Genomic DNA, 72089 nt, shown 5'->3' with positions numbered 1-72089 from the left:
CCTTCCTTCCATGGCACGACTGGGTGGGTTTGAACCACCAACCTTTAGGTTAATAGATAAGTGCTTAGCTGTTTGCACCACCCACGGGTGCCTGGAAAATATTATAGTGACCTCTAAACGTGTCTGTCTCCCCACCATAGCCCCTCAGAGCTGCTGATGGCAGAAAATGGCCAGGTCCGGAGCAGATTCCCAACCAACGCTAGCTGGATAGAGCCCGTTGTGCGCAGCAGGATTCCCTTAAATATTCTGGCAGGGAGCATTCCTCAGAGAGGGTTCTGCCAGATTTTTCACATAGCAAAGAAGAAACCTTTACCCAAGGTCAATGCTTTACCAAAAAAGGAATGCATTTTCGGAAGAGCTTTTCCAGAGTGAACGTGGATGTCACTGAGCAGGCATGTGAGGAGCCTAAGGACACAGTCACTGGAGAATTCAGGGTGCATACTCGGTCTGAGGACATGACAGACACTGCCAGTGGCAAATTCACATGGAGTAAAGAGGGGTAAAGGATAATAAGGAGCCCTGGTGGCACAGTGGTTAAGAAGCCGGCTGCTAACCAAGAAGTCAGCAGTTCAAATCCTTGGAACCCTCCTTGGAAACCCTCTGAGGCAGTTCTGCTCTGTCCTATAGGGGTTGCTATGAGTCGGACTTGACTCAAAGGCAACAGGTTTTGTTTTGTTTTAAGGGATAATCAGTTAAGTCAATTTAACATGAATGGGAGAAAGAGGAGAGCGTAGTCACCAGGCTAGGGGCCATTGTGTCAGTGAGTTTTGTAAATGACAGTTAGTATCACTCATGGATTTCGGAAATCCCGAACAGTAGATATGCCATTCTATGTTTTGTTCTAATAATTTCTTATTCGATGTCTTCTTTCCTTCGTCATTCTCCAACTTTAGAAAACCACCAATTTTTTTTTTTTCCCGCTGTGTAGTCTCCCTTGGTTTTTAGATGAGCTATAGCACATAGAGATTACATATCAAAAAGATGTAATGGTTTTAATAGACACCTCAGCTGAGGTTTAAGTTCCTCACTGAGACTTTGATGTTCTTTTTCAACATTCTGGCATAGCTTCCCTGAACTAAAAATGCCTGTTTTCGGTTCAGAATAATGTACTTCTTTTTCAAGGTTGCTTGCCCTCTTGTTATGATGCACTTTGGGGCAATTGCTAAGATCATGAACTACCATGGTGCATTACTGGGGAACTTCACGTTTGTATGAAATGAAGTAATCTCATTCTAAATTTCTTGGTAGTTTCGAAAAGTGATGGTCTCTTTATATAAAGCTAATATCATTTTTCCTCCCATATGTGTTTCTCTCTCCAAAAAAGGTGACACTTGATTTAGAATGGATGAGCCTATTAAAAAAACATAAAACAAAAAGTTGCCTCGGAGTTGATTCCAACTCATGATGGAAGATGTAATCTTCTCCACCATCTGTTTTACCTGTTACTGGATACAATACGGTACTCAGTCCTTGTTCATGGACTGTAACACGAGGGGGTAAATGGCGTTTTTGTTTGCGTTGGTATTGTACCTCATCGCTTGACAAGGCAGGCTTGGACACATTGTCTTTTCTGTCTGCCTGCCTTGTCTCTCTCTCTCTAGAAACAATTTTTATTGAATAAACCCTTATCCACACCTTGGAATTTTTTAAAAACAGACATTGTTTTTTGAAGCAGTTTTTAGGTTTACAGAAAAATTATGCAGAAAGTACAGCGAGTTCCCATCTATCCTCTCTTCCCTCAGAGCAGCTTTTCCTGTTACTAACATCTCGCATTCCTGCACCACATTTTTTACGGTTGATAAGCCACTATTGATACATTGTTATTAACTAAAGTCCATGGTTCACGTTAGATTTCACTCTTGGTGTTGTGCAGTCCTACTGGTTTTGACAAAGGCATAACGCCATTACAGAATCATACAGGATAGCTTCACGGCCCTAAAAATGCCCCGTGCTCTGCCTATTCACCCCTTCCCCCCTCTCTGAACTCTTGGCAACCACCGCCTCTATAGTTTTATCTTTTCCAGAATGTCCTATAATTGGAACCATACAGTATGTGGCATTTTTGGACTAGCTCCTTTCACTTAGCGGTATACTTTTACGGTTCCTCCATTTCGTAGCTCGATAGCTCATTTCTTTTTGTCACTGAACAATACTCCACTGTATGGATGGACCACAGTTTGTTTACCCATTCACCTATGGAAGAACATCTTGGTTGCTTTGAAGCTTTGGCAATTACGAATAAAGCTGCTATAAACATTCATGGGCAGGCTTTTATGAGGACATATGTTTTCATCTCATTTGAGTAAAAACCTAGGAGCATGATGGCTGGATCATATGATAAGCCTATGTTCAGCTTTGAAAGAAACTGCCAGGCCGTTTTCACACACCTCGGAATTTTACATCTTGACTTTGGTGGCATTTCCATCACACTGTATTCTTAAACAACGCCTTGACTACTTAAAACTCATCTCTCCCCCTTTGACTGTATTGGTCCTTTCTCACTGCTGGTCTGAGGACCCTCCTTCCCCATTGTGTCCCTTTTACATGTTCTGTCTCAAGTTCGGCTTTCAATTTTATGCTTTCTGTATGTGACCTCCATTCAACTCCTAAATGTCTCTTCTTTTAATGAATATTTTACTGAATAGTCCTCTTACACCCAAGTTATTGCTGTGTGTCCAGAATTATGCTGAATACTGAAATTTATGGTACTTGATGTACCCATAAGGTGATCCACAGGAATTAGGTGGGCAATCAGGGTGGAAATGGATTTTCTCTTCCCTAAATTCAGTGACGCCTATTCACCCTAAGGTCAGTGGGGCCTGCTTCACCCTAAGGTCAGTGATGCCTAATTCCTGCTTCCTACCATCTCTTATGGGAAAAAAAAATGGGAAGCAGGCATTAAATGTACACAGAGCCCACCTTCCCCCGCCACAACCAGTGGGTACCACAAGAGAAACATAAATAAAGCCCTGAGGTATTTAAAGGAGGAATGTTACCCTTACATTCCTTTACAGGTACAAAATGTTTTTTATTTTATCTATTGTTGATAGGAACCATACTATTACATTTTTCAGAAATCTAATTTAAAAATATACAGTATTTACTTTATATCCTCACTAGAATAGTGTTTATCAAATTCTACCCCAGAAATCTAGAAGGCAGAAGATGGTGAGCGTATATATTGTGGTTGGAGGAGTGGGAAGAAATCTATCGCTATACCAGATGCCGTTGAGCTGGTTTGATTCTGACTCTTAGCGACCCTCTGTGCGTCAGAGTAGAGCTGTGTTCCACGGGGTCCCCCCACCCCAGTGGCTGGTTTTTCCAAAGCTGATCAACAGGACTTTATTGAGTCACCTCTGGGTTGACTTGAACCTGCAGCTTTTTGGTTAACAGCCGAGCCTGTTAACCATTGGTACCACCCGAGGACTCTGTAGGAAGAAGTAACCACATACAAACCAAAATTGTGTTTGCGGTCTCCTGTTTTACCTTAAAATTAACGCGAACTTTGGATGCCACTGCGATTCCTGTTTATTTTCATTTTAAAATCATGCTTTGGCTGTCCGTGTAGAGTGAAATTGACCTCCTGGGGACGTGCACCTGGCTGTCGTCAGCCTCTGTGCTGCAGCCTGTTGCTGGGACACCCCAGGCTGAGAAGTCCAGAAGTCAGGTTTGTGTGTTTGAAGGATGCTCAGGTCATAGTGAGGGAGAACAGATACATCTCATGGGAAGCATGAGGGCTGTGTCCAGCGTAGACGCGTACAGCTGTACAATCTCAGAAAGGAAATGTTTACTTGAAATGAGGGAACTTCCGTGAAGCCTGCAAAAGGAGGCAGCTCCCAGGCAGCAGGAGCCTCCCTTTCTGTGTTCCGTGGAGATACGGTGCGGGATCTACTTTGTGGTTTTCTGTTTCTTCCTTCCACAGCTACTCTGTGATCGCCTCACCTCGTGGCTTCCGATAATCTCATTCTTACAGATTCTTTTATTTGCTGCAAATTAAGAAACAATATAATTAAGCTTATTTAAAACTGTTTTCCGGCGAAGGCTCCGAATGGTTGGGTTTAGGCTCGGAGCTGTGTGCTGGGGACTCAGAGGACTTAGAACACAGATATAGAGACGTGTTCCAGTGTAGTTTTCTGAGGCACTATGCTCTGGGTGGATCTCTGGTGACGCAGTGGTTATTTCAATCATGCATAGACTGACTCCTTCTAGGTTTTGAGTGCCTGCTCTTAACCTGGGGGTTTAGCAGCATGTTAGGTGTTCCTGGAGCGGAGGCGGATGGTTAGGGAAGAGGCTAGAGGGACAGATGGGGGCAGTTCAAACAGGAGCTGCAATTCTATCTGCATTGTGAGAAGTGTTTACTTGCTGGCTTGAGTACTTATTTATCTTTGAGTTCTCAGCATGACACGTGGTCTCTTTTTTTTTTTTTTTACAGAGGCAGAAATATTTAAGACGCAAAAATAGGTGCACTCTAGTGGCTGCACCTAAGTATTTCAGTCTCAGTTGAGGTTTCACAGCTGTCCTCCTGCCAAGCTGTGTTAACTTTGAGTAAAGGGACCACATTAAAAGTATTGCTAACAGTGCTTCAACTTCTTGTATCCTAGGTTTAATAGGTCTATGTAGATTTTTGTAATGAGCTGGGTCTTCATTCTACGATGATAGCATTAGAATGTCCATGTTCTAAAACCAGGAAGTATTCTTTAGCCCGTGCATAATCTTTTCTTTTTTTTTAAAGTTGTACTTTAAGTGAAAGTTTACAATTCAAGTTGGTTTCTCATACAAAAATTTATACACACATTGTTATGTGACCCTCCCTATAATGTGACAGCACACCCCTCCTTTCCATCCCAGATTTCCCATGTCCATTCAACCAGCTCCTGTCCCTTTCTGCCTTCTCATCTCACCTTTGAACAGTAGCTGCCTATTTAGTCTCATGTATCTACATGAGTTAAGAAGCACTTTCTCATGAGTATCATTTTATGTCTTATAGTCCAGTCTAACCTTTGTCTGAAGAGTTGGCTTTGGGAGTGGTTTTAGTTTTGGGCTAACAGAAAGTCTGGGGGCCATGTCTGCCAGGGTTCCTCCAGTCTTAGTCAGACCATTAAGTCTGCTGTTTTTACTAGAATTTGAGTCTGCACCCCACTTTTCTCCTGCTCTGTCACGGACTTTCTGTTGTGGACCTGGTCAGGGCAGTCATTGGAGGTAGCTGGGCACCATCTAGTTCTTCTGGTCTCAGGCTGATGGAGTCTCTGGCTTACGTGGCCCTTTTTGTCTCTTGGGCTAATATTTTGTTTGTGTCTTTGATGTTCTTCATTTTCCTTTGCTCGAGCTGGGTTGGGACTAATTGATGTACCTTAGATTGCCACTTTGCTAGCATTTAAGGCCCCAGACGCCACTCACCAAAGTGGGATGACGGCATTTTCTTAATAACCTTTGTTGAGCAAATTGACCTAGATGATGCCTGAAACCATGGTCCCCGGAGCCCCGCCCCTGCTACTCTGTTCCTTGAAGTCTTTGGTTGTATTCAGGAAACTTCTTAGCTTTTTGTTTAGTCCAGTTGTGCTGACTTCTCTCGTATTGTGTGTTGTCCTTCCCTTCACCTAAGATAATTCTTGTCTACTGTCTAGTTAGTGAATTCTCCTCTCTCTCTGTCTCTCCAGCCTCGTAGCCATCAAAGAATATTTTCTTCTGTGTTTAAACCTTTTCTTGAGTTCTTGTGATAGTGGTTTCATACAATATTTGTCCTTTTGTGACTGACTAATTTCACTCAGCATAATACCTCCCATATTCATCCATGTTATGAAATGTTTTGCAGATTCATCGTTGTTCTTTATCGTTGTGTAGTATTCCATTGTGTGAATATACCATAATTTGTTTATCCACTTGTCCATTGATGGGCGCCTAGGTTGTTTCCATCTTTTTGCTATTGTGAACAGTGCTGCAATGAACATGGGTGTGCATATATCTATTTGTGTAACAGCTCTTATTTCTCTAGGATATATTTCAAGGAACGAGATTGCTGAATCATATGGTACTTCTATTTCTAGCTTTTTAAGGAAGCACCAAATTGATTTCTGAAGTGGTTGTACCGCTTTACATTCCCACCAGCAGTGTACAACCTCTCCATAACCTCTCTAACATTTATTTAAAAAAAAAAAAAAGTTTATTGTTTTGTGTCTTTTGGATTAACTGTGCATAATCTTAGGGAAAAGAGAAAACCAAAACCAAACCAAACACACTGCTATCAAGTCGATTCCAACTCATATTGACCCTGAAGGCAGAGTAGAGCTGCCCCATTGAGTTTCCAAGGCTGTAATCTTTACAGAAGGAGACTGCCACACCTTTCTCCCTTGGAGTGGCTTTAACTCCCTGGTAGGTTTGAAACATGGATGGTAGCCATACGCTTTAACCACTGTGACACCAGGGCTCCTCAGAGAAAGGAGAGGATATTTAAGCAAGAAGAATATTTTTCAAAATAGCAATTTAAGAGTGAGCTGGTTCATCCTTTGGAAACCCTGGCGGCGTAGTGGTTAAGTGCTATGGCTGCAAACCAAAAGACTGGCAGTTCGAATCCACCAGGTGCTCCTTGGAAACTCTGTGGGGCAGTTCTACTCTGCCCTATAGGGTCGCTCTGAGTTGCCATCGACTCGATGGCTGTGGGTTTTGGGTTCATCCTTTCTGACAGTCCTGGATCCACAGGACTGTTGGTGTGGGGTCTGCAGGTACTTATTCTTATTAGTGGAGCCCCTGGGTGGTACAACTGGTTAAATGCTGGGCTACTAACTGAAAGGTCGGTGGTTCAAATTCATCCAGAGGTGCTTGGGAAGAAAGGTCTGATGACTTACTTCCGAAAGGTCGCAGCTTTTTGAGAACCCCATGGAGCATAGTTCTTCTCTCGCAGACATGGGGTCGCCATGAGTCACAATCGACTTACGGCAGCTGTTGTTTTAACGCAGATTAGAACAGGGGGCCCGCTTGGGTGATCTGGTTGTAGGTGCACCCTTCCAGAAGTGCTGGTCTGCTCCAGGAGAGTCTTGGGGATGAAATAATTGCAGATCCAAGGTGACCAAGGGCAGTGACTAACTAGTCATGGCTGGGTTTTCATCTGATATGTTTGTATGTGGCCTCTGTTCAGATGGGTTCACGTGTTCGGCACGCTCACAGCTGACACTCAGTGGCTTTTGTGTCCTGATGCCTATGAACATAACCTGGTTGGTCAAACAAGAACGGGCTGTCACAGTGATTCTCACCATCCTCATACCTTATGTTTGTAAGTCAGGAAGTTTCTGTAGGTATGAGGCAGCAAATAATAATACCACCGTGAGTCAGAACTGACTTGACTGCAACGGGAAGGAGCATAGTGAAGCCCGGGACTACCTAGCTCAGCGATTACAGCCCTCCTCAGCTCTCAGGAAATTCAGGATGTCCTTAAAGTACTAAACCCAGAAACCCAGTGACGTCGAGTCGATTCCGACTCATAGTGACCCTATAGGACAGAGTAGAACTGCCCCATAGAGTTTCCAAGGAGTGCCTGGCAGATTTGAACTGCCAACTCTTTGGTTAGCAGCTGTAACACTTAACCACTATGCCATCAGAGTACTAAAAAAAAAACTAGACACAGGTAAATTCCTCCTCAGGTCTACTACCCCGTAGGTGCCTCACCTGCCCATAAGTTACCTGACCAACCAAAAACCAAACCCAATGACGTCGAGTCGATTCTGACTCATAGCAACCCTATAGGACAGAGTAGAACTGCCCCACAGAGTTTCCAAGGAGCGCATGGTGGACTCCAACTGCGGACCCTTTGGATGAATCCTTTAAATGAGCCGTTGATGTCCTATTAGCCATTTTTTTTCCTCCAAAAGAAATTCATGTTCAGCTGCAAGGTAACTTCCCAGTGTGAAATTTACAGGTCTGTCAGCCATAAAAAACATTAATGCGTAACACATAAACAAAGCCTATGCTATTTTTGCAAAAAATGCAGAAGAAAAAAGAAAGGACTTTAGTCTTTGCCTTCCAAAGGGAAGAAACATGAATCTCCCACTTTTATTTTGATGCCTTTTTGCCTTTAAATGTATGAGGTGAGTGTTAATGCCTGTATTCACAGCAGGGGCAGGAGGGAAATGGCAGTAAATGGTAAAGCACATTTACATTATAACAAGCCCGTGGAAGCATTGTAATTCACACGGTTATTTCAACAGAGGTTTGGACTCCCTCCAATTTAATTTTCTGAAGTTGGGCTGTGCAGCTGGGTCATTCCCGGTCTAATCTGGGAAACGTACCTCCTCAGGCGGTGGATCAGGACGCCGGCCTCCCAGCTGTCACCGAGGAGCGTCATTTACGGCCGCTGAGAACCAAGGGCAACGCATCAGCATAGCTTCATGTGGACGCAGCAGCCCAGCTAGCTTCGTAAATTTCGTGGCAAAGAGCAATAATCGATATTTTGCGTCTAATGATGCAAAGCTAAAATTAGTGTAGATTTTATGTCTTCCACGTTTCCAAATTATGCAAACATTAGTAACTCCTTTTTTAGTGCCCTTATTATGCTTCCATTAAAAAACAAAAGGGCAATGGGGCAGGGGGTTGGAAGCCTGGTGATAGTTAATGGAATGATTCCATAGTCAAAAGTGTCAAGGGTAATTTTGGTTTTTAACTTTCGTTAAGCAGTTACCCTTAGGTTAATATGAAATTAGACCCAATGCAAAAAAAGAGATGTGTGTAAGTGGCCCAGGGTTTGTCGCCCACAGCTACACAATGAAGTACGTTGCTGATTGTGCTCACAGTTTACCTTAAGCGACCTGGGCTATGCTGGGAATAAAGCAGCCATGATGTGTGCCTGAAAGCTAAAGGGTAGTGTTTAGCACAAGTGCACTTTAAGAGAAAAAAGCGATTTTGAGTGGATTTCTGATTTTAAAACTGTCAAAGGAGCATACCCTGATTGTTTAGACAGTAGAAGTGGGAGAGACAGGAAGAGACAAGGACAGCGTTTTATTGTTGCGCAGGCCGAGTAGCTGAGTAAGTACAGCAGAACCGAGCTTGTCCAGCCTCGGAGCTGTGTTCCACCGTTTTTGACAGGAGAAAACCCTGCAGGGTTAGGGGAGGAGGGCAACCAGACACCAGGTGAACAAAGTCCAGTACCCACCACCCCGTCTGAGAGGATTAGAGGAGGAGGGCAGCCAGACACCAGGTGAACAAAGTCCGGTACCCACCACCCCGTCTGATAGTCCGTGCCCAAGTTCAGAACAACTCCTGTGGCACTGGAAGCATGGGCTGTGGCGAGTGGTGAATCAGTTATTCACTGTAACAGCATGGCCTACGTTTCCTTGCCATTCCTAATACAGATTTCATTTGGAGAAATGGGATTAAGGAATATAGGATGCTGTGTGTCTGGATAGTATTTGAATAACTCAGTTTGTACTTTGCAGAGGGGCTTAGCCCAAATTTTAAAAAAGACAGGTGTTAAATAGAACATGACAGAAATTTTCCCATTATCTGGAGACTCAAACTGAGCCAGAAAGTTGGCTTCCCCTGGGTTAGGGCAGCTCAGCTTATGAGGTCAGCCATCAAAGCAGACATGCTCTTCTGTTAATTAGTGTGGTTATTGATTAATTAATATGATGATTGCTTAATTATTATTATTGATTAATATGATTAACCTAGTTTGTTGGATTGTATAGAAGGAATCTCAGTGATAGGGTAAAAAAAACAAACGTAGGATCCTTGGAACATGTCAGGGCCTAGGCAGAGGACAGACAATCCAGTTAAAAGGGCCATTGAAAAGAGTTTAACAAGACTATTTACAAAGATGTGGGTAGGGTGTAGGGAAAGCCACAAGGATGGTGAGGCATCTGGGCTAGCAATAGCTGGAAGGTGCAAAGGAGGAAAAGGGAAGGGAAGATCTTAAAGGGGTGAAAGCAGGGAGCAGTTACAGGAATATGGCGAGAACTACAGACGTGAGAGAGACCCCTCAATGGGAGCTGTGGCTGCAGGAAGAGAAACTCAGTTACTGCTAATTCCCCAACAAGAGAAGGGAGCAAAGAGAAGAAATACTCCAACTTCTCTCTTCTCCCACCCTCTTGTCTCACGCCGGTGTCTCCAGCTGCATGCCCACAGCCCTCAAGTCGAATCTGACTCATAGCGACCCTACAGAACCAAGAAGAACAGCCCCATAGGGTTTCCAAGACTCATCTTTACAGAAGCAGACTGCCTCATCTCTTGCAAAGCAGCTGGTGGGTTTGAACTGCTGACCTTTTGGGTAGCAGCTGAGTGCTTTAACCACTGCCTCACCAATGTATGAATCCCACCAAAATCCACAGAACAAAGAGCCCTGATTGATAAAGTCCAAAATTACCAGCTTCCTAAGCACAGGTGAGAGCGGAGGAGAGTGAAGAGTGTATCAGAAGGGCAGAGAATGAAATCAGCACAGGACAGAATAAAATTTCTTGCAGTTGGTTGAGCCATTAAGCTACTACAATTTCTTTTCATCTTAATCAGAACAATGCAGTCAATTCATTTATTCAACAAATATTTGTTGACTACCTCCCAAGTACCTCCTTTTAGGAAGAGGGACCTCAAGGTGCATAAGTCACCATCCCTGCCCACAATGGTAGAGGCAGAGAGAGAGAGAACGCTGTAACTGCAGGTTGCTGAGGAAGGGGGAGGCAGGCAGGAAGGGGGGGGTGTGTCCAACCCATCTGTCGAGTTAGGAAAACCAGTATGGGGGAGGGGTGAGCGGGGAAGCTTCTTGAAGGAAGAGTGGGAGTGAGCCAGGAGAAGAGTTGCGAATACATTGTCTTTGGATGTCTGGTAAGAGCCTGTAAGCTCCCAGTTGCATGAAGTCCTATATTACCAGACAGAGATGGTGCGTGAGAGCCGGGCAGGGGGGGTATTAGCTGGATCCAGAGAGGCAAGCTGGGCCCTGTCACACAGAGCTTGACTGAGGAGTTGGAAATCTGTCCTGAAAGCACCGAGGAGCTATTGACAGTTTTAGTAGGAAAATGGCATTGCCAGATATGAAATCAGAGGTAAATGGAACCAGTGGGAGGGACTAGTGAAGGGAGCCTTTGTTAGGTGTCTGTTTTTAATGCTAAATTAAAACAAAACTTTCTCAGAGTAAAACTAAGAGTGAAGGTCTGTTGAGCAGGCCAACTTCCTTATCCATCTCCTAGAAAATGAGGACATGGTTTGGAACTTCCAGGCCAATTGAATTGTTTTTGTATAGTTAGCTTAAATAACCAAATGATGAAATCAATCCTCCAAATTGTCAGCAGAGCAGCTGTTCAGAAAGCTCTCGTTAGTCATTGACCTTATGTTTAATATGATTTCCCACAACGTGGATAGCTGGATTGAATAAAGTGCTGCATCAAAGCCCTCCCCACCCATCAAGCTCCCTGCAGTAAAAAGAACCAAAGAAAAGACAGTGGCTGGCAGAGTGTAGAAACCCTTTCCTTTCCGGCGCCCAGCCCCAGGGAAAGAGCAAAGAAGACTCTTGACATGGATATATCTTAGAGAAGAAAGCGCCAGGACTACCAACAGCTCAGTCCCTTTCCTAATCCCTATGCAGGGGATAAAGAAGAAAGAATTTGTGTCCCAGAAATTCACCTGCAAATAGCTGAGAATTCTCATCCAACCAATTTCCTTTGTGTAAAAGCTGCCTTAAGCCTGACCCTTTATATGACCTGGATTTACTGATTATGCCGTTGGAGGTGGGTGGAGTGTGATGCAGGATTAGGTGGGACCGATGGGGAAAAATAGAAGACAGATGTGGAGGTTTGCTCTTAGAAAAAGGAACCAGGGTCTATAAGGTTGAAGAGCAGGTTCTACCCAGAAAATACAATGCCGTATGTGAGATAGAAAAGAGTGCTGTGTCTATTTGTCTGTTTACCTATCTATCTATCTGTCTGTCTGTCTATCTTCCTACCCATTTATCATGTATGCTCTGCCTCTATGGCATTTGCTCTGACTTACTGTGAAAAGCACATATGTAATAAAAGAGTTAAAATAAAAATGCTCACACACCATGCAACGAAAGAGGGAGTGTAATTGTACTAGCCGTCTGGAAAGAATAGTTATGGCAATTGAGTAGTCAATTTAGCTTAAGCTTCTTGGCAGCCAAGACAAAATAAACGACCTCAGTAAGATTTATGGGTTGTGATTGTTGATGTAAAGAAGTGTACTATTACATCAAAAGGAGCAGATATCTCTCTGGTATTCAATTCTAAAATGAATTTCACTTTCATTCCTTTATATGAGAGAGGTCCAGTAGGAAAATGGACAGTGACTCACACAGCAGTTTTGCAGAAGATACAGAAATGTTTTCCATATGAGATTTGTTATACCAATGCTCAATATAAAACCAGTAGTCTTTAATAAAAAAGAATTGACACCTATGACCTACTTTATCTGCTTGTTTTCTGTCAAAACAAAACAAGCAAAAAACAATGACAGCAACAAGAAAAACAACCACTGTCCAGTTCTGATCTTTTATAGTTCTCTGGCTCATCTAGTTTTTTATTCAGCAGGCCTATTTTTTTAGGTTAAGCTTTAAACTGCCACTTTTGAATTAGGATTCTTTCAGTTGTAAAAAACAAAAATTTCAATCAAAAATTATGTAAGCAAATGAGAGAACCTACTGTTTCACAAAACCAAAAAGCCCAGCAATATACTAGTCTCAAGATCCATTTTGATCTAGAAGTTCATGGCGTCACCAGGCTCCTGAACTCGGTTTTCCTTTTTGCCTTCATCCTCTTTGGTGTGACTTTTTTTTTTTTTCCAGATAGGTACTTTCACATCAACAAATAATCTATAGCAGTACCAGGTTTCACATTGTCGCATACCCAAATCCAGAGGAAGAAACAGAAATGCCTCCAACTAATGAAGTCAAGTTTAAACAATAAACATTGGTTGAACCACGGTATGTGCTGGGCACTTATTCTAGGTGCTGAGAATACAGTGACACTATATGACGAAGCCTGCCTTCATGCAGCTTACAGTCTAGTAGATGGAGACAAGTAATAACAAAAATGTAACATATTAAGACGTGATAAAGGTCTTAAAGGAAAGAATGAAAACATAAAGCATGGTGAGTGGATAGTGAGTGACGAGTGACTTGTTTTCTTCTTTATTTGTTTTAATTGTGGCAAAACTATATATAAACTATACATTTGCCAAGTCAACAACTTTTACATGTATAATTCAGTGAGACTGATTACAGTCATCATGTTGTACCACCATTACAAATGGTTTTCCAAATTATTCTACCAGATGGGTGACATTTTGATAGCTTGACTTTTCTGAAAGGACAGTGTCTGAGCAGAGATCTGAATTATGTGGAGGAGTGAGCCTCGTGGGCTTGTGGAGAACGAGTATTCCGTGCAGAGGGAGGAGCAAAGACAAACAATCTGAAGCAGGTGTAAGCATGACTGATTCAAAAATACCCCAGGCCGGTATGGCTAGAGAGGAGCCCTCTGGGGAGGGGAGGAGACGAGGTCAGGGAGATGGGAGTTATTTTACATAGATCTCTGTAGGCCGCAGTGATGTGTTTGGATTTCATTCCAAGAGTAATGGATAACCATGGGACATATATGAACAGCAAAGTGTGAGTCACATAAATTGTATTCGTCTAATGACAATGGATTAAATAAATTAGCAGGTTGGTCTTCTCACATGACAAAATTTTCAGATGTTGTGCAGGTTAGAGTTGATACAAACCAAAAAACCAAACCAGTTGCCATTGACTGGATTCCAACTCACAGCAACCATAATTTCATCAAAGTCCCAGACCCCTTCTAACTTTCTATTTTGCCATCCTTAGTGTGTAGGTTTCTCCTTATGGGTGCAAGGTGGCTTCTCATGATGATAACCCAGGCAGGAAGAAGAGGGAAGAGCAAAAATTGCAAGCCATATGCCATTTGAACCTGTACCTTTGTATCAGAAAGCCAGCGGTTTTTACAGAAGTCCATTCAGTAGACTTATGCTTACATATCTATACGGAGAAAAATAAATCTCAACCCCTACCTCACATCATACACAAAAATTAATTCGAGATTGATAAAGCTATAAAAGTTCTGGAAGAAAACATGGAAGATCATCTCCCTGGGCTGTTCCTTAGACAGGATGCAGGAAACTGTAAATAGCAAAAATAAATTAAAAAAGCAATAAATTGTATCTCATTAAAGGGAAAAACTCCTCATTGAATGACCTTGTTAAGAAAGTGAATAGGCAAACCACTGGCTGGCTGGGAGAAAATATTAACAATACATATATCTGACAAAGTACTTGTGCCCAGAAATATGTGAAGAACTCCTATGACTCAATAAATAAAAGATACGCAACCCAATTTTAAGAAATGAGCAAAATATTTAAACAGACGTTTCACACGGGAAGATAAATGAATGTCCAATACACATATGAAAAGATGCTCAACGTCATTAATCATCAGAGAAATGCAAGTTAAAACCTCAGTGAGATACTGCACGTCCACCAGAATGACTAAAAAGACTAAGAACTCTAAATGTTGGTGAGGGTGCAGCCAGACGCTCGTGCATTACTGGTGAGAACAGAAATTTTACAACGGCTTTATTATTTTTTTTTTTTTTAGAAAACAGGAAGTTTCTTAACAAGATTAACATACATCTATCTTATGATCTAGCAATTCCACTCAGATATTTACTGAAGAGAAATGAAAACATACATCCATGGAAAGACTTCCACAAGAATGTTCATAGCACCTTTATTCACAATAGTAAAAATCTGGAAACAACTCAAATGGCCATCGACAAGAGATTGGATTAATAAATTGTGGTGTATTTGTACAATGGACTACAGTCAGCGATAAAAAGGAATGAACTACTGATAGATGCAAGGATACCGATGAAATGTCAAGATACAATGTTGAGTGAGAAAGATCCAGTCACTGACTGATGTAAGAAGTGGCTGAAGTGGGCTAAGCAGTTAGCCTGGGAAGCAGTTAAGGAGACAGTAGGCTACCACAGGTGTCTTGGACTAGACTGAGCAGTGGTCATGTTCTGGATATGTTTTGAAAGTGGGGCCAACGAGATTAGCTGATCGCTACAAATATTGAGAGGAAGAAATGAGTAAAGGCTGACTGCAAGGATTTAGACCTGAATAACTGGGTCAATAGTGATGTCATTTGCAAAAATGAATGATGAAGAAGCAGATTCCAGGGAGATGGCATAGGCAGGGAAATCAAAACTTTGGATTTGAACTTGAGATGCCTTTTCAGATTGTACATGGACCTGTCGAGTAGGCAGGTGACTGTACAAGACTAACATTTAGAAGAGAGGCTAGACTGGAAAAATGAATTTAAAGCCATGGGACTGGATGAGATCTCCTGAGTGAGGCTAGAGAAGAGGACAGGTTCCTGGAGCACACCGACATTTAGCCTCTGGAAGATGAAAACAAACCAGAAGGAGAGACTGAGAATCTGCAACAAGAGAGGAGGAGAACCAAGGAGGGGGGCGGGGGTTAGTTCGGAAGGCCAGGTAGAGAACTTGTTCTAAGAAAGAAGAGGTGGTTAACTCTGTTTAATACTGCTGAGGGTTTAGTGGGTGAGTGTCTTAGTCATCTAGTGCTGTTATAACAGAAATACCACAAGTGGATGGCTTTAGCAAAGAGAAATTTATTTCTTTCCAGTAAAGTAGGCTAAAAGTCCAAATTCAGGGTGTCGGCTCCAGAGGAAGGCTTTCTCTCTTTGTCAGCCTTCTCATCAATCTTTCCCCAGACTAGGAGCTTCTCCGTGCAAGGACCCTGGGTCCAGAGGACTCAGTGTGCTCCTGGCACTGCTTTCTTGGTGGTGTGAGGTCCTCAACTCTCTTCTTGCTTCCCTTTCCTTTTATCTCTTGTAAGATAAAAGGTGGCGCAGGCCACACCCCAGGGAAACTCCCTTTGTATTGGATCAGGGATGTGACCTTAGTAAGGGTGTTAGAATCCCACCCTAATCCTCTTTAACCTAAAATTACAATTACAAAATGGAGGTCAACCACACAATACTGGGAATTATGACCCAGCCAAATTGAAGCACACATTTTTGAGGGGGGACATAAATCAATCCATGATAGTGAGTTATTACTGGATGTTTGTGTGTGGATACAAATGATCCAGGTGAGAGAGAGAGAGACGGGACGGGAGAGCAAGGAATGATTGCAGGGTCCATGTCTTTGAACAAGCAAGGAGGAATGAGATTCCATCTGTAAGTGGAGGTAGGTAGGATCAGGGACAGTCTACACATTACAACAGGAGAGAAGGCCAGTATGTAGGCATAAAAGCAAATGTGTTTGTAAATTTAGGAGTGGAGGATAAAGTCATTCTTTTCTGATATAGCAAGAGGCAAAGTCATTGCCTGAGAGCAAGAAGGGTGGAGGAAGTGTTGGAGCTTTGAAGAGAGAGAAGGAGTGTTAGATAGCGGTCTTAGAGAGCATGGAATTGAATGGGCTATAGACCGTGGTGGGATTTTCAGGCACAGGAAAAAGATAGGAACATACTTGATATTCATGGTCATAAATTTAGAAGGAAGCAAGTCAGCATGATTTTTTGTTTTTCTTGGGTGCAAATGCATAGTGGCAGGAAGTCGGTTTTAGGATTTTTCCAGGCAAGAATAATGGCAGGATAGAGGGCTAGGGAGTTGAGAGTTTGCACAGGCATGCATGCATAACCTCTTGCCACTGAGTCAATTCTGACTCACAGCAACCCTATAGGACAGAGTAGAACTGCCCCATTGGGTTTTCTTTCTTTTTTTTTTTAAATTAACTTTTATTAAGCTTCAAGTGAACGTTTACAAATCCAATCAGTCTGTCACATATAAGTTTACATACACCTCACTCCCTACTCCCACTTGCTCTCCCCCTCTTGAGTCAGCCCTTTCAGTCTCTCCTTTCGTGACAATTTTGCCGGCTTCCCTCTCTCTCTATCCTCCCATCCCCCCTCCAGACAAGAGTTGCCAACACAATCTCAAGTGTCCACCTGATATAATTAACTCACTCTTCATCAGCGTCTCTCTCCCACTCGCTGACCAGTCCCTTTCATGTCTGATGAGTTGTCTTCGGGGATGGTTCCTGTCCCGTGCCAACAGAAGGTCTGGGGACCATGGCCGCCGGGATTCCTCTAGTCTCAGTCAGACCATTAAGTTTGGTCTTTTTATGAGAATTTGGGGTCTGTATCCCACTGATCTCCTGCTCCCTCAGGGGTCCTCTGCTGTGCTCCCTGTCAGGACAGTCATCGATTGTGGCCGGGCACCAACTAGTTCTTCTGGTCTCAGGATGATGTAGGTCTCTGGTTCATGTGGCCCTTTCTGTCTCTTGGGCTCTTAGTTGTCATGTGGCCTTGGTGTTCTTCATTTTCCTTTGCTCCAGGTGGGTTGAGACCAATTGCTGCATCTTAGATGGCCGCTTGTTAGCATTTAAGACCCCAGACGCCACATTTCAAAGTGGGATGCAGAATGATTTCATAATAGAATTATTTTGCCAATTGACTTAGAAGTCCCCGCAAACCATGTTCCCCAGACCCCCGCCCTTGCTCCACTGACCTTTGAAGCATTCATTTTATCCCGGAAACTTCTTTGTTTTTGGTGCAGTCCAGTTGAGCTGACCTTCCATGTATTGAGTGTTGTCTTTCCCTTCACCTAAAGCAGTTCTTATCTACTGATTAATCAATAAAAAACCCTCTCCCACCCTCCCTCCCTCTCCCCTTCGTAACCACAAAAGTATGTGTTCTTCTCAGGTTTACTATTTCTCAAAATCTTATAATAGTGGTCTTATACAATATTTGTCCTTTTGCCTCTGACTAATTTCGCTCAGCATAATGCCTTCCAGATTCCTCCATGTTATGAAATGTTTCAGAGATTCGTCGCTGTTCTTTATCGATGTGTAGTATTCCATTGTGTGAATATACCACAATTTATTTACCCATTCATCCGTTGATGGACACCTTGGTTGCTTCCAACTTTTTGCTATTGTAAACAGAGCTGCAATAAACATGGGTGTGCATATATCTGTTTGTGTGAAGACTCTTGTATCTCTAGGGTATATTCCGAAGAGTGGGATTTCTGGGTTGTATGGTAGTTCTATTTCTAACTATTTAAGATAACGCCAGATAGATTTCCAAAGTGGTGGTACCATCTTACATTCCCACCAGCAGTGTATAAGAGTTCCAATCTCTCCGCAGCCTCTCCAACATTTATTATTTTGTGTTTTATGGATTAATGCCAGCCTTGCTGGTGTGAGATGGAATCTCATCGTAGTTTTAATTTGCATTTCTCTAATGGCTAATGATCGAGAGCATCATGTGTCTGTTGGCTGCCTGAATATCTTCTTTAGTGAAATGTGTGTTCATATCCTTTGCCCACTTTTTGATTGGGTTGTTTGTCTTTTTGTGGTTGAGTTTTGACAGAATCACGTAGATTTTAGAGATCAGGCACTGGTCGGAGATGTCATAGCTGAAAATTCTTTCCCAGTCTGTAGGTGGTCTTTTTACTCTTTTGGTGAAGTCTTTAGATGAGCATAGGTGTTTGATTTTTAGGAGCTCCCAGTTATCTGGTTTCTCTTCATCATTTTTGGTAATGTTTTGTATTCTGTTTATGCCCTGTATTAGGGCTCCTAGGGTTGTCCCAATTTTTTCTTCCATGATCTTTATCGTTTTAGTCTTTATGTTTAGGTCTTTGATCCACTTGGAGTTAGTTTTTGTGCATGGTGTAAGGTATGGGTCCTGTTTCATTTTTTTGCAAATGAATATCCAGTTATGCCAGCACCATTTGTTAAAAAGGCTATCTTTTCCCCACTTAATTGACACTGGTCCTTTGTCAAATATCAGCTGCTCATAGGTGGATGGATCTATGTCTGGGTTCTCAATTCTGTTCCATTGGTCTATGTGCCTGTTGTTGTACCAGTACCAGGCTGTTTTGACTACTGTAGCTGTATAATAGGTTCTGAAATCAGGTAGGGTGAGGCCTCCCACTTTCTTCTTCTTTTTCAGTAGTGCTTTGCTTATCCGGGGCTTCTTTCCCTTCCATATGAAATTAGTGATTTGTTTCTCTATCCCCTTAAAATATGACATTGGAATTTGGATCGGAAGTGCGTTAAATGTATAGATGGCTTTTGGTAGAATAGACATTTTTACTATGTTAAGTCTTCCTATCCATGAGCAAGGTATGTTTTTCCACTTAAGTATGTCCTTTTGAATTTCTTGTAGTAGAGCTTTGTAGTTTTCTTTGTATAGGTCTTTTACATCCTTGGTAAGATTTATTCCTAAGTATCTCATCTTCTTGGGGGCTACTGTGAATGGTATTGATTTGGTTATTTCTTCTTCGGTGTTCTTTTTGTTGATGTAGAGGAATCCAAGTGATTTTTGTATGTTTATTTTATAACCTGAGACTCTGCCAAATTCTTCTATTAGTTTCAGTAGTTTTCTGGAGGATTCCTTAGGGTTTTCTGTGTATATAATCATGTCATCTGCAAATAGTGATAACTTTACTTCCTCCTTGCCAACCTGGATACCTTTTATTTCTTTGTCTAGCCTAATTGCCCTGGCTAGGACTTCCAGCACGATGTTGAATAAGAGCGGTGATAAAGGGCATCCTTGTCTGGTTCCTGTTCTCAAGGGAAATGCTTTCAGGTTCTCTCCATTTAGAGTGATATTGGCTGTTGGCTTTGCATAGATGCCCTTTATTATGTTGAGGAATTTTCCTTCAATTCCTATTTTGGTAAGAGTTTTTATCATGAATGGGTGTTGGACTTTGTCAAATGCCTTTTCTGCATCAATTGATAAGATCATGTGGTTTTTGTCTTTTGTTTTATTTATGTGATGGATTACATTAATGGTTTTTCTAATATTAAACCAGCCTTGCATACCTGATATAAATCCCACTTGATCAGGGTGAATTATTTTTTTGATGTGTTGTTGGATTCTATTGGCTAGAATTTTGTTGAGGATTTTTGCATCTACTTTCATGAGGGATATAGGTCTATAATTTTCTTTTTTTGTAATGTCTTTACCTGGTTTTGGTATCAGGGAGATGGTGGCTTCATAGAATGAGTTGGGTAGTATCCCGTCATTTTCTACGCTTTGGAATACCTTCAGAAGTAGTGGTGTTAACTCTTCTCTGAAAGTTTGGTAGAACTCTGCAGTGAAGCCGTGCGGGCCAGGGCTTTTTTTTGTTGGGAGTTTTTTGATTACCGTTTCAATCTCTTTTTTTGTTATGGGTCTATTTAGTTGTTCTACTTCTGAATGTGTTAGTTTAGGTAGGTAGTGTTTTTCCAGGAATTCATCCATTTCTTCTAGGTTTGCAAATTTGTTAGAGTACAATTTTTCATAATAATCTGAAATGATTCTTTTAATTTCATTTGGTTCTGTTGTGATGTGGTCCTTTTCGTTTCTTATTCGGGTTATTTGTTTCCTGTCCTGTATTTCTTTAGTCAGTCTAGCCAATGATTTATCAATTGTGTTAATTTTTTCAAAGAACCAGCTTTTGGCTTTGTTAATTCTTTCAATTGTTTTTCTGTTCTCTAATTCATTTAGTTCAGCTCTAATTTTTATTATTTGTTTTCTTCAGGTGCCTGATGGATTCTTTTGTTGCTCACTTTCTATTTGTTCAAGTTGTCGGGACAGTTCTCTGATTTTGGCTCTTTCTTCTTTTTGTATGTGTGCATTTATCGATATAAATTGGCCTCTGAGCACTGCTTTTGCTGTGTCCCAGAGGTTTTGATAGGAAGTATTTTCATTCTCGTTGCTTTCTATGAATTTCCTTATTCCCTCCTTGATGTCTTCTATAACCCAGTCTTGTTTCAGGAGGGTATTGTTCATTTTCCAAGTATTTGATTTCTTTTCCCTAGTTTTTCTGTTATTGATCTCTAGTTTTATTGCCTTGTGGTCTGAGAAGATGCTTTGTAATATTTCGATGTTTTGGACTCTGCAAAGGTTTGTTTTATGACCTAATATGTGGTCTATTCTAGAGAATGTTCCATGTGCGCTAGAAAAAAAAGTATATTTTGCAGCAGTTAGGTGGTGAGTTCTGTATAAGTCAATGAGGTCAAGTTGGTTGATTGTTGTAATTAGGTCTTCCGTGTCTCTATTGAGCTTCTTACTGGATGTCCTGTCCTTCTCCGAAAGTGGTGTGTTGAAGTCTCCTAGTGTAATTGTGGAGGTATCTATCTCGCTTTTCAATTCTGTTAAAATTTGATTTATGTATCTTGCAGCCCTGTCATTGGGTGTGTAAATATTTAATATGGTTATGTCTTCCTGATCAATTGTCCCTTTTATCATTATATAGTGTCCTTCTTTATCCTTTGTGGTGGATTTAAGTCTAAAGTCTATTTTGTCAGAAATTAATATTGCTACTCCTCTTCTTTTTTGCTTATTGTTTGCTTGATATATTTTTTTCCATCCTTTGAGTTTTAGTTTGTTTGTGTCTCTAAGTCTAAGGTGTGTCTCTTGTAGGCAGCATATAGATGGATCGTGTTTCTTTATCCAGTCTGTGACTCTCTGTCTCTTTATTGGTGCATTTAGTCCATTTACATTCAGCGTAATTATAGATAAATAAGTTTTTAGTGCTGTCATTTTGATGCCTTTTTATGTGTGTTGTTGACAATTTCATTTTTCCACATACTTTTTTGTGCTGAGGCGTTTTTCTTAGTAAATTGTGAGATCCTCATTTTCATAGTGTTTGAGTTTATGTTAGTTGAGTCGTTACGTTTTTCTTGGCTTTTATTTTGAGTTATGGAGTTCTTATACCTTTTTGTGGTTACCTTAATATTTACCCCTATTTTTCTAAGTAAAAACCTAACTTGTATTGTTCTATATCGCCTTGTATCACTCTCCATATGGCAGTTCAATGCCTCCTGTATTTAGTCCCTCTTTTTGATTATTGAGATCTTTTAGCTATTGACTTCCATGATTCCCTGTTATGTGTATTTTTTTTTTAATTAATCTTAATTTGTTTGTTTTTGTGATTTCCCTATTTGAGTTGATATCAGGACGTTCTGTTTTGTGACCTTGTGTTGTGCTGATATCTGATATTATTGGTTCTCTGACCAAACAATATCCTTTAGTATTTCTTGTAGCTTTGGTTTGGTTTTTGCAAATTCTCTAAACTTGTGTTTATCTGTAAATATCTTAATTTCGCCTTCATATTTCAGAGAGAGTTTTGCTGGATATATGATCCTTGGCTGGCAGTTTTTCTCCTTCAGTGTTCTGTATATGTCGTCCCATTCCCTTCTTGCCTGCATGGTTTCTGCTGAGTAGTCTGAACTTATTCTTATTGATTCTCCCTTGAAGGAAACCTTTCTTTTCTCCCTGGCTGCTTTTAAAATTTTCTGTTTATCTTTGGTTTTGGTGAGTTTGATGATAATATGTCTCGGTGTTTTTCTTTTTGGATCAATCTTAAATGGGGTTCGATGAGCATCTTGGATAGGTATCCTTTCGTCTTTCATGATGTCAGGGAAGTTTTGTGTCAGGAGTTCTTCAACTATTTTCTCTGTGTTTTCTATCCCCCCTCCCTGTTCTGGGACTCCAATCACCCGCAGGTTATCCTTCTTGATAGAGTCCCACATGATTCTTAGGGTTTCTTCATTTTTTTAAATTCTTTTATCTGATTTTTTTTCAGCTATGTTGGTGTTGATTCCCTGGTCCTCCAGATGTCCCAGTCTGCATTCTAATTGCTCGAGTCTGCTCCTCTGACTTCCTATCGCGTTGTCTAATTCTGTAATTTTATTGTTAATCTTTTGGATTTCTACATGCTGTCTCTCTATGGATTCTTGCAACTTATTAATTTTTCCACTATGTTCTTGAATAATCTTTTTGAGTTCTTCAACAGTTTTATCAGTGTGTTCCTTGGCTTTTTCTGCAGTTTGCCTTATTTCATTTGTGATGTCTTGAAGCATTCTGTAAATTAGTTTTTTATATTCTGTATCTGATAATTCCAGGATTGTATCTTCATTTGGGAAAGATTTTGATTCTTTTGTTTGGGGGGTTGGAGAAGCTGTCATGGTCTGGTTCTTTAAGTGGTTTGATATGGATTGTTGTCTCCGAGCCATCATTGGGAAACTAGTTTTTCCAGAAAATCCGCTAAAAAAATGCAGTCAGATCCCTATCAGAGTTCTCACTCTGGCTCAGGCTATTTGGATGTTAATGAAGCCGCCTGGGGAGGGTGGGGAAGGGAACAGAGAGATAGGAGAGTAGCACCTCAGAATATAGCCAGAGTTGCTTGTCTTGCTTGGAATGACTGTTATATCTGAGATTCCTGCGGGGCGTGTTGCCTATGTGTGCTGGCTGTGTGGAGATTGCCCCCGGGGGGTCTGGCCTGCTGGAGTCACGGTCAGATCCTCTGCTTCCAACCCCACGCCCAGCGTCAAGGCTCCCCTGCTGGGACAGTGCACTCTCGACTCCAAAATCAGTCGCTGCCTCCCGGGGATTTCTCGTCCCTCCAGCTGCGTTGCCGTGCCGCCCCCGTGAACTGGTTGGGCCACCTCCCGGGGTTAGTTCAGGTGGGTGGAGCAGCTCCCCGTGCTTGTGCCGTGACCGAGTGTCCCGGCTGGGACGCTGTTCTCCCCGCTCCAATACCAGTCACTGCCTCCCGGGGACTTCTCCTACCGGCTGCATCCCACGCCGTCCGCGCGACCCAACTGGGCCCCCTCCCGGGGTTAGTTCAGGGGGGTGGAGCAGCTCTTCGTGTTTATGCCGTACCTGTGTCCAGTCCAAATCCCGGCAGGAGGGTTCCCTGGCTGGGACGCTGCTCTCCCTGTTCCAAGACCAGTCACTGCCTCCCAGGGACTTCTTCTACCGGCTGCGTCCCATGCTGCCTGCGCGAACCGGCTGGGCCCCCTCCCGGGGTTAGTTCAGGGGGGTGGAGCAGCTCTCCGTGTTTATGCCGTACCTGCGTTCAGTCCAAATCCCGGCGGGACGGTTCCCGGCTGGGACGCTGCTCTCCCCGTTCCAAGACCAGTCACTGCCTCCCGGGGACTTCTCCTACCGGCTGCGTCCCACGCCGCCCGCGGAACCGGCTGGTCCCCTCCTGGGGTTAGTTCAGGGGGGTGGAGCAGCTCTCTGTGCTTGTGCCGTACCTGTGTCCAGTCCAAATCCCGGCGGGACGGTTCCCGGCTGGGACGCTGCTCTCCCCGTTCCAAGACCAGTCACTGCCTCCCGGGGACTTCTCCTACCGGCTGCGTCCCACGCCGCCCGCGGAACCGGCTGGTCCCCCTCCTGGGGTTAGTTCAGGGGGGTGGAGCAGCTCTCTGTGCTTGTGCCGTACCTGCCTGGTATGCTGGCTCCAGGCTCTGAAAACAATCGCTGCTTCCCCGTATTAGTTCGTTCTCCGTCTCTAAATCTGTGTTTGTTGTTCAGGGTTCGTAGATTGTTATGTATGTGATCGATTCACTTGTTTTTCCGTGTCTTTGTTGTAAGAGGGCTCCGAGGTAGCGTCTGCCTAGTCCGCCATCTTGGGTCTGCCTCCCTGAATATGCACCCCCATTGGGTTTTCAAGGAGCAGGTGGTAGATTTGAACTGTCGACCTTTTGATTAATAGCCAAACACTTAACCACTGCACCACCAGGCCTCCATAAGAGTGGCTATAAGAAAGAGTTGTGGAATCTAAGTAGGAGAGACTTTAGGATAGGAGAGAGGTGAGCAACAGTGAAAACGTGATCAAGTCATGGATTGGAGGTCCTAATAGGATCAGAGAATTGTTGGAAGCGTGCAGTGGATAAGAGGCAGTGGCCAGAGTGTGGTTTTGAAATCTTGGTTTTAGAGGTTGCCTAACTATTAGTAATGGCAAGGTCTAGAGTTTCACAGTGGGAGTGGATAACAGAATAGAGACAGAACACAAATCCTGAGAAGGAAGGAGGTCAAGGAAAGAGGCCAGCAGTTGACTAGGTCAACCACATGAATGTTGACATCATCAAGAATGATGGTGAAACAAGCAGGGGGCTGGGAACAAATAATTCACTGGTAAGGGCAAGTGACCAGGAGGAGGGCAGGGTTTTACCATGGACGGTGGGTGGGGCAGGCTGCTGGCATGTTTTCAGTGGAGCTGAGGTTTTGTAGGGACTGGGGAGGGTCTGAAAACAGCAATGAGAGACAAGAAGGGTCTCTATCCCTCCTCCAGGCTTTGTAGTATGTAGTGTGTGGGAAAGACCTGGTCACCTCTTAAAAGGACTGCAGCGGAGAAGGTGTCTTCAGGGATTTGGCCAAGTTTGTCATCAGCGAAACCTCTATTAAACCTGGAAACCCTGGTGGCGTAGTGGCTAAGTGCTACGGCTGCTAACCAAAGGGTTGGCAGCTCAAATCCACCAGGCGCTTCTTGGAAACTCTATGGGGGCAGTTCTACTCTGTCTTATAGGGTGGCTATGAGTCGGAATCGACTCAATGGCACTGGGTTTTTTTGTTTTGGCAGCGGAGAAGCTGTGTTCAGGGACTCGGCCAAGTTTGTCATCAGCAAAACCTCTGTATATTAAACCTCTTTTCTATACATTTCTTTGATGTTCTTGCTCTAATAAAAATGTAGTTGCCAGGGTTCAGTTAGAACAAGATAATTAAGGAAATGTCCTCAGAGGTTGAGGAGATTGAAGATTTTGCTGATGACAGACTGAATTCCAGAGGGCTCAGTGGGGAGATTAGAGAGTCTGGGGAGAGGTAGCTGATTGGGTCAAGTTCTGGAAAACACAGTGCAGTATGCGACTAAAGAGACTGGGTACTAGGGGATGACCTGGGAGACTTGGACATCTAGGAGGTTATAAGCATACTGGAACTAGTTTTGATGGTCTTTTAGGGCCAAATGAGTAATTATTTCTAACTGGGGCTTCTTCTTGGAACCAGCCACTTCAGTAGCTTGCAGTGATGAGGCAAGTGGTGCGATCTCGGACAGTGTGGTGTCCCAGGAACAGAGTTCTGTGGGCCTTCTTTTTTTGAGAAGACTGGAAACAAGCGTTCTTATCAGGAATGCTCCAATCGCTGTGGCTGGCAGAGTGAGATTACAGTGTGTGTGCATGTGTGTATGTGTGTGTGTGCGTGAACTTGCCTGAGATTCGGGGGGGATGTGTGTGTGTGTACGTGCACCCAAGCACTTGGGGTACAGGGAAGAGAGACGGAGCAGTTGCCAGGACCTAAGAGACAATGGTTTCCGGATCACCCGACCCAGCACATGCTCATAGAGTCCCTGCCCAGCAACCAGCAAACATGTGATGCTGTTGACAGAGAAAACTGGGGGCAGTGTTGGTGGGTCCGTAGAGACGTAGCCCCACTCTGGGCAAATAACAGGAAGCATTGTCTTCGGTGATTAAAGGAAGTGCACAATTTGAGCAGCCGTATTGTGTTATTTGATCAAGGACGAAATTGTACTGTGTGTTTAAATGGTTATCCATCACAAGGTCCAGAGCTCTTAAAAGTGTGTTATCCCAATTTTGCTACCAATTGTCCTTGGGTATTGTTGTTCATAAATACACGGGGCCCATTTGTAAGATACTTTTTTCTTTTTCACAGGAAGAACTGAAAAGACTGCAGAACCCTTTAGAACAAGTTAATGATGGAAAATATTTACTTGAAAAGTAAGTAAAAATTACTAAAGGAAGTTACATCATTTGCAAGGTCGAGGAGCTTGCATAAAAAAACTGCCTGGCAAGGCAAACCTGAATAAGTGCATTTGACAGTTTCTCATGATGTCATCGTGGTCAGGGCACAGAAATGTGGTAATTTGACATATAGTTAGATAACTTTATAGCCAGCTGAAAGATGATACAAACTGTACTGATTAACAGAGTAATATGACCCTTGGAAGATGTCTCTGGTGGTGTGTCTGAGGGCTTGAAACTTAACACTGCCCTACAGTGACGTTTATAGAAAAAAAAAAATTTTTTTTTTAGAAGGCAGGCATAAAAGTTGAAAAAAGCACAAGGTTAACACTAAGAATGAACGTTCAAAATAACACTGCAGAATTGAACAAAACTGAGGAAAGGAAGGAAGAAAGAGAGGGAGGGAGAGAGGGAGGACAGAAGGAAGAGAAAGGAGGGAAAGAGCGAGGAAAGAAAAAGGAGGCAAGAAAGATGAAATTGAACAGGGACAAAAGTAAAGCCTTGCATTTAGGTTTTTAAAAATTGTACGATTAGAACGTGTGAGAGAGACACTGATTTCTGCCTGTGGATAAAAGCCTTTGAGTTCTATTTGACTTTAACGTGAGCCCGTGATGGGTATATGGCTTCTAAACCTATTAGCACAATATTAAACTGATTAATAGACACGAACTGTCGAGATAAGGGAAGAACAACTATCATTTATTGAGCACTTACAACCCACTTTGTGCTATTGAATGCTTCACAGACATTGTCCCATTGAATTCTGTTTATGTCCTTTTAATTCAGGCATTATTGTTTCCATTCTGCAGATGAGGAAAGAGGCTCAGAGAGGTTTCAGTAACTTGCCCAAGTATTGGCACAATGGTTAAGAGCTCAGCTGCTAACCAAAATGTCGGCAGTTTGAATCCAGCAGCTGCTCCTTGGAAACCCTGTGGGGTAGTTCTACTCTGTCCTATGTGGTCGCTATGAGTCAGAATCGACTCGCCGGCAAAGGGTTTGAGTGGTGAGGAAGGGAATCAAATCCAGGTTTGGATGGCTCCAAAGCCCCTACTCTCAACCATTGCTGAGACCCGACGTACTCTGGACTGTTTACACCTACGTTACTGTCATGCTTGGCTCTGGGCACCACATTTTAAAAAGTACGCTGATGTCCCTGAGAGCACCGGAGGAAGCCAGGTAGGACTGGGGGGATTCTGGAACCAGGGAAACTGCTGCAAAAAGCTGGGGACGCGTGGCTTGGAGAAAAGTAAAAGCTCAAAGGAGACTTAACAGCTATCCTTAAACATCTGAAAGAATTTTCCTATAAAAGAGGCTAAATTGCCCTTCGTGCTCCAGAAAACAGAACAAGGGTATTGAGTTGGATTTATGGAGAAACAGATTTGTGGCTCAGAAAAAGGGTAACTTTTGTAAAAATGCAGCTGCCTAATGACAGAATGAACTTCTTTGTTAAGTAGTGAGTTTATAGACCCTGGAAGTGCTCAAGAAGAGTGTAAATGACCATCCAAGATGCTGTTGAAAACATTCCTGAAAATAGAAAACCTTGGGTTTGATTCTTCTCTCTGCCTTTTCTTACCTTTGTAAGCCTAGAAAAATTATTTAACCACCCTGAGTCCTAGTTTCCTTGTCTTTGAAATGAGGATGACTGTATTGAACTGGCAGTCTTGTTGAGAGCATGAGGCACCCCGTGGCCACAAGGTGCCTTTATATTGACCCCCTTCCCTTTCTGTCTGGGTGGCTGTTTGGTTTATTTCGTCTCTATGATCCTAAGAATGCACCATATCACATTGAAGGGAAGCTTCAGCCCTTTGAGCAAAACAAGTTTTTGGGTTATCTATGGATTTAATTATGATGTTGACAAAGAATATTGGATATACCATGAACTGCCAGAAGAACCAACAAATCTGTCTTGGAAGAAGTACAGCCAGAGTGCTCCTTAGAGGCAAGAATGGAGAGACTTTGTCTCACGTACTTTGGACATGTTATCAGGAGGGATCAGTCCCTGGAGAAGGACATCATGCTTGGTAAAGTAGAGGGTCAGCAAAAAAGAGGAAGACCCTTGAAGAGATGGATTGACACAGTGGCTGCAACAATGGGCTCAAACATAGCAATGATTGTGGGGATGGTGCAGGACTGGACAGTGTTCTGTTGTACCTAGGGTTGCTATGTGTCGGAACCGACTCAGTGGCACCTAACAACAACCTAACAACATGGATTTATTTTATCCTTGTTATGTCTGTTCTTATTACTATGAATAGATAAGAATAAAATAGTTCTCTTTCCCTTCTTCTTCTTGCTACCACCATCATTACCTGTATGAAAACAACAAAAGGGCTTTGGGTTGAAATTAGAAAGAGGCTTTTTCCCCTATGGACATAAGTGTTGTAATGACCTTAGGTCTGGATCTCTGCTCTTCACTCTGGCTGCAGGTTGGACTCACCTGGGGAGCTTAAAAAATGCCCTGGTTTCAGCCCCACACCAAGCAAATTGAACCTGAATCTCTGGGGGTGAGGCCCTGGAGTCAGTGTTTGTTAAAAAGCTTCTGTTATGAGATTCTGTGGTAGAGGTAGGACTGAGAACCAGCGGTCTAGATGCATTTTAGGCTCCTTTCTGTTGTTCACTAATCTCGTGTGGCTTAATTCTCTGAACATACGCTTTCTCTGTGACGTTCAGCCCATTTATTTATTAAACTTCGCTAGGCTGGGTTTTCATTATTGATTTTAATGTAGAAAATGAACTCCAAAGTTTTCCTGCTAATTGACCGCGAGTCTATCTTAAACCTCTCAGTAACACCAACACGTATCCTTCCCAGCTGTCTGTGCTCAGGAAGGCGTCTGAAGATTGATGGCACGTACGTGGGTTTCCACAGTCCCCCTTTCTACTCGTTATCCAGAGGGCTGGGAAAACTAAAAGCTTTTGAAAATGGCCAGTCTGTTTTGTGTGCTCATTTTTTCCAGTCATGTTGAGGAGTTCCAGGGGTGGGAATTGCGGTCTCTGCTCAGAGCATATGGGCCAGTGGGGTGATCTCTCCTTTCCTGTTTGTTCAGGACAGAGAGAAATCAGCAGAGGCTGTCCGCCAGCCCTAACAACTGTGCCCATTTGCCTGGAATTCTGGGGATTTTCCTGGCACCTTGAGGCAGGGCTGTGACCTTGAAAGCTGTCACATTTGATTGAAAAATCGATGTAGTTTGGGTGAGCACATCAGACATTTCATTACAGCTGGTAGCTGACTCAGGTCCTGATGTAAATCACCCCGGCGGCTTGAAGTGACTCTAACTTAAGTGACAGTGGTGTCGTAGAAGCTGATCGGTTATTCCCCCTCTTGGAACATTACGTTGATTCTGAAAGCTCAACGGGGTCTTGTGGTGGACAGTCAGGGTGCGGGGAGGGGACTGTTTGAAGGAGCAGTGGGTGCGTTTGTGTGCTGCACTCAGTCGGTGGAGTTTGGCCTGTGTCCGTAAACAGAACAGCAGTTGGTAAGGCCATTCATTAGGAGGATGCTTGTGGCGCTCATTACTGATAGTCGTTTGTTAACTTAGGTGAGACCTTAGGCTGGCTGCCATTCTTTGGAAATATTGACTCAGGCTGAGTCTCTGGTAGGAAATGTGTGATTGCAAGCCATGAATTCTACTGAGGCATCATTACTTTGTCACTCATGGGCAAGTGTTGATGGAACAAACAAAAGTTACCCTGTTTAAACCAACAGGTATTTGTAATTTGTCGTTTATTGACTGAAAGTGTGTAAGTTATAATCCATATTAGCAAATTGGTTGACATTGTAACATTGTCTTCTCCTTATGAAAAGCTCACTTCGTCTTTGGTCGCCGCACTATTACTGCCACCCCTTGTATCTCTGTTACCCAATCTGCTAATTCGTGATTAAGGAGGTTAGTTAATGAAATCTCCAAACATCCTTGTTATAAACCAAACCAAGCCAAACCCACTGCTATCGAGTCAACTCTGACTCATGGAGACCCTGTAGGACAGAGAAGAGCTGCCCCATAGGGTTTCCAAGGCTGGAAACCTTTACAGAAGCTGACTACATCTTTCTCCCCCAGGCTGGCTGGTGGGTTCAAACCGCTGACCTTTTGTCTGGCAGCTGAGTGCTTAACCACTGTGCCACCAGGGCTACTTCTGTGAGAGGCAGTGGTGATTTAGTAGAATTTTTACCTCCCGTGTGGGAGAGCCAGGTTCGATTCCCACCCAGTGCACCTCATGAGCAGCCGCCACCGTCTGTTGGTGGAGGCTTGCATGTTGCTATGACGCCTGTCAGGTTTCAGTGGAACTTCCAGACTAAGACAGACTAGGAAGAAAGGCCTGGCAATCTACTTCTAAAAATCAGCCAGTGAAAATCCTATGGATCACAATGGACCAATCCACAACTAACCATGAGGTGGTGCAGGACCAGGCAGTGTTTCGTGCTATTGTGTACGGGGTCGCTGTGTGCCGGGGCCACCTCCACGACAGCTAGCAAAAACAATCTCTGTAAGAACATGGAATTATAAGAATAAGGCTTTTTCTGTCTAACTACCCTGGGTTGGCTCCTTCTGGGTCTTCCCTTTAATAACATCCATCACATTTTTGATAACTTGTTTACTATGTGCGTATCCTCCTAAACCATAAGACCATGAATACTAGAACCATGTCTAGCATCTTCACCATGTACCCCCATGCCTTTCATCACCTGGCACATACCAAACCAAACCCATTGCCATCGAGTTGATTCTGACTCATAGCGACCCTACAGCACAGAGTAGAACTGCCCCATAGAGTTTCCGAGGAGCACCTGTTGGATGTGAACTGCCAACCTTTCGGTTAGCAGCCGTAGCACTTAACTACTATGCCACCAGGGTTTCCATCTGGCACGTAGAAGACACATATTTGTAGAACAAAAGAATAATGATGAACAGATAATAGACCCTGAAGTACCAAAGGCACGGAGGAAACGAGTATTTTCCTTGCCCATCAACGTTCAGGCTGGACGTTCACAAAGCTATCTTGGACTGATGGCACCACCTAGAGGCCATGTAGAGATTTATCTCATCTACCATCTTTTCCCCCCCAAACCAAAAACTCAAACCCATTGGTTGAGTGGATTCTGACTCAAAACAACCAGTAGGACAGAGTAGAACTGCTTCATAGGGTTTCTAAAAAGTGGCTGGTGAATTCGGACTGCGACCTTTTGGTTAGCAAGGTTCACCATAGCTCTTAGCCACTGCACCACCAGGGCTCCAATCTTTTCCCCATCACCTGGTTATTCCTTTCTAAAGAGAAGGAGAAAAGTACAGTTGTTATCCTAATGATATTTCTAGCGCAATTAAAAAAAATGCTTTTCATTTTCTTGGCTATGGCCACAAATACTAGCCCTTATCACTAGCCTCCTAAGCAGGTTTCCCTCCCTCTCCTTGCTCACAGTCGTCCCCATCCATCCTGACACGTCCCATTCGTCATATTTTCCTGCCTGAAAATGCTTTATGTTTCCCTGTAGCAATGTTTTCCACACTGCAGATTCACTGACGGTTTGTAAATCAGTTTGGTGGGTCACCACTGATCTTTTAAAAAAGATGAAATATAATAAAAAATATCAGAGAATCTCGTGTAGGTGGGGAAATAATGTTTTTTGAAAACTTTCTTTTAGTTTTATATACATACACACACACACACAGACTTCTTACGTGTACTGGTTTGGGACACAAAATGTATTACCTACTCTAGGACCTGTCACAAATTGAAAACTGCGGTCAGTAGGAATAAGTCTAATAAGTTTGATATTAAAAAATTTCCCAGCAGTGCCTTCAGTGGGGTCTCTCTTTCTACCGTGGGTTGAATAAATGACTTAATCTCTCTGAACCTCAGATTCCTCAGCTGTACAATGGGGGAAATAATGCCTAATTGATGGAGACTATTGTGAAAAATTTTTTGTTTGTTTTTACTACTAAGTGAGATAATAAATGAGATAATAAATGTAAAATGTCTATGATGGTATTTTGTACATATTGTGTACAAGAACTATTAGTTTTCTGACTTTGACAATCTTATTTTCTATTATTCTTCTATTTCAATCCTCACTTATCCTAAATGCTGTCCTTATTGTCTAAAATAGCCTTTGAATTTTCTCACCTCCACTCCTTTGTTCTACTGTCTTGTATTACCTTTCATATCTCAACTTACTGATTCCTGCCCGTTCTTCAGAAGCCAGCCCAAGTGCCACCTTCTCCACAAAGTCTTCCTAGACCACTGCAGCACCCAGCGATATCCTTATAAGTTCATTAGGAGCAGTGACTTCATGTCTGTAGCCCTTTGCCTTTCTCCAGGACATAAATCCATGCCCTTTTCATGGTGGGGAATCTGAAAATGCTTACAGACTGAAAGGAGGAAGGAAGCAATGGCACCATTGGGAACAAATAAGCTCCTCTCTACCACTTATTCCCCATGAGTCAGTCAGTTTGTTGTACTGTTGGGGCTTGCGTGTTGCTGTGATGCTGGGAGCTATGTCACTAGTGTTCATACCAGCAGGGTCACCCATGGTGGTCAGGTTTCAGCTGAGCTTCCAGACTAAGATAGACTATGAAGAAGGACCTGGCAGTCTACATCTGAAAAAATAAAATAAGCCAGTGAAAAACTTATGAATAGCAGTGGAACATTGTCTGCTATAGTGCCAAAAAATGAATCCATCAGGTTGGAAGGCACTGAAAAAACGACTGGGAAAGAGTTGCCACGTCAAAGTAGAGTCAGTCTTAATGGCCTGGATAGAGTCAAGATTTTGGGACCTTCGTTTGCTGATGTGGCATGTCTGAAAATGAAAATAAACAACTGCAAACATCAATTAATAATAGGAAGGTGGAACGTACAAAGTACGAATCCAGGAAAATTGGAAATCATAAAAAAAAAAAAAAGGAATGCATAGGTATTGGTATCCTAGGCGTAACTGAGCTGAAGTGGCCTGGTATTGGTCATTTTGAATCAGATAATCATAGTCTACTATGCTGAAAATAACAAATTGAAGAAGAATGGTGTTGCTTTCATAGTCAAACAGAACATTTCAAGATCCATCCTGAAGTATAACGCTGTCAGTGATAGGATAATATCCATACACCTACAAGGAAAACCAGTTAATACCACTATTATTCAAATTTACACATCAACCACTAAGGCCAAAGATGAAGAAATTGAAGCTTTTTATTGACTTCTACAGTCTGAAATTGATCAAACATGCAATCCAAATGTGTTGATAATTACCGGTGATTGGAATGTGAAAGTTGGAAACAAAGAAGAAGGATCTGTAGTTGGAAAATATGGCCTTGGTGATAGAAATGTTACAGGAGATTGCATGATAGAATGTTGCAAGACCAACAACTTCTTCGTTGCAAATACCTTTTTTCAACAACATAAATGGTGACTACACACGGGGACTTCACCAAATGGAATGCACAGGAATCAAATCAACTACATTTGTGGAAAGAGACGATGGAAAAGCTCAATATCATCAATTAGAACAAGGCCAGGGGCCGACTGTGGAACAGACTATCAATTGCTCCTATGCAAGTTCAAGTTGAAGCTGAAGAAAACTAGAGCAAGTCCATGAGAGCCTTGAGGATATCCCACCTGAATTTAGAGACCGTCTCAAGAATAGAGGAGACACACTGAACACTAATGACGGAAGACCAGATGAGTTGTGGGATGACATCAAGGACATCATAAATGAAGAAAACAAAAGGTCATTGAAAAGACAGGAAAGAAAGAAAAGACCAAAATGAATGTCAGGAGAGATTCCGAAACTTGCTGTTAGACATAGAGTAGCTAAAGCAAATGGAAGAAATGATGAAGTAAAAGAGCTCAACAGAAGATTTCAAAAGGAGGCTCGAGAAGATAAAGTATTATAATGACGTGTCAAAGACCTGGAGCTAGGAAACCAAAAGGGAAGAACATGCTTGGCATTTCTCAAGCTGAAATATAACGGAAGAAGAAGTTCAAGCCTCAAGTTGCAATATTGAAGGATTCTATAATTGCCCACCACTTTGTCATCTGACGTTGTTTCCCCATGTGTTGTAACTCTGTCACTATGATGTTAATGAGATGAATTAGCGGCAGTTATATTGATGAAATCTACAAGATTAGATAGTGTTTTAAGTCAATCTCTTTTGAGATATAAAAGAGAAAAATGAGCAGAAGGACATGGTTGATCTGATACCACCAAGAAAGCAGTGCCGGAAGCAGAGCGTGTTGTTTGGATCTGAGGTTCCTGGGTGGAGAAGCTCCTAGGCCAAGGGAAGATCTATGACATGGACCTTCCTCCAGAGCTGACAGAGTAAGCCTTCCCCTGGAGCTGACGCCCTGAATTTGGATTTACATAGCCAACTAGACTGTGTGAGAGTAAATTTTTCTTTGTCAAAGCCACCAATTTGTGGTATTTCTGTTACAGCAGCACTAGATGACTAAGACACCAATGGAGATGTTTCAACAAATGGATGCAGGGCTGGAAGTGCTCACTCATCTATGCCAAGAAATTTGGAAGACAGCTAACTGGCCAACTGACTGGACGAGATCCGTGTTTATGCCTAGTTCAAGAAAAGGTGATCCAACAGAATGAGGAATTATGGAACAATATCACTAATCTCACACACAAGAAAAATTTTGCAGAAGATCATTCAAAAGTGGTTGCAGCATAGAACTGCCAGAAATTCAAGCCAAACTCAGAAGGGGATGTGAAACAAGGGATATCATTGCTGATGTCAGATGGATCTGGATGCAAGCAGAGAATACCAGAAAGATGCTTACTTGTGTTTTATTGACTATGCAAAGGCATTCGACTGTGTGGATCATAACAAATTATGGATAGCATTGTGAAGAATGGGAATCCCAGAACACTTAACTGTGCTCATGAAGAACCTGTACATAGACCAAGAAGCAGTCGTTTGAACAGAATAAGTGAATATTTTGGGTTTAAGGTCAGGAGAGGTGTGTGTCAGCATTGTATCCTTTTTCCATATTTATTCGATCTATATGCTGAGCAAATCATCTGAGAAGCTGACCATATGAAGAACAAGGCAACAGAAGGCTTCAGGATTGGAGGAAGACTCATTAACAACCTGTGACGTGCAGATGACACAACCTTGCTTGCTGAAAGTGGAGGACTTGAATAACTCACTGATGAAGATCAAAGACTGCAGCCTTCAGTATGGATTATGCATCAACATAAAGAAAACAAAAATCTTCATAACAGGACCAAGAAGCAACATCATAATAAATGGAGAGAAGATTAAAGTTGTCAAGGATTTCATTTTACTTGGATCTACAATCACTGCCCATGGAAGCAGCAGTCAAGAAGCCAAACAACACATTGCATTGGGCAAAGCCGTTGCAAAAGACCTCTTTAAAATACTGAAAAGCGATGATGTCACTTTAAGGACTAATGAGCACCTGATCCAAGCCATGGTGTTTTCAATTGCCTCCTGTGCCTGCAAAAGCTGAACAATGAGTAAGGAAGACCGAAGAAGGATTGATGCCTTTGACTTATGGTGCTGGCAAAGAATATTGACTATGCCGTGGACTGCCAAAAGAAAGAACAAATTTGTCTTGAAAGAAGCACAGCCAAAATGTTCCTTAGAAACCAGGCTGGTGAGACTTCATCTCACATACCTTGGACATGTTATCAGGAGGGATCAGTCCCTGGAGAAGGACATCATGCTTCATAAAGCAGAGGGTCAGCGGAAAAGAGGAAGATCTTTAAGGAGATGGATTGACACAGTGGGTGCAACAAGGTGCTCAAGCCTAACAATGAGGGCGCAGAACTGGGCAGTGTTTCATTCTGTTGTATGTAGGGTCACTGTGAGTCAGAATCCGCTCAGTGGCACCTAACAACAACAACAACAACACATGCTCTCTGTCCTTGCCATGGCGTTTAGAACTCTCCTTATGCTCCCTCCCCTCCTCCCGAAATGTTTAAATGTTCCGATTTCCTGTTTTCTTAAAGGATACTATTTTCATTCCTTAGGTATGATTGTTGAGTGGAAGAGATCAAAAGGGCAGCAGATAAAAAGCAAAAGAACGTTTTCTTCTATGGTATCGTGATTTAGCCGACCCTGATCTTTAGGAACGTTTAAGACTCTGTTAATAAATTAAAATGAACAAAATTGAATATGTATCTGCTGTTTAAAATAAATAGCAATTAGCAGGTATTGACAGTTTTCTGGATTGAGCTATATTGAGACGTTATTTCTTTTTCTAGCCAGCAGCTGGCCATGGATGCAGAGAATAATATTGAAAACTGTCGCCTCAACCCACAGCCCTTGGAATCAAAGGTGAAAACGTAAGTTACGCCCCAGTTTGCCTCAAGACATCATTCTGCAGCTCTTGTTTTATGAACTCTGAACTTCTCTGTAATTTTTGAGCATCTGTTTATTTCACATTCCGTGTTACACATTAATTCCTCCCTGTTCTGGGCACTGAGGAGCCCTGGTGGCGCAGTGGTTAAAGCACTCAGCTGCTAACCAAAAGGTCGGCAGTTCAAACCCCTCAGCTGCTCCGTGGGAAAAAGATGTGGCAGTCAGCTTTCGTAAAGATCACAGCCTTGGAAACCCTGTGGGGCAGCTCTACTCTGTCCTATAGGGTTGCAACGAGTTGGAATTGACTTGATGGCAACAAATTTCGGAGTTTTCTAGCCCTTGTGGCAGAGTGGTTAAAAGCTCGGCTGCTAACCAAAAGATGGGCAGTTGGAATCCACCAGCTGCTCCCTGGATACCCTATGGGGCAGTTCTACTTTGTCCTATAGGGTCACTGTGAGTTGGAATTGACTAGATGGCAACGGGTTTCCGCTTAGGCAGTAAGGAAGCTGCCTTGGACAGACAGCACCATCTACTGGACAGCACGGGGAATTATTTGGTTGTCATCACTTCGGTTTTTCCCCCTCAGGTGAAAACTGCGGCTCCTCAAATTCCAATAATTCATGTTAGCATGGGTGGAGTCCCGGTGGCCCAGTGGTTAAGAACTCGCCTGCTAACAAAAGGTGGGCAGTTTGAATCCACTAGCCCCTCCTTGGAAACACTATGGGGCGGTTCTACTCCGTCCTGTAGGGTCACTATGAGTCGGAATCTACTGGACAGCAACATGTTCTCTTTTTATTTTTTTTCATTTTAGCAGCTCGATTTGCACCTCAGACTACCTCCTTGTTATGCACACATCCTTTTTCACCGTCTTCCGTCTTCCTGTTTCCATCCCAGCTCTTGTCCACTTATCTGGAAAACAATCTCTTTATCTCTTTCCATCCTTTTCTTTCTAATCTCTTTACAAGACCAAATGTGAGCCCCCTTCCACCAATATAAATATTGACTGCATAAAAGTAATGCTGACGACACCTCAATATTGAGAAGAATGAAACCGTGAAGACCTAAAGCGGGGTAGGCTGTTACAGAGCACGATATCAACCCTCTGAACCCGTTCTCACTAGGGAAGGGGTGTGTGAGAATCACCTTGGAAGTAATTGGAAACTGCAGGTGCCTGCTGTCTGCGCCCCCTTCCAGTTCTGGTTTTCCTTCCCTGCAGGGATGCACACAGAACTGTCAGTGAGTGTGTATACAGTCTCACACACATATGCACACGCACACACACGTACACATGCACACGCGCACATGCACGTGCACTCACACATGTGCACACATGTACAATGCATGGATGCACACACACGTACACATGTATGGACACGCACGCACCCCGCACACATGTACACACGCACGCACACACGTACACGTGCATGGACGCGCACATGTACACACATGCATACACGTACACATGCATGCGCCCTGCACACATGTACACACATGCATACGCATGCACACACGCACACACATGCACACATGTACGCACACATGCACGCACACACGTACACATGAATGGACGCACACATGCGCATGCACACACACATGCACCCTGCACACACGTACACACACATATGCACACATGCACACACGCATGGACACACACATGTGCATGTGCAGATGCATGCACCCTGCACACACGTACACACACATGCACACGGACACACAACATACACATGCACACGTGTACACACACGCACACACATGCACACATGTGCACACGTACACATGCATGGACGCACACACGCACATGCACATACGCACACACCCCGCATACACGTACACACAAACGTGCACACACGTACACATGCATGGACACACACACATACACATGTACACACATGCACACGTACACACACAGGTGCACACATGTACACATGCACAGACGCACACATATGCACATACACACGCACGCAGCCTGCACACGTACACACACGCACACATACACATGCGCAGACACACGTACACATGCACATGCATGCACACACATGCACACACGTACACATGCACTCACATACACACATGCACATGCACACACATGCACACACACATGCACACACGCACATGTGTACACATGCACACACAGTGCACACACGTGCACATGCACGCACACACGTGCACACGTACACACGCACACTCACACACACATGCACACACGTGCACACACATGCACGCTCACAGACATGTGCACACACGTACACATGCATGGACGCATGCAGACACATGCACATGCACACACGCACGCAGCCTCTACACACGCACACACACACACGCACACATACACATGCACACACGTGCACACACGTACACATGCACACACGTGCACACGTACATGCACACTCACACACATACACATGCACACGCATGCACACGTACGCACGCTCACGTACACATGCACATGCATGCACACACGTGCACACACACACACACGCACACACACACAAGCTCAACAGTCCGGGAAGCATGTACAGGAGAATCAAACGTGTCTGACTTTGGCTGGTATCACTGATCATTTAAAAAAAAAAAAAAAGCTCAATAAAATACTTTCTAAGAAAAAAGTCACCCAGAAGAAGGGACCCCGAGGTGCACAACTTTGAAGAATGATAAGCCATTGCCGGATTTAGGAATTGAAACAGAAATGACCCAGAAAAGTAATATTCTGCTGAACAAATGCAAATATTAATACACACCCGTAAAGTCTGTGCTAACCTGGTTATCAGTAACAGGGTCTCCTCCGAGGTGGTCACAGGGCTCCCTCTCAAGGTAAAGCCGGGTGTGGTTCAGGAAGGAGCTCAGTCCCCTGCCAGGAGGCTCTGTGTCACAATACGAAATGAATCATGCATCCAGCTGTGAAATTGCTTCACGTAGCAAGCACTGTGCCAGCCTCACCACACGAGCTTTAGTTTGCAAACGTAGGCCGCTTCATCCTCAGGGATTTCTCATTAAGATAAGGTTCTAGTAAATGGAAAAGTACTGGGAGGGAAAGTTGGTGTCCCTCTCTAATTTTCTTAGTTTTCATCATCTTCAGCATGCAGAGGGCCAAGAGCCAGTGGGGGGGCAGGCAGGCAAAGATATTCTGTGCACCTGAGATAGGCCAGCTCAGAGAATCGGGAATTTTATGATTGGCTGTGTAGCTGGTTTGTTGAGGGAGTCTCAGCTCAGTCAAGTGCAGACAGAACGGTTGTATCTTTTCTAATAAGCCTGAACCCAATTTTCACTCACTGGTGGGGGGCAAGGGAGAAAAAACTTAATCCTGCTCAGTAATGGAATTTGCATTCCATTGGGAATTTAGTCCAGTTCAGTGAGTTTTATCTAATTTGTTTATTAAATCCTTAACCCTCATGATAAGTTGGACATCCCTGCCACACACACGTTAGACCTTTCCTACAGCTGTGGAGCCTGCTCCCTCCACCTCCTCTTTCTTCCTGCTCTTTGGACATGTCATCAGGCCCTGGAGAAAGACATCATGCTTGGAAAAGTAGAGGGTCGGTGAAAAAGAGGAAGGCCCTCGACAAGATGGATTGACTCAGTGGCTACAACAATGGGCTCAAACATAACAGTGATTGTGAGGCTGGCCCAGGACTGGGCAGTGTTTCATTCTGTTGTACAGAGGGTTGCTATGAGTTGGAATCTACATGAGGGGACCTAAGAGCAACATCTGTGCAGCCTGCTGCCTTCACTTCCTCTTTCTACCCTTTCTTCCTGCTCTCCTTCCTCCGCTCCTCCTCTATGGGGGTCACTGCGCCCTCCCCATGTGCTGAAAACCAAGGCTGCCCCAAGTTTCCTGATGATGGCGGACATTTGTGGTCCCACACAGTGGTTTAAAATAGCTCAGGGGGCTCGAAGCCTGGGGGGAGGGTCGTTAGGACTCCCCGGAGCCCCCTCCCATTGGACTTGTGCCCCTTGCTCTGCTCTGACTGGGCTATGCTCTGTGACTCACCTAGCAGTGCCTACCCTGGTCGACCCTGTTGTCCTCAGCAGGGAGGGTTTGAAGATACTGTCCCTGCTCCCGACCCCCCTCTCCGAGGGAGATTCTTTACCCTATAGAGCCCTGGGTATAAAAGACAGGCCACTGTCCCAGGCGTGGGGTCCCCCTCAGCCTTCACAGGCTTCTCTTAGTGTCTCCTGACTTCTGTTGGTGGGAACCAGCTGAACACCTGTCTTTCCCTAGAGGTAGAGAGAAGTGGGGGCTACAACACTATAAAAGTTGCTCACCTGAAGCTCTTGTCTTCCCACTAGGCGGGAGGAGAGGTTGCAGTGCAGCCCATCCCTACAAGTCCTGAGGTAGAACAGCAGGTACCTGAACAGGCCAATCTCTGAACTTAAAAGATGAGGCAAGAGGGGAACCTGTGTAAATCTCTCGTGGACACCTGAGTTAGTGGGAAGCCCAGGATGGAGGTGAGATGGGGCAGGAACCTGCCTCAGTTGGTTCCTCACACTCAGGACGACATGACAAGAAGAGACATTGACGATAAGTGTGAACCATGTGTGGCCACGGAAGGGAGCAGAGGATTGTGGGTAGAGCCTGGCTCTGTGGAGAACGTGTGTGGGCTGGGAGTTAGAGGAAACATCCAAGGGAACGGTACCTGCTCATGAAGACAACTGTGAGAACGTAATTTTGAGTTTTAAACTCAGAGGATCAGAAGACCATGACAAAAGGGCAAAAGCAATCAAGACTGCACACCTATTAATGAAAAGTCATTTTGGAGAGGTGAAAGGCAAGTTCTCTGAAGATCAAGCAAAGACAAACCTCTGAAGTCAGGAAATTCAGAGAAAGCACCAAAGTGAAGACTTTTAGCCTGACTCTAGGAATAAAGCCTGATGTATTCTTAGCAACCAAGACTGGAACAGGGTCTGGGGAGGAAGGTCAACACCAAAGCATGAGGCCTGACTGTGAAGGAATAGAACAGGTCCCAGGTCACCGCAAAGCTCTGCCCTTCACTCCAGGGTCATGCTGTGCGTGCTGTAGTCAGATCTAAAACGGATCTGTTTAAGTCTGTTCCTGAGATGTATGCAATCCCTTTCTTTATTTTAACAATGTATTTATTTTGCGATAGAACGACATGGAGATGTATTAAATTCAAACCATTTTGTAGAAGTCTGTTAAATATTCAATTGGCCTTTTCATTTTGTGTTAATGTATTTGATTTTGTGAAGGAACAATATTTAGATTCTATAAGGGGGGGGGGGTACGTAAGAATGGAGGAAGGGAGGCAGGGGAGAGAGAAAAAGGAAATAGTCCCCAAAGGAATTCGAAAGATATTTCTCAATCGCAGGTTGTTGACGAGGCTTCCTCCAATCCTGATGCCCCATTCTTCTTCATAGAGTCCTTCTCGGATTATTTGCTCAGCATACAGGTTGAATAAATGTGGTCGAGGTAGACACCAAATAATGGAAACAGGATATAGCAGTTAGGACAGCTTTTAGCTGCACATAAAAAAATCAACTCACAGAAGCTTTAACAAATAGGGGTTCATCTTCCTCCTGTAAGTAGAAGTCAGGAAGTGAGTGGTTGCTGAGTTTGGTTCAAGAGCCCCAAATAGGTCAAGCCCATGTCTTTGTGATTCTTTTGGCCTCTTCCCTATACTTGTTGTTTATAGGATGCCATATAGCTGCTGGTGCTCCAGCCATCACATCTATGTTCAAGTTAGGAAAGAGGAGGAAGGAGGAACTGCAGCTGTGTTAAAAGAAAAACTTCCCTGCAGCCAACTTCCCTTAGGTTTCACTAGTCAGAACTGGGCCATTTGCCTCCACCCCGCACCCCACCGCTGTAATAACAGGGAGGTGGGAAATCCAGGAACAGGACTCACATGATAGGACTGTTCTATTTTAAAGGTTTCTTCTTTATTTTTTGTACCTACAGATAATCTTGGCTTCCTAATTGAAGTATGAGACCGCAGCATTACGTTGCTGGAGCATATGCTGTCTGTACGAATCATATGACCTTTAGTGACATTCTGTTTTACACTGTTAGCATGTAGGCCTTGCCTCCCCATTAAACTTGCAGAAGGACAATGTGTGCCACCTCCAGCCCTGGCCTTTCTAGCGGGGCCAGGTCTCCATTTTTCTGGCTTCCTAAGGCCACATGTGAACTGTTCTACTTATCCACTTACTGTACCCCAAGCCCAACCCAACATCTTGCTCCCTTTCCCATTTCTGCCTTGTGTTGAACTGTGAGGACGAAGCTCACTGTAATGGGGGCAGGAGTCCCGAGTGTTGGTCTGTCTGTTAGTTGTCATCTTGATTCCTGACACTTGACCAGGACTCTTTTGATTGCAAGTGGTAAAAACTCAATTTAAACTAACTGAAGTATAAGAAGGGATTACATTGGATCACCTGAGAGAATCACCCAGGGGCAGATGTGCTTCAACCACAGCCAGACCCAGGTGGTCAAAGAAGGTCACCGGGCATTTCTTCCTTCTGCGTGGTTGCTTCCTGGGCTCTCCCAACACGTGGCAAAGCTTACATCCTACCTGCTGAAAATCTCCAGGTAGAAGAGAGGGCCTCTTCCTTGTAGTCTCAGTAAGTTCTCCCAGGCCCTTTCTCATTGGCTTGTCTTGAGCCATGTGCACATATCTGAACCAATCACTGTCCTCTATTTGGTCTGCCTTGGTACACCGGCCACCCTTTACCATCAATGGGTTAGGATTGATCCTATCCAAAGGGCATGGACTGAGATTTGGTGGACTGTGAACAAAAAGGGGTGTTAGAGCAGAAAAAAGATATTAACACAGGGCAGGCCAACCCGACCACCATGATACTAACACTGTCTTCCTCAGAGCCCACATGTGGGAGGGATCAAGTGGGAGACTAAGCCCTGAAAGAGCTGTCTGTGTACTAAAAAAAATAAAAACTAGCTACCACTTTTCTAAGATGTCCAGACTTGATGTGCCCTCTTTGATGGTATCCTCTCTTTTGACCACTCCCAATTTGGCCTACTTGGGCTACAACGTATTTTGAAAACTTTTAAATTATTGACTAACATTTAAAAACTAGTAACCTTCACATAAAAACCCAGATTTCTGGCTTTTCTTGAAAAGTGCAAAGGTCTGGAAACAATCACCTGTGCCAAGATGGAGTTCTCCCTCACGAGGGCAGTGTTGGCTGGTCTGCCCCCAGCCTGGCCCTGGAGGATCTGAGACCCTTTTCCCATCTTCACAGCCTCACACCCTATCTGCTCCTCCCTGGGACCCTCCTGCCTCTTGCCTTGAGTCCTCACCTCCATGTCTTTGCCCAAAGCTATTCTTCTACCTTCTTCCTTTCTGTTTGAATCCCATCTATCCTTCAAGGCTTAACCAAAGTGCTGGAGCTCTTTCAAACCTTCCCTAAGCATGCCAGCTCTCAGAGAACTTGTCAAGGCACTTGGGACCTTCCAGAAACCTTTTAACAAGTTCTGCCACTTGAGGGCATGCACCTAAAGTTTGTAAAACTGCCCATTAAAGCTAAAAAATACGTGACATCTTCAAGACGATAAAAAAGTAGAACGTGTTGACAACCCGTAGAATATCCACAAGTTTATACAATGTTTGGTATTCTGTGCATGCAAGGGCGTCCATGGGGAACTAGGACTGCAGGACTGCGGCTGTGTGTGCAAAAGGGGTGGGGAGATCGCTCAGATGGGAAGAGACAGGGAAGGAGGGAGGGAGAGGGAGAAGGAGGACAGAGCAGGAAGCCGCGCCATCCCTGAGAGGGGAGAAGAGAAACAGAAATTGACCAGAAGCACTGAAGACTGTATTATCACTCTTGAAGTTGTCCCCTATACTTTATTTATAATTCAGAACATAAAAAAAAGAGCACATTAAATGTGCCCTCCTACTGCAACTACCCTAAAGAATTGCGTTAATACCATTGCTTAATTTTGACAATAAAAATCTTAAAGTACTGGGTGCTTAGTTAGGGTTTACGCCCCAGCCTTAGAGACCTGTAAGTAGGAACTGCGGTAAGTCTACAATAAACCCCCCTGCTGTGGAGTTGATTCCGACTCTGGGCGACCCCATAGGGTTTCCAGGGCTCTAAATCTCTATGGAAGCTGACTGCCACGTCTTTCTCCCACAGAGCAAGTGGTGGTTTCAAACCACCGACCTTTTGGTTAGCGTTCGATCACTGTAACCACTGCGTCACACGGGCTCCTTAAATCTACAGTAAGAAGGCTGAAATAGAATTCCTCAGACCGCAGGACAGAGTCGGTTCTACATCTTGGTTTAATTTCCTCTTACAGTAAAACAGCATTTGGAGATGGTATTCCCAACCCACTGCTGTCCAGTCGATTCTGACTCATAGCGACCCCATAGGGTGTCCAAAGCCGTAAGTCTCTACGGAAGCATCCTGGCGTGTCTTTCCCCCTCGGAGTTGCTGGTGGTTTCCAACCGTCAACCTTTCGGTTCGCAGTCCAGCGCCTTAACCACTGCGCCTCCAGTGCTGCCTGGAGATGGTATTCAGAGAGCTTAATACTAGAACAGTTTAACCTCCTGAGGTCACATTGTCAGCGTGGTGAAAGGAGAATAAATAGTGTGATGTACGCGTCTCTGATACAACGACTAATAACAGCATGGCTCCACCACTGAGAAATGCAATGTAGCAACTTAGGCTGATGGCCTAATATGACATTTTAGAAATACACTGTAGCAGTTTAGGGTGATGCCCTAATACTACATGACTGGCCTGTCAATTACAGCCCTGACACTAGTTTAAAGACACTGTCCCGATTGTGATGCAGGTGTCAAAAGTGTAATTACGAATACCAAGTAGAACATAGGAAACATATAGGTTGTAACATACAGTATTAAGTTTGAAAAGGAATAAGACATAGTGTAATATGCATTCAACTAGGTAAAATTGTTTTTTTATATGTGGGCAAAGGCTATAAGGTAAAAATTCAAAAATAAAATATGTCTGATATTAAGGAAGCAAGTGGGCTAATAAGTGATTTTTAATTTCAAAGTTATATAATATTGTCATATTCTCTTGTCTTCTTGCAAGAAAATAAATTGTCTCAGATTTAAGGAAAACTGATACGTCCGTAGTGCTAGGAGGGAGAACAAACAAACAAAAAAAAACCATTGTCATAGAGTAAAACTGTCCCATAAGGTTTCCAAGGAACGACTGGTGGATTCGAACTGCCAACCTTTGGTTAGTAACCAGAGCTCTTAATCACTGCACCACCAGGGCTCCAGCAATCCTATTTAAAAAAAAAAAAAAAACCCAAACCCGTTGCCCTCAGGTCAATTCTGACTCATAGCAACCCTATAGGATAGAGTAGAACTGCCCCATAGGGTCTTCTGAGAAATGGCTAGTGGATTCAAACTCTTGACCTTTTGGTTAGCAGCCGAGCTCTTAACCACTGCACCACCAGGGCTCCAGAACCCTGTAGGGGTGCTTACTTGTAAACTCACCTTTGCAAGCCTCGGACCCCTCAGTTTTGCCCAACCTTGTTTGGTTCTTCAAAGGTGTCACACCGCCCCCTAGTGTTCCATCTATGGCCACTACTTTGTCTTTCTAAATTTTCTGAAAATTCCAGGCTGTTAGAAAAAAGAAAGAAAAGAAAAAAAAGGACAGTATAAAATACTTCAACTTTGTTTAAACTTATAAATGTTCTATGAGTTGTCGATATTTTCCACTTTTTAATTTTTTTGAAGATGTCACACGTTTTCTTTAGCTCTTGATGGGCAGACTTTAGGTTCCCTCAGGTGACAGAACTTCTTAGCAGGGTTGTGAGAGACCCCACGTGCCTCAGACAATGTGGAAATCACAAACAGCTTCCAAAAGTTCATCACTGTCGAATAAAATGGACCCAGGAAGAAGCGGCAGTGACTACCAAGCTTGGTACTTCAAACATTTTTAAATAAGAAAAAAAAAAAAAGGAAGGAAAGAAGGAAGAAAGAAAGAATTTTGAGCAAGCATTGAGTATTAAAACAGCCACCTAGCCTAAGGAAGCGGAGTCAGACCCTGCTTTTGTGGGGCTTTTTCTTTGAGTGTATATAATTTGGAAGGGCCTCTTTAAAAGTCAGGTGCTGTGGTGGTGAGATGGTTAAAAGCTTGGCTGCTAACCGAAAGGTCGGCGGTTTGATTCCACCAGCCGCTCCTTAGAAACCCTATGGGGGCAGTTCTACTTTGTCCTATAGGGTTGCTATGAGTCAGACTGGACAGCAACAGGCTTTTTTTTTTTTTCTTTAAAAATAAAGCCTAAAAGATATCTTACTTTTTGCAAATTTTACCCAAACCATGAAGAGCCCCTCGCGGGGCCTTGGGAGAGGCCTCTGACCTCCAAGGAAGGGCCCTCAAGCGTTAAGTTTTGTAGCTTTATGGTAAATTGGGCTGTGACCCAAAGGTATTGTTTTACTGTAGCTTCTGGACTTTTCCTTTAGGATTATAATCACCGACCCTTAATATATTAGGGAAAACACACAGATTCCAAAATGTGGTAGCATTTTTGTGTTCTTTGTATGTTCTGACTACTGCAAATTGATGGTCTCAGATCATTTTGGTCAGTTCGTTCATACAGAAACAACTTTGATGCCTACGTTTATGTGGGAGAATTACAGAAGGTTAGAAGCTTCCAGAAGTCTAGAGGCGATAATAATGGAATTAATGCAACTGTTTTAAACTCTTAAAAGGCAGAGCCCTGACACTGATGTGCAGGCCCGGCTAAGCCCCACGAGAAATTAGATTGTATCCACTGGCTGCCTGTGACAACCTAAAACGAGGTTAGAAGCTAGTCTGTGGAAAACATCGCTTAACTTTCACAAAGAAGAGGTTTCCATTATCCTAAGAAGATGACTTTTTCTATACAAATCACAGGAAATAAAGAGCTTCTTTGGGAGAAATTACAAGTAACCACCTAATCACGTGTTACTTTAATTCTCTAGTGTTTAACATTGTCAGAAATTTTGTCTCCTCTATTCATTTCTTTATAAAACCCGTTGCCGTCAAGTCGGTTCTGACTCATAGCAACCCTATAGGAAACGGAGTAGAACTGCCCCGTGGTGTTTCCAAGGAGCAGCTAGTGCATTTGAACTGCCGACCTTTTGGTTAGCAGCCAAGCTCTTAACCACTGTGACCCCAGGGCTCCATTCATGTGTGTGTGTGTATATATATTGCATGTTTCCTTCCACTGTATGTAAAATCCATGGCTGCTGGACTCTTGCCTGTCTTGTCCCTCTCAAAGGCCACGCAGACTATGCACTGCATAGCATCATGGGACGCCCTTCACCTGGAGGTCTATGCAGATGGCGCCCCCTGGAGGTCTCTGCAGATGGTGCCCCCTGGAGTGGTCTGTGGAGATGGTACCGCCTGGAGTGGTCTATGGAGGTGGCACCCCCTGGAGTGGTCTATGTAGATGGCGCCCCCTGGAGTGGCCTCTGCAGATGGCACCCCCCGGAGTGGTCTATGTAGATGGCGCCCCCTGGAGTGGCCTCTGCAGATGGCACCCCCTGGAGTGGTCTATGTAGATGGCGCCCCCTGGAGGTCTATGCAGATGGCGCCCCCTGGAGTGGTCTATGTAGATGGCGCCCCCTGGAGTGGCCTCTGCAGATGGCACCCCCTAGAGTGGTCTCTGGAGATGGCGCCCCCTGGAGTGGTCTATGTAGATGGCGCCCCCTGGAGTGGTCTATGTAGATGGCGCCCCCTGGAGGTCTCTGCAGATGGCGCCCCCTGGAGTGGTCTATGTAGATGGAGCCCCCTGGAGTGGCCTCTGCAGATGGCACCCCCTGGAGTGGTCTATGTAGATGGTGCCCCCTGGAGGTCTATGCAGATGGCGCCCCCTGGTGTGGTCTATGCAGATGGCGCCCCCTAGAGTGGCCTCTGCAGATGGCACCCCCTGGAGTGGTCTATGTAGATGGCGCCCCCTGGAGTGGTCTATGTAGATGGTGCCCCCTGGAGGTCTATGCAGATGGCGCCCCCTGGTGTGGTCTATGTAGATGGTGCCCCCTGGAGTGGTCTATGTAGATGGTGCCCCCTGGAGGTCTATGCAGATGGCGCCCCCTGGTGTGGTCTATGTAGATGGCGCCCCCTGGAGTGGTCTATGTAGATGGCGCCCCCTGGAGTGGCCTCTGCAGATGGCACCCCCTGGAGTGGTCTATGTAGATGGTGCCCCCTGGAGTGGTCTATGTAGATGGCGCCCCCTGGAGTGGCCTCTGCAGATGGCGCCCCCTGGAGTGGTCTATGTAGATGGCGCCCCCTGGAGGTCTCTGCAGATGGCGCCCCCTGGAGTGGTCTATGTAGATGGCGCCCCCTGGAGTGGCCTCTGCAGATGGCACCCCCTGGAGTGGTCTATGTAGATGGCACCCCCTAGAGTGGTCTCTGCAGATGGCGCCCCCTGGAGTGGTCTATGTAGATGGCGCCCCCTGGAGTGGCCTCTGCAGATGGCACCCCCTGGAGTGGTCTATGTAGATGGCGCCCCCTGGAGTGGTCTATGTAGATGGCGCCCCCTGGAGGTCTCTGCAGATGGCGCCCCCTGGAGTGGTCTATGTAGATGGCGCCCCCTGGAGGTCTATGCAGATGGCGCCCCCTGGTGTGGTCTATGCAGATGGCGCCCCCTAGAGTGGTCTCTGCAGATGGCACCCCCTGGAGTGGTCTATGGAGGTGGCACCCCCTAGAGTGGTCTCTGCAGATGGCGCCCCTTGGAGTGGTCTATGGAGGTGGCACCCCCTGGAGTGGTCTCTGCAGATGGCACCCCTTGGAGTGGTCTATGGAGGTGGCACCCCCTGGAGTGGTCTATGTAGATGGCGGCCCCTGGAGTGGCCTCTGCAGATGGCACCCCCTGGAGTGGTCTATGTAGATGGCACCCCCTAGAGTGGTCTCTGCCGATGGCGCCCCCTGGAGTGGTCTATGTAGATGGCGCCCCCTGGAGTGGCCTCTGCAGATGGCACCCCCTGGAGTGGTCTATGTAGATGGCGCCCCCTGGAGGTCTCTGCAGATGGCGCCCCCTGGAGTGGTCTATGTAGATGGCGCCCCCTGGAGTGGCCTCTGCAGATGGCACCCCCTGGAGTGGTCTATGTAGATGGCGCCCCCTGGAGTGGTCTATGTAGATGGTGCCCCCTGGAGGTCTATGCAGATGGCGCCCCCTGGAGTGGTCTATGTAGATGGCGCCCCCTGGAGTGGCCTCTGCAGATGGCACCCCCTGGAGTGGTCTATGTAGATGGCACCCCCTAGAGTGGTCTCTGCAGATGGCACCCCCTGGAGTGGTCTATGTAGATGGAGCCCCCTGGAGTGGCCTCTGCAGATGGCACCCCCTGGAGTGGTCTATGTAGATGGCGCCCCCTGGAGTGGTCTATGTAGATGGTGCCCCCTGGAGGTCTATGCAGATGGCGCCCCCTGGTGTGGTCTATGCAGATGGCGCCCCCTAGAGTGGTCTCTGCCGATGGCACCCCCTGGAGTGGTCTATGGAGGTGGCACCCCCTAGAGTGGTCTCTGCAGATGGCGCCCCTTGGAGTGGTCTATGCAGATGGCGCCCCTTGGAGTGGTCTATGGAGGTGGCACCCCCTGGAGTGGTCTCTGCAGATGGCACCCCTTGGAGTGGTCTATGGAGGTGGCACCCCCTGGAGTGGTCTATGTAGATGGCGCCCCCTGGAGTGGCCTCTGCAGATGGCACCCCCTGGAGTGGTCTATGTAGATGGCACCCCCTAGAGTGGTCTCTGCCGATGGCGCCCCCTGGAGTGGTCTATGTAGATGGCGCCCCCTGGAGTGGCCTCTGCAGATGGCACCCCCTGGAGTGGTCTATGTAGATGGCGCCCCCTGGAGGTCTCTGCAGATGGCGCCCCCTGGAGTGGTCTATGTAGATGGCACCCCCTAGAGTGGTCTCTGCAGATGGCGCCCCCTGGAGTGGTCTATGTAGATGGAGCCCCCTGGAGTGGCCTCTGCAGATGGCACCCCCTGGAGTGGTCTATGTAGATGGCGCCCCCTGGAGTGGTCTATGTAGATGGTGCCCCCTGGAGGTCTATGCAGATGGCGCCCCCTGGTGTGGTCTATGCAGATGGCGCCCCCTAGAGTGGTCTCTGCCGATGGCACCCCCTGGAGTGGTCTATGGAGGTGGCACCCCCTAGAGTGGTCTCTGCAGATGGCGCCCCTTGGAGTGGTCTATGCAGATGATATCCCCTGAAGTGGTCTCTGCAGATGGCGCCCCTTGGAGTGGTCTATGGAGGTGGCACCCCCTGGAGTGGTCTCTGCAGATGGCGCCCCTTGGAGTGGTCTATGCAGATGATATCCCCTGAAGTGGTCTCTGCAGATGGCGCCCCTTGGAGTGGTCTATGGAGGTGGCACCCCCTGGAGTGGTCTATGTAGATGGCGCCCCCTGAAGTGGTCTCTGCAGATGGCGCCCCTTGGAGTGGTCTATGGAGGTGGCACCCCCTGGAGTGGTCTATGTAGATGGCGCCCCCTGGAGTGGTCTCTGCAGATGGCACCCCCTGGAGTGGTCTATGGAGGTGGCACCCCCTGGAGTGGTCTCTGCAGATGGCGCCCCTTAGAGTGGTCTATGCAGATGATATCCCGTGAAGTGGTCTCTGCAGATGGCGCCCCTTGGAGTGGTCTATGGAGGTCGCACCCCCTGGAGTGGTCTATGCAGATGGCGCCCCTTGGAGTGGTCTATGGAGATGGTACCGCCTGGAGTGGTCTGTGTAGGTGGCGCCCCCTGGAGTGGTCTATGCAGATGGCAACCCCTGGAGTAGAGCATCTCAGGAGCCCTGTCCAGAGTCTGTAGCTGGCCCTGGTGCAGAGCAGTCCCGCCACAACCATATACTGCGTCAGTGAATAAATTCACATGTCAGCCTATTTATCATTCTCATTGGAAACATAGGATGAGAAACTGGGAGATTTTTATGTCCCATAAATCGAAGTGCCTTTAAATGTGCAAACTAGTTTGACTTTGACTGATGACTTTTTCCGACTAATTCGACTCTTCTAGACTGATTTAGCCCAGTCAAGACCGTGAAAGTCAAACCAGTGAAACAGAGAGACAGTCTCAGGGGCCGACACGGTCCGGGTCTTCCGATTACCTGTGCCACCTCCTATGTAGTACGCTTCCCTGTCTCCAGAGCTGATTCTTCCGGACCCCTTGGGTTTCTTGGGAGTGACTGTGTGTGCTGGTTTTTTTTTTTGCAGCATCCAGCGTGCCTGGCGGGAGTACCTGCAGCGGCAGGACCCCCTGGGGAAGCGGAGCCCATCCCCACCCTCCGTGTCCTCAGAAAAGCTGAGCAGCTCTGTCAGCATGAACACCTTCTCCGACGGCAGCACACCCGTGAGTCCCGCATTTCCTTTGCTTGGCTTGACTCGCCCTCAGCTGACCACCGGGGCTTGACTCGCCCTCAGGTGACCACCGGGGCTTGACTCGCCCTCAGGTGACCACCGGGGCTTGACTCGCCCTCAGGTGACCACCGGGGCTTGACTCGCCCTCAGCTGACCACCGGGGCTTGACTCGCCCTCAGCTGACCACAGGGCTTGGGTTCTGTGAGAGACGTCCTGGCTCGTGAGCGGATGGTTTGTGCTAGTGAGGGTCTATATGCTGCTTATTTAATACACGTGAACAGGGCAGGAGTTTTGTCATCTCAAACAAAGACAGTTCGTAAACACAAAGCGAACTTTATGAGACTGGAGGAAACTGCATTTGAACTTAACCTAAACTACTCACTTGTGGTTTTCATTCCTCTATTGCTGAGAATTTTTTTTTTTTTTTTTTTTAAAGACAGTGTGTTTCTATTTATGCGCCTCTGGTAGCATTTTGTGATGCTGATATGAGAGAATATAAGTTAGGTTATAAGGATGACTTATAATGAGAACTTTTACAGGAAGATTGAAAGTGTTCACACACTGTGATGCCTGTGGGGTCAGGTAGGTAACTCATGTGTTGGACGGGGGCTGCGTTGTGACTGTGGCTGAGAGGTGAACAGGAACTTTCTCTGAAGGGGGCAGCCCCAGTTGGCCCCTGGGAATGTCTTGCCATGTTGGGATGCAGGACAGATGTTGCCAAATGTGATTTTCCTTTTTCAGGAAGTGCCAGAAATCCAGATTTTTAAATCTTGGCAGCTAGAAAGAAAATTTTAAGAATAGACAAAACATGCCTGCCACGTTTGGCCCACAGCCACCAGTTTAAAAGCGTTGTGGTACAGAGTTAGGGAGTGAAAGAATCTGCTGAAAGTCTTTGTTTTGTAAAACACAATATGTGGGAGGGAAGAAATGATGGAGCAATTGTGAAGTGGAGTTTTGCAGATTTAGGAGTGGTAATCGTTTACAGTCAGTCACTGGTGTGCTGAGAAGAAGTCGGGAAGAGAAGTGAAGTGAGTACACAAGTTTATTATTTTCAAAAATAAAAATCCTCCTTTGCATTTTGTTATTTTTTTTTTCCGTTGTAAGAAAACTTCTCAACATTCAAAATAATGTATTCACATTGAGATCAAGCCAGTGTCACCTTGCTTAAAATGCTTTCAGATGATTGCGCTGCACATTCTTTGATGAAGAGTTTTGTCTAGTTATGGATTCTAAAGAGAGGGCAGGAAGCTGACTTTATAGACGTGCAGCTAGCAGTAGCAGATTGTTTTAGCTGACAGCAGAAATTGAACGCTTAGCAAACCTGTGCTTTTTAGGTGGGTTTTGGGGGAATGGCTTCTTGTAACTGGCCTTACTGTCACTAGAGGGCGCGCGTGACCCACACTGGAAAATGGACAAAGTTTACATTAACTCATCATTTTTGAGTAAGAAAATAATATGAAAACCGAGAGCTTAGGATGCCTTTGTCATGAATGCCAACAGGAAGTGCAAAGTAAATGACTCTGAAGACTCGATTTGAATGCTGGAAACTGAATATCAGAAACCCACCTGCCTGTGAGTTGCAACTTTAGATGTACTGCCTTGGTGCCTTCTCACAGCCCCACTCAGGACAATACCAAGGGCTGCAGAGCCGAGTGGTAGCTAACAGACACTTTCGCTGTGGCTCTGGGGCGGCCAGCCTGCTGGTTTTGGGAAGTCCTAGAAGAGCCTGTCTTTGTCCTTTACACACTGCACCACTTCTTCTCGCATCTCCCCTGTTTTGCGCGTACACGCACGTTCTCCCTCCCTCGTGGGTCCTCACATTTATTTGTATCTTTGCGTAGCTTCACTAACAGCTCTACCTTGTTTAATTTAGGCTAGCCTCCAGGTTCCCTGATCGTTTTAGTAAAGGAGATTTGCTCTCTCAAATGTCCCTAGCAATTTGGTTTCCCCAAATATTGCCAGGCTGAACTGGGAATGCATCGGGCTCTCCATAGGACCGTTATCCCCTGTCCCTTCTTGACGAGGACGGCCCCGCTCAGTGTGGCTCACTCCTGACTGCCTGGGAAAAGTGAGACGCAAAACAGATACTCAGAGAGCATTACTGGAACTCGCTGTCAGAAAGCAAGGAGACCCCGCCCAGGATTCTAGTAGAGGTTATTGATTATGTTACATAACGACCGTGATACTGATGACGGCAGAGCTGGGAGTCTAAATGTACTAAATAGGAACATGTAAGATGCTGGAAGGCTTCCAAGGCTCCAGTTTAACAGGTAAATACCCAGGTTGTAGTCCTTAGAGATTTTACATCTGGTTTGTTGGAGCTGGAATAGCTGAGGTGGTTTGGTCTCACATGGCCATCACTTTGCCTGGCCTTTCAGGAAGATCCCTCCTCACATCTTCCAGGGGTCGGGACCCACCTGGGACAGGCCACTAGATAAAATGAGGTGACGCTGTCCTCTCTGGACTCCCCTGACAGACCCAATGGGTTTGCACATATTCTCAGGGAGCTCCAGATAGGAAGACTTGAACTTAACACCCCTGAGGGGCGGACTTCAGGTTTGTGGGGGGAATACGATTGAACCCTGGCCCACATTGGCTAAGCCTGTCCATGAGCTTTCTCCAAAACTAGTGACTCCATGTGGGGCTTCGGGGTTAAAAGCCTTCAGTTAAGTCAAATGCTGTCAGTAAGGTGTCTCCACGGGAATTCTCCGGGCCTTGACTCCTGCTCTATCCCCTCTAGATTGTTGAGCCTCCGTTTTCTTTCTCTGGGCTTGGTCTGTCGCCGCAGCCTAAACAATTGTCTGCATTCTGGAGTCTGGTCAGCTGCCCATGTGTCCAAAGTCCCTGCCTCCCTCTGGGCTTGGTCCGTCACCGCAGCCTAAACAATTGTCTGTGTTCTGGAGTCTGGTCAGCTTCCCGTGTGTCCAAAGTCCCTGCCTCCCTCTGGGCTTGGTCTGTCACCGCAGTCTAAACAATTGTCTGTGTTCTGGAGTCTGGTCAGCTGCCCGTGTGTCCAAAGTCCCTGCCTCCCTCTGGACTTGATCTATCACCGCTGCCTAGATCATTGTCTCTGTTCTGGAGTCTGGTCAGCTGCTCGTGTGTCCAAAGTCCCTTCCTCCCCCTGCTAACCTCTGCACGCTTCTGTTCCGATTGTTTTGGCTAAGCATGGTGGTTACTGTAGTTCTGAGAATCGTTCTCCTTTAAGATATATAGCAACAGTGATGTTCCCATATGAGCTCTCAAATTCTCAACCGTAGTAAGAGCTGAGCACTTGTTACACGGCCGGCCCTCTGCTAAATCTTTCTGCAGTTATTCCCCCGTCCTGTCAATGGCCACGTGAAGGAGGCACTGTTACCATCTCCACGGTACAGACGATGAACGTGAGGCTGAGATGGCTCGCTTGCCCGGGGTTACACACTGGACTGGAGCCCCAGTGCTTCTCTCTACCACTGTCCACAGCACGGGGAAGCCAGCCTGTATTTAGCCGCGGTCAGGCCTATAGGGTCGCTGAGTCGGAACCGACTGGACAGCCCGTAACAACAAGAACGAGGCTGTAGGAGAGACAGTCGGTTAGTGTATTTCTAAGACTAGGTAGGTATAACCCCCCCCTGAAAAAAAACCACTGCCGTCGAGTCGATAAACAGTGAGTGAAATAATTGGGGGCGGGGGGAAGCCCAATCCTTGTTTGATTTTAAAAATTGCCGCCTTCGATGCTCTTTGATTAAAGCCTCAAACCTCAGCTGCTCGATGCCAGGTAAAAGAGCAACAGGAGGGAAGATAACGTTATGTCAGCAATTTGCATATTAAGTGCCCTTTACCACAGTGTATCATGTAGTATCATGTGTATCGTGTGTCAGCAGTTCAAATCCGCCAGGCGCTCCTTGGAAACCCTACGGGGCAGTTCTACTCTGTCCTGTAGGGTCGCTATGAGTCGGAATCGACTCGACCGCACTGGGTTATCATGTGGTAACAGAAAAATTTGCATCAGAAATAGTAATTCTCAAGAGCAACTGTTACTGGGGAATGGAGCTTATGGGTGTGAAAGTCAGAAAGAAAAAGGGTAAGGTTTTTACCTTAAAAATACTGATTATTGATGGAGGACAATAGTGAAAAATGCTTTTGTGTGCTTTTATTCCATATGGTCAAATACTTTGTTTCCAGCTCAGAGAAACCTGTAATTTGTAAAAAAAAATACTGTAAAAAGAAACTTTAGAATGGCATATTCTAAACCACTAGGTGGATCTCCTTTTCACAAACCAGTAGCTCACCTTGCAGGTAAGTCCGGGAAGGTCTTTGCTGTTGTTTGGAGGCACTGTCATTACCTGTGGTCTGCCTGGATTCCCTCTGCCTGGGCCCTCTTTGTGGCCACACCCACTCCCCCCCTTGGTTCCCACATTACTGTGGTCTGGCCTGTAGGGGATGGTGTGGCTCATGGAACAAGGTCTGGGCTTGGTTATCAGACCTGGCTTAAAAGACCAGCTTTGCCGCTAACCTTGTGAGTCGGAGACACATCACTGAGAGGTCATTCCTCGTCTGCAAACTGGAAACAGCACCCACCTCAGAGATGGATTGGTGTTGCCATGAAGACTAATGACATTTCATATGCAGAACGGCACAGAGCTCTCAGTGTGTCAGTGAGTCTGAGGCTGTTCTTGGCAACACCTGCTGAGTTTACCCAAATGCTGTTGAAAAGCTGGAGAGCAGAGGTGGGATTTCTAACTGGCTACCTGCTTGGGGAGCACAGTGCCTGTTGGAGATTCACCAAACGAGTCTCTTAGAATCAAACTGTGTGTGTATATGTAAGTATACACACCCCAGGGGCGGACTAACCAGTGAGCAAGGTACGCACAGGCTTCATGGTACCTACTTACTAATTTGTAGTGCACAATTCACAATTTCACATCTTTGATGTGGTGAAAAACAGGTGAGCTCGTGCACTACAGATCAGTGAGTAAGCACAAGTAAGCCCGTGCGTACCTTGCTTATTGGGTAATCTGCCCTGGTACACACACACACACACACACACACACACACACATACATTTTCTGAGGTTGACTGAGCTTGGAACTGTACATTACAGAAGTAGTAAGTAGTTTTTTTAGGGATGCCCTTATTTAAGCTAATTTTCAAGGTCCAAAGGTGGAACCAGGTATAGGTCCTTCTGCCTCTAATGAGCAGGACTCTTCTGAAGACAGACCCACGTGCAGGCAGTGACAGGAAGCCTTGGTTTTCTCCTCGCTCCAACACCTGAGGAGAAAGAAACGGAGGACCCAGTGCACACTGGGAGACGCCTCATCTCTCCAGACAATTAAGTGCGGAAAGCCAGAAGGTGCCAGTCCGGCAGCTGCATAACCCCAAGCAACTGGGTCCTGCTTTGCTCTGGCCAGGAGGCACTACGGTTCTGAGCAGGTTCAAGAGCAGGGGCCTGGGCCAGCTAAAGACTCCATTGCCGCAGGTATCCTGGAGAGAAGGCTGTGAAGTCCCTCTATTTATGGGGTTGCTTGAGTGGTCCTGGCTTTTAGTAGGAGTGGTTGGCCATTCAGCAACTGGGTGGCCGAGTGACCCACCAACCTTTCAAAATCTACTGTGGAAAGTCAGCCCCTCCCCTGTGTATCAAACGCATTTGCACTAGGTTCCAGCCATCCTCACTCTCAAGTGTTCTTGCCCTTTTTTAGATTTACAACTTCCGGCTTTAAACACATTAGGAAACATCTGGTAACTCTAGGGAGAAAATTTTGTTACAAAATCACACTTTTTTGGTGATGGGGGTCAGGAAAAGGGACTCAGGCCCTGAACAAGGGTTTCCTGGGACCCCTTCCAAATACAATCTCAAGAGTAGTGAAATTGTAGAGAATGTGAGCCTTGTGCTACTTGATAATTCAAAGCCCTAGATTTTCCAGGTCAGGACAAGTTACAGTTTCATGGCAGCAGCTGTCATAAATTTAGGTCCCGTGAGTTGTTTCAGCATCCAAACTTTGTCTCCCAGCCTGCCTCTTGGGTTCCCAAATAGTACAAACTCTTTGTCAGTCTATTTGTCTCAAATTTTGGTTCAGAGAATCAAGTCACCATATATAAAAAGAGAAGACATTGTTGGTGTTTACATTGAAACAAATATATTTCTCTTCTCTTCAAACTAGGGCCTTAGAGAATAAGGGTTTTCTTTTCCAAAGTTTTAGAAATCATGTAATGCATAAACGAATTTTTCTCTAAAAATATTTTTATACCACAAACCTCCTGTCTTGTTTATGCCATTGAATGTCAGCTGATAATATTTATTCCTTTTTCCGAATTATCCTTTTAACTTCGTGGTTTGAATTTTTTTTTTTCTAGATAGATTTAAAAATGGACATGTTGTTTTGGTTTTGGAATTAAAACAAACATTTTATTAAGGATTTAATATTAAACGTTACCTATATTTAGAATGGAAACCCTGGTAGCGTAGTGGTTAAGAGCTACAACTGCTAACCAAGAGGTCAGCAGTTTGAATCCACCAGGCACTCCTTGGAAACTCTATGGGGCAGTTCTACTCTGTCCTGTAGGGTCGCTATGAGTTGGAATCCACTTGACGGTAGTGGGTTTTAAATTTAGAATGGAAACCCTGGTGGCGTAGTGGTTAAGTGCTACGGCTGCTAACCAAGAGGTCAGCAGTTCAAATCCACCAGGCGCTCCTTGGAAGCTCTATGGGGCAGTTCTACTCTGTCCTACAGGGTTGCTATGAGTCGGAATCCACTCGATGGCAGTGAGTTTGGCTTGGTCTGGGTATTTAGAATGGCGTGATACCTTGACAGTTGGTTGATCATTGACCCACTCATCTGTAGTAATATAACTTGGCTACTGACCTGAGTATAGATGCAAAATCCTAGGCATTTAGTACCTCATTTTTGATAAAGATGGTTGAGAAAGAATTTATTTTCTTGCAGTTTACCTCAAGCCTGGTTCTCAGAGAGGCCCTATCCTTACTCTCCAGCAAAGGTTAGAGAAAACATAAGATCCCTAATTTGGACCCAGAGTGCACCCTCTGTTACAAAACCCAGTTTTGTTGTTACAAATCAGCATTTTGCCCATCAATGAGTGTGACAGACACTAGGAGCCCAGAAGAAAGTGGATGTCATGGAACTAGGGTGCCATCTACTGGTTTATCTCTTTTTGTCTGGAATGCTTGTTGGTTTAACTTCTTTTGGACTCCCCTTTTTTGTAAATAAGACATCTTTTGGAGAGGGAGAGGAGTTTCACTCATTCAACAAATATCTGTGTATCCTGTGTGCTGGCCAGGCCTTTGCAAAAAAACTGACAATACAACGATGATCCAAATGGCAGCCCACAGCCCCACCCTTGAAAGAACTTACATAATTCCCCACTTAGGGTTGGCCGTTCTTGTAACAGATGTGCTGATAACTTGTTCCTTGCGTTTTTCTTTTTTTTCTTCCATTGCCACTGAGTCAATTTTGGCTCAGAGCGACCCTATAGGGCAGAGTAGAACTGCCCCATAGGGTTTCCAAGCAGCAGTTGGTGCATTCCAAGTGCCTACCTGTTCGTCAGCAGCTAAGCTCTTAACTACTGTGCCACCAGCCAAACCAAACCAAACCCACTGCTGTCGAGTCGATTCCAACTCATAGCGACCCTATAGGACAGAGTAGAACTGCCCCATAGAGTTTCCAAGGAGTGCCTGGCAGATTCGAACTGCTGACCTTTTGGTTAGCAGCTGTAGCACTTAACCACTACGCCACCAGGGTTTCTATGCCACCAGGGCTCCTGATAACTTGCAGGAGATAATAACAGCTCCTTGATAAGTGGTGTAAGAAATTTGGGCATTATTAGGGGATAATAACAGCTCCCTCATAAGCTGTGTAAGAAATTTGGGTGTTATTAGGGGATAACAACAGCTCCTTGATAAGCTGTGTTAGAAATTTGGGTGTTATTGTTCACATATGTCTGACTGTTAGGATATCTTCTGGAACAGAATTCCCCAAAATGTGTTACTCAGAAGGTTAGTTTCATAGGATAGATATTAATTGGGAGAAGGATGAAGTTAATCGGGGGAAGAATGAAGTTAAACCAGTGTGTTTCCTTCGTGAAGGATTTCTTAGAACCTTAATAAGCTGATAGACATATGAGTACGCAGGGGCAGGGTTGCTGTATTTACCTTTTCCAAACTTCTTTGACCAGGGAACTCTTTTCTTCTGAGTACCCTCTTATTGGACTGTTGATCCATGGAACACACTTTGGGAAACAGCATTCCAGAGTCAGTAGGTGTTGAAGAAAAATTCCAAGAGCTGGGATTTCTCGCTAAATGGCTTGATAATATATTAAAGTAAGCTAAATATGTCATTAAGAAAAATTCTAATGCAATTTTTACATGTAGCATCTTATTTTTATTGACCTCTACCATAGGGCTATATTATGCATATCCAAATTTTATTAAGCTATTTTACATTTAAGATGAGTTAGGTTAATGGCCTAGTAAAGATGGGGTTTTAGGGAGTCAACAAATACCTCCTTTTCATGTTATGATTTAGGCAAGAGGGGAGATCAAAATCTCAGTTTTCTTTCCCTTAGAAGCTGGATTTGAGGGTGTAACTCTGACTTGTGGCAATAGTGGGCTTTCTTGTACTGAACTGTGGGATCAAGGACACTTACCCAGTCACAGGCAGCACTGAACCCTGCCAGCCTCAGCCACGGGGCAGGCCAGAGTGTGTACTCTGTAGAAAGGGGGAACCCACAGAAAAGCGGAGGGAAGAAGACCCTGGGCTGGCTGCGTCCAGTTCTTAGAGCCAGACCCTCCAACCACGGTTACTCCTCCCCCCTTCATGGGGAGAAATGAGGGTGGAAAACAGAGGTCGGGAGTACTTCGGAAGGTGCTTCCTCATGGAACCCTGACAAGATAAAAAGAAGAGAGTCCCCCAACATCAAACACTTCGTGTAGCAACAATGTAGCTTTTTATAATGATAAATATCATGCATACGTTTTACTTATTTTTGATTTTTATATAATTACATGCAGTGTTTCCAAAAAAAGAATTGCTTTGGGAACTTAAAAAAAAAATACAGATTCCAGACCCGCACCAGATCTCCTGTATCAAAATATCTGGGAAGAAACCTGAGAATCCGTATTTTAAACAAATACCTAAGGATATCCTCATCATTGCTAAAGTATGGAAAATTGTAGTAAATAAATTCTGTTTGGGAAACTTTCATGATTTTATCATCTTGGTACCAGAACATCCAGGAGATTTTTTTCCTCCCTGATTGGGATATTTTAGCGCTGCAGAGATATACCTTGAGGACCTGCTGAAGCAAAATTTTTCTGACTTTATGCCAAAACAGTCACTGTATAGTTTTAATAGAATTTGCCCAGTGGCACTGTCCTTGTAGAGAATTGTGTTGTGATCTGTGTATTCTCTTCCTCAGCTTTCTCGTTCTTCCTCAAAAATCTGACAGTACTGTGCTGTTCAGGGAAGTTTTCTGTTGTTTGATCCATTTTTTTTTAAAGAGGGGATACATTCAATAACCCCTGATTCTGTTGGTTTTGTTCTTCACTTTGTGAAGATTGATTAGGTTGGCATGAAAGCAGATTAGATGATTTAGCTTTTAGCTGACAGGAATGTTAATTATGACTGAAAAGTCCAATATGGCATGGGACTAAGTAGTTCAGAAAGAGAAAGAAATATACAGAACAGAAATGGGAATTTCTTATTACACATTCTTTAAAATAATAAGTATTTATCATCTATTTCCAGTTATGTGTACAGATTGGCTCTTACATAGCTGAAATTTGAATTCTTACTTTGTCCAGAGCTGGAAAACACCTAAAAATAATGAGTTAAAGAAAGTTTCCTATCAACATTTGAAAACAGATCCATTCAGAGATGAGGTTAGTAAGATTTTCTTCATATGTTTATAAAATATTTTCTTGTCTATTAAATGAAGTATTGTTAGGAGTTGAAGACAGTTGCCTTAATTTTTATTTTGCAGACGTCGTAGATTGAGTTTTAAAAGATTGCTTTTTTTTTTTTTTTCTTTTTTGACTTAACATCTTAGAGGTGTTTCAGAAGCAAATTATTTGTACAGGTCTGCTGTTTCCCACAGCGCCTGGGGTGGGGTAGGTAGGCCCTTTTCACTATAGTCACCATGAGTTAATTGCAGTGATTTTTTTCCTAAAGCAGAATCAGAAACTGATCTTAGCTTAAAAAGACTCTTTGCCTCACATGTGAGCAGTAAATTGATTTTCTCTTCATGGTACTGTATTGATAGGGTTAAGTGTATCGGTGGAAAACCAAGCTATTTAATGCACATAGGTTTTCAAGAAAATCACTGTGTTAAACACTTCAGTGGAAGGACTTCATCTCCATGCAGCAACTGTGACCTGCTTCAGAGATGACATCACTGGGTGTCATGTGGCTCTTTAAACGTTTCAGCCTCAGAGAGAGATAACCTGTGAAAGCCACGAAAGCCTGTTTTCTGCTGCGATAATCTTCAGCAGACAGGCTGGGGCTAGAGTAGGCATAGCTGTTTACACGGTGTGTGCAGTGCCTTGTGGAATTCTGAGTTTTATTTATTTATTTTATGAAAAAGTAGATGCAATGATAGGATGAAGTGGATTGGCTGCTTTGGACTAATGTGAGCTTGTTTTCTGCACTAAGATCAAGAACTTTTCTGGCATCCGCTGTTCTCTGAGTAGCCTTGTCTTCTGTGTGTGTGTTTTTCATTTTGAAGAATCCTGGCAAAAATCAGCAAACTGCATCTCCCAAAGAGCTCTGCATCTTTTCTGTCAATACTTGAAGATTTCTGCTCCAAAATCTGCTTTGAGCTGCCTGAGCGTTGTGGTTGATAACTCAAGGGCAAAGGCATCTGCTTTGTAGTTTGTGTTATAGAAATTCTTCAGATAACTTCGCTTGCTAACACAGGTGGGCTGTTATGGATTTCCTTCAAAGCCAGTTGGAATAAACAACTTCCTTCTCAGATGGGCAAGAGTAACTCTTCAGCACCATGGAGAGGTCTGGGCAGCGTGCAGCCGTGTGGGGCTGTCTCCAGGGCAGAGGATCCTTGAGTGTAAGTTTTACAGGTGTCTGTCTGTCATCTACCTTAGGTGTATGGTGTTTTTACATACGGAAAGAGGAAACCCCAAAGCCTAACCGCACCGGGTCGGATTTAAGCTATTATGAGTGATGGTTTTTGTTACCTTATAAATTCAGGAATAACCATTTAAAAATATTATATGAGAAAATGTAAATATATTGATTTGAAAAAATCAGTTTCTTGATGCATTAGTTGGTATGTGAATGTTTGTTACTTTGAATTTTGAAAATCTAATGTGCTTTGAAATTTGAGAGTCTAAGCTACCACAAATCAAGTGCCTTACAGTTGAGAAAACAATTGCTTTGGTGATAACATTTTCATGAGCACATGTAAATTCTTCCAGAGGTACAGTTTGTTGCCCTTTGTAAGCACGAGGCTCTATTTGGATAGTAGCTTATGATTTTGTGCTCATTTGGAAAGACAGTTTTAAACCTTTTGGTTGCAAATTATCCTTTCAGGTATCAAAAGAGAAAATGTTTAGGTATTTTGCCTGGACACATGAGGGATATTTGCCGACTTGTGAAATTTTGAATTTACTGGTAGCAAATACAAATGGAAAAAGCCTGTGGTAACTGGAAAGGACAGATCTGTTTATAAAATGGTTAGAAATAGGTCACTGGAAAGGTATTTTTAGACCTCATTAGAATTATTTAATTAGTTTCAAAATAGTCCAATTGAACTGTTCAAACCAGAAACAAAGAATATGGTTTCTTCAAAAATATCTTTTAACACTCCCCTTAAAACTGTCAGAGGTATATATATATTATATATATATTTTTACCACATCATGAGCACATGAAGAAGCAATACTTTGAATTACTACAAAAATGACCCCCACACATATTTTGACTAACTATTCAAATTTGTCTAAGAGAAGACAGCACCATAAAAGCAATTTGACAAATAATTATCTTGCCTCTGGTCAGTTAAGGGTAATTTGGAAAATTTATTTATGTTGAACCATTTATTTTAAAGCCTGATAAAGAAATCCTTTTGTATTATTGTGGTATGAAATTCATTTCCCTCAATAGCTCTCCATATATTTAAATATCAGTCTTAAATGTAATTTAGTTAGCTAAAACCCCAAATTTGAATACGTATGACTTCTGTTACAAGTTTGAGTGAATTGCAGTTAATTCTTAATTCTTCGGTAATTTGGCATTTGATTTTCAGATAAATGGCACTTTTATTTTGACAGTATCTGGAGTGCATGTTCTAGAGGGTGTGACTTAATTTTATATTTCAAAGAGACTTTGTTACACATTTCTTGTCAGTTTTGCTTAATAGATCCACTGATTATTTCCTTCACTGATGTCAATATTTAAAAGAGCTCAGTAATAATCAAAGAGTGAAAGGTAGATTTGTGCTTTTGGTTCTGTTAGGCTCATTTTCCCAGATTTTATCATTCTGCTTTGATTTGCAGGTGAGTAAGTAATGCCTTTTGCACAGAGCTGAGTACACATCTGTGATTTTAAAACTTAGCTCGTCCCGTGTGATAAACTGTGTCTATTCCCTGCTGGTGGCAGACTTTACACAAATCATTCTGGTTGATTAGACTGTAACCCTCTAATCTAGAGGATTTGAGACTCATTTCCCAACACCCATCTGCTTTCTGTTCTGAGATGGGGGAAATGTACCTGATTCAGAAATGTACTCTCCATCAATCTTTATCTCCGTCTCCGTCTCTCAAGGATATGATTCGCTTATGGTATTGTCAGAGTGTAACTTTTTTTTTTTGCTCTTTGCAGACATTTTAGTGATGTATTTACAACCACAGCTACCTAGCATACACATTTTGTCGTTGAGATATGGTTGTCTATGTATTTATTTAACCAGAAATTGTTGCTATGTGACAAACCACAAACACGTGTTGGCTCCCGTTCTGATAGCCTTTCAAGCGTTATTGAAACAGCATAAGCCACCTGCACAGTAGAAAAATGTCCAGAGCTATTTAACCATGAGCTATTCACATTTCTTTTTCTTTCTTTTTTATAACATTCTGGTGGTAGCAGATGTGTGCGAACAATCTTAAATTTAGTTGAGTGACATTTTGCATTTCTTGCCAATGTAAAAATATGCTCGCAGATCTCTCTTTCATGGTCCACCCACCCTTGCAAGGGTTTTGTAACCTCTGGCTACAGAGAATCTAGAGGCATCTTTACTTAAGGAGAACCACCCCAGCGAGGATGCTTTGCAGGGTGGCTGAATACAGAGGGAGCTGATTGATGGGTGTAGTTTCTTACTACTGATTTAAACCTTTCGGGCATGTTGATCTTGGAAACATTTCTTACACCCAAAGTCCTCACAGACCCGTCTCTGTGGCATCAGTCTCCATCACAGTTTCCTACCAGAAGCAGCTTCTTGAGCGACTGTCCCAGGACCATTTCCAGTAGGGAACAGCCTCAGAGCAGGATTTCCCTTGCTGATGTCAGTATTTAAAAGAGCTCAGTAATAAAATCAAAGAGTGAAGGTAGATTTATGCCTTCAGTTCTCGGAGTTTCATTTTCCCAAATTTTATAATTCTGCTTTGATTTTACAGGTGAGTAGGTAGTGCCTTTTGCACACATTTGAGCAGACGTGTGTGATTTTAAAGCTTAGCTCGTCCCGTGTGATAAGCTGTATCTGTTCCCTGCTGGTGGTAGACTTTCCGCTAGTCGTTCTGGTTGATTAGACTGTAACCCTCTAACCTAGAGGATTTGAGACTCATTTCATACCACCCATCTGCTTTCTGTTCTGAGATGGGGGGAGACGTACCTGATTTGACTGTTGCCCTCTAACCTAGAGGAAGATTCCAAAGGGTAGCTTCCTAGAGGGAGACGGAGCTTCTTGGGATTGTTTCAGCGGGGCAGGAGACTGATTAGCCCCCAAAGAATTTTTCGTGTTGTTTTAGTGTGTTTCCAATGCTGTGAGTAGGGTTGAGTAGGTGTCAGGGGCCAGGGACAGCTCTCCAGCTGAGCCTCCTGCACCACACTTCCCATTACGTGATTTTTGTCCTCAGCTACCGTGTCTTATTGTTTGTTCCTTTCCTCTCCCAAATGTGCTCACAACGTTCATTCCTGCTTCAGAGCTCACTTTGGCCCCAATTTGATATAACCTGACTGCTATGAGATACGCATTCAGTATTAACTGGAAACTGTAGAGTGACCTGTAAGAACCGAGAGAACCAAAGAGAGCTTAGAGGCTTTCCAAGAAGATGTCCATGTGGCTGAAAGATCAGAAGTGTCCTCCAAAAAGGAGTCAGCCTGGAGACCATGGTTTTCTTGTTTAAACTAGTGTTTCAGATCCCACCCCTTATAAATGAATCTGGTTCCTTCACGTAGGTAAACTCAAGCACAGCATGTAAAACATGACCACACAGCCTGGCAGCTGGTCATTTGGATGAATTCAGGCCATTTCCAGCTTGTCTAATTTGACCTGTGCCCCTGACCCTCATCTTCCTCACATCTTTAACACCATCTCATCTACATCTCTGCACAATACCTAATCCCATTAGTAACAGCCATCCTGAGGGACACCCATTTTCATTCAGTGTTCTGCAGTGGTCTCAATAGCGTGCTTCTCCAGGATGCTGCTATTGTGCTGGGCCTCTGACCCCTGGGCACCACAATGGCAGGAAAGAAACTTCTCTCCACATGGATTCTGTTGTGGGTGCATTAGAACTGATGGAACTATACTGGACAACATGGTGTTGGCATAGAAAGCAAGTCCACTGACACTCTGTAATATGGTAAACACTGTGTGCATTTTATTAAACAGTCAGAACAGACTCAACCTAATGATTTGAGAGTAGTTAGGAAGAAAATTCGGCTTCAGTGCTTTAGAGCAAGACATCCAACTTTCCCCATATTTAATTCTTTTTGGGATTAATAGGGATCTAATTATCGGTATTGTATCTGGACTTCAGTATGGCTTTTACCATTTTTTTTTTTTTTTGATATCTTCGTGGACAAGATAGAGAACTACGGATGGAATAAGAATAGGAACTGACACATCTTTGGCTGTCTGAGTAGCCTTACCACATCAGTGTTAGCTAATGAGTCAGGGTTAGCCTGGGGGCGGATCTTCAGTGGTGTTCAGCAGGTTCCTGCTATAAACACTGTTTTCATCAGTGGTCTTAAACATAATCTTTTTCATATCTCTCATTTCATATTTGAGGAAACGTCAAAAAGAGAAACAACTTGCCTCAGGTTAGGCAGCTGGTCGGCTGCAAAGGTGAAGCTAGAAACCAGGCCTACTGACTCCTGGCCAGGGAACTTACTCCTGGATACCTGGGTCACAAGGGATCCCAGCTCAGTGGTCAGTGGAAGTTTAAACCAAAACCAAACCCGTTGCCGTTGAGTCGATTCCGACTCATACCGACCCTATAGGACAGAGTAGAACTGCCCCATAGAGTTTCCAAGGAGCGCCTGGCAGATTCGAACTGCTGACCTTTTGGTTAGCAGCCGTAGCACTTAACCACTACACCACCAGGGTTTCCAGTGGAAGTTTAGGGAGAATTTTTTTTTTAATTTATTTAAAATAAATACAACTTTTAAACATTTGGAGGTGTCTTACAATGGTACGGGCTTTCTCATAACACAGTGAGCTTCTCTTCAGCAGAAGTACACAAGCACAGACTGCGTGGCCCACGCAGAGATGCTGTGGAAGGGGACCCTGTGTGGGGAGACAGTTGGCTGGGTGATCTCCGCCTCCTCCCACTTGAACATGAGAGGAGACATCACTGTAATGATGCTTCATTAAAAAGAAAACAAGAATAATGTATTCATTCAACAGATATTTATTGGCTGCGCACTTAAGGCACTGTATGATTCTAAGAGCCGATGTGATTACCCCAATCCTGACTAAGCCCCAAGAGACCACTCATTTGAGAAGGAGTGGAAAAAGGAGAGACTAGGGAATGAGTTAAAATAAACCACTAAACCCACTGCTGTTGGGTCAGTCCCAACTTACAGCAACCCTACAGGGCAGAGTAGAACTGCCCACAAGGTTTCCAAGGCTGTAAATCTCTACGGAAGCAGACTGCTCCATCTTTCTCCCATGGAGTGGCTGGTGGATTCGAACTGTCGACATTTCAGTTAGCAGCCAAGCACTTTAACCACTGCGCCACCGGTGCTCCTTATGAGTTAAAATAGAGGATGGGGAAAACAAAAATCAAAAAGCCTGGGAGAGAGTAGGATGCACCATTTGGATTTATTTGAGAAGGGAAACCTAGGTTAAAGGGTTAAAACCATGGCCAGAGTTATAATTTATCTTTTTATTATCTCTGGCATGGAAATACTGCAATGTATGGAAAAGAAAAAGAAAAAAAGAATTACTGATCTGAAAGAAATCCTATGATCCTATTCAGGACTGTCAAATCTCTAAGGTGCCTTCTGGCTCTTTTTTCTGTATCCTTTCAACCCGTGTAGCTAGGTAATCCACACTTAGAAATTCTGCCCTAAGTCTCACCTGTCTTTTCCTAACTGGGAGAAGTTCCAGAACTGGAGACTGTCAATTCAGGGGCTCAAAGTCAAACAGCCATGCTGCTGGCTCTGCCCTGAGTTTGAACCTTTGTTCGCTTAACTGAGTTTTTTCCACTCGTGGTATATTTAGGCTATGCCGTAACAAATATAGGGTCGCTATGAGTCGGAATTGACTTGATGGCAATGGGTATTTTTATGGGTAACAAATAAAAGGTCCCCGGTCACCCAAACTGTTTATGGTTGACTACTGATTGAAAGGTTGGCAGTTCAAACCCACCCAGCGGTACTGTAGAAGAAAGGTGCGACGATGTGCTTCCGTAAAGGTTACAGCCAAGAAACCCCAGTGGAACTCAGCTCTACTCTGTAACATATGGGACTGCCACAAGTGGGAATTGACTTGATGACAACCAGTTACTGTTTTTTTGTAATGAAGATAGCCCAAAAGTATAATAACGGCAACACAACAGAAGTTTTTTTTGGGTCAGATATCAGTACTGGATGTGTGAACAAGTTCACTGGGGCTACCGTCCTGTATACAGTCATTCCAATAGCCCGGGATAGTGGCAGCTCCGCCATCTTTGTCAGCTGACTTCCAAGGCCACCCTAGAGTTTTCTCCTCCAGCCAGCTAGAAGAGGACAAGGGGATGGAGCTTTACACGTAAGAGGTTTTTATGTCCAGGTCTGAAAGAGGCTCACGTCATTTCTACTCATGTTCTTTGGACTGAACTCAATCACATGGCCTAACTGTGAGGGAGCCTGGAAGATACAGCCTACAGGATGCATAGAAATAAGAAAAGAACATGGATTTTAGAGCTGTTAGTAGTTCCTGCCATGCCTGGACTTCTATTCCACTATGGACAGGAATTCTTTCTTCAGACCTGTAGTTTCTGTTGCCACAAACTTGGCATCAGCTGCTTGAGCTACTTGATGTTAGCCTTCCTATAGCCTGGGCCACTACCAATTTGAGTCTTCAAGTTGCAAACTATAGAACTTGACCCTAGTTACCCTGTTTTCATGCAAATAACGCACATATTACATGTTTTTTGCCAACTGTGCAAACCTCTCGTGTATTATTTTCCTAGGCGCACCATGTGTGCTGTAGGTGTGGGCGCGTCATTTACATCGGTGTGTGTTTTGCTGGGAAATATGATCATCTCAGCTGAAAAATAATTAGAAGGTATCAGGTAGCTCACTAAATTGACAGAAAGCCTTGAAAATCAGGCTCAGAAAAACAGAAGGGAGTAGGGTAAATTGGGTGACCAGAATTCCAGGCAGAGGCACCTCAAAGGACAGCCTCATTGGAATGCTGTTGCCCTCACTGGACACTGAATGCAGCAGTTCTAAATGTCCCTTGCTTCCCTGAGACACTTGCTCTGGATTCAAAGTCCTGAGCAGGGCCACCCCACTGAGTGGTTTAGATCAGGTGTTTAGTGCCAGGTTGCTAGGTGTCAGGGAAAGGAAGTCACTTTTGTTGCAGGAGGTGGGATCTTGTTCCTTGCTGAGACTCCCACAATGGCGAATTCTGTAATTGTGGGAAAGGGGTTCAGATGCAGGACAACGAAAAACGATAACAGAAACCATTGTGCTGCTGCTGTCAGACACCCCTAATGCCACATTAGACCTACCGATGGTCCACGCTGGTTCTCACTGCGCCATATGCCTAGCCTATGCCTCGTTGCCTCTGCCAGGACGTGTTTTGATCACTTCCACCAGTTTAATGCCTCATCCAGCCTCACACCCTGTGTTAAGTCTTGCTCCAGCCCATTCTGACACTAGCTGAGCTTTTCAGGTCCTTTCCTGCAGCACTTGGCCTCATTTGGAGAACTAAATTCAGACCTCTGACCAGTGTGACAAGTCTGCATGCCATCACCCAGGCGTTTGACCTGTCTTCCATGGGGTTTTCTCATCTGTAAAATCGGTAAACCACCAAGAGGCTTAACAAGGTGGTGCTTCAAGCTATTTGGAATACAGAGTGGCGTTATCACATTATCATTTGCACAAGCTGTTAACCTGAAGGGGGAAAATAGTGGAAATTTAATGCCAGAGAGATTTCTGGCACTTTGTCAACTCAACATTATTTTTGAGGGCTTTTGGAATTTTGCCTGAAGTTTTTTAGCACCAAGCAGCTAAAAGCTGTGTTTTTCTGAACTTGCGATATCCCTGTCCCCAGGGATGGCGTTAAGCATTTGTGAGGGGTGAACTGTGCTGGGCTTGTCTTCCGACATCCCACCAACAGACATAGAGAGGCAACACGCTCTGTAAATTGCTGCGTGTGTCCATGTTTCACACCTGGAGTGGCCCCTCTGACTTGTGCCGGTAGAGGAATGATGGAAAAGGAGCAATCCAAGTGAATGGTACTCTCCTTGTATGGCAGCTTCTGTTTGAGGGCCAGATGGACCCCACTGATGGTCACAGAACTTCTTTACACCATTTAAAACCACCCACATCACGATCCTCCTTGAAAGAGAACCACCGATTACAGACATGTGCCATTTGCTGATGAAACCAGGGTGCGCAAATTAGGAGACAAGGAAGAGAATTAGAGCCTTTTTGGCTTTGTTTGAATGACTTTTGGAAAACAGAGAGGGGCAGGGGGACTTGTTGGAACCCACGGAAGCACGTATTCATTCCCTGTGATTGATGTTTGAGCTACGTGATCGTAAATACTTGGGGAGAGTCTAGTGATTCTCTCTATTTGGACAAGAAGTTTCAAATAGGTTTCCACATAGTGCTTAAAATACATATTTACATTTATTTTAAAAATAATAATATGCAGTTTATATGTTAGCGTAAAAGGTATTAATAAAAATTGTTCAGTGTCCAGAGCTAAAAAATACAGCTTTGTGCCTTCTTTGTTGCTATTGTTAGTGAACCTGCTTACTCTTGGGCACATAGGATTTGCATCTTCGTGAAGACCAACACGTTAGGGCTTTGTCGGTAGAAGAAGGGAACTGTGTGCATTTCATAAGAAAGTACAGTGGCCACTCGCTTAGTTAAAATTGCTAGGAAGTGACGCTTCTACATAGATGAAATCTACCAATAATGGCAGGCTACCTTTTTACAGTCAAAACATTTTGAATGACAATTTTCTGAACTGTATTATGCCATTTGTTCCCTGCTTTATTTTAAAGTAATGCTTATTCGTTTCTAATTATAAAAGGTATGCTCATTTCAGAAAGTACAGTTTAAAAAATATATCTCACCCTTAATCCAACCAGGCAGAGACCACCACTGTTAACGTTTTGGTGAATTTCCTTGGAATTATCTTGTTAAGGTCAGAAAAAATAGCCTTTACAGTTTGTACTGTGGGAATTTATTGAGGGATATCTTTTTGGTTTTGTATACAGATACGATTAACTTGTGTCAACATTCTACGG

The 72089-nt window shown here is 44.3% G+C and overlaps 1 protein-coding gene across 1 annotated transcript; it reads left to right on the top strand.

The window, feature by feature from the left end:
- Window positions 1–25836: 25836 nt before the first annotated feature.
- On the top strand, window positions 25837–52284 carry IQCJ (IQ motif containing J). The gene is made up of 5 exons (XM_049867088.1): window positions 25837–25863; window positions 26479–26543; window positions 36793–36873; window positions 52031–52166; window positions 52267–52284. The coding sequence occupies exons 1-5, from the start codon at window positions 25837–25839 to the stop codon at window positions 52282–52284; spliced, it is 327 nt and encodes a 108-aa protein (XP_049723045.1).
- Window positions 52285–72089: the final 19805 nt, after the last annotated feature.

This window comes from Elephas maximus, chromosome 23, assembly GCF_024166365.1.
Source record: "Elephas maximus indicus isolate mEleMax1 chromosome 23, mEleMax1 primary haplotype, whole genome shotgun sequence".
Lineage (NCBI taxonomy): Eukaryota > Metazoa > Chordata > Mammalia > Proboscidea > Elephantidae > Elephas > Elephas maximus.
This window is presented reverse-complemented; position numbering and strand designations above follow the sequence as displayed.

Coding starts and splice junctions, on each gene's coding strand:
- IQCJ (XM_049867088.1), top strand. CDS start 25,837: ATGAGGCAAGTGGTGCGATCTCGGACA. Junction 25,864..26,478: donor AAGTGGTGCGATCTCGGACA/GTGTGGTGTCCC, acceptor TCTTTTTCACAG/GAAGAACTGAAAAGACTGCA. Junction 36,874..52,030: donor TTGGAATCAAAGGTGAAAAC/GTAAGTTACGCC, acceptor TTTTTTTTGCAG/CATCCAGCGTGCCTGGCGGG.